Source organism: Gymnodraco acuticeps, unplaced genomic scaffold, assembly GCF_902827175.1.
Source record: "Gymnodraco acuticeps unplaced genomic scaffold, fGymAcu1.1, whole genome shotgun sequence".
Classification (NCBI taxonomy): Eukaryota; Metazoa; Chordata; class Actinopteri; order Perciformes; family Bathydraconidae; genus Gymnodraco; species Gymnodraco acuticeps.
Window position 1 is genome coordinate 472642 of NW_022990454.1, and position 72089 is coordinate 544730.

At 43.5% G+C, this 72089-nt stretch overlaps 1 protein-coding gene across 4 annotated transcripts; it reads left to right on the forward strand.

The window, feature by feature from the left end:
* Positions 1–494: 494 nt before the first annotated feature.
* On the forward strand, positions 495–46726 carry LOC117552370 (growth arrest-specific protein 7-like). Of its 4 annotated transcripts, none has more exons than XR_004569941.1 (14): positions 495–937; positions 16742–16859; positions 20603–20680; positions 21024–21112; positions 22378–22431; positions 33268–33357; positions 35100–35215; positions 35405–35479; positions 39345–39423; positions 40726–40854; positions 41299–41441; positions 43499–43578; positions 44317–44415; positions 45677–46726. XR_004569941.1 is itself a non-coding variant. In XM_034225745.1 (14 exons), the coding sequence occupies exons 1-14, from the start codon at positions 758–760 to the stop codon at positions 45788–45790; spliced, it is 1425 nt and encodes a 474-aa protein (XP_034081636.1). In that variant the 5' UTR covers positions 495–757; the 3' UTR covers positions 45791–46726. The 4 variants fall into 4 exon arrangements, 3 of the variants coding, with proteins under 3 accessions (XP_034081636.1, XP_034081637.1, XP_034081638.1); XM_034225745.1 differs by having other exon boundaries at positions 41299–41422; XM_034225746.1 differs by lacking the exon at positions 20603–20680 and having other exon boundaries at positions 41299–41422.
* The last annotated feature ends 25363 nt before the right edge of the window (positions 46727–72089 follow it).

The following is a 72089-nucleotide window of genomic DNA, read 5'->3' on the forward strand; positions in this document are numbered from 1 at the left end:
GTTAGAAGCTAAACTGCATTTCGTTGTCTCAGTAGGCCTACCTGTAATGTGCAATAACAATACAGTTGAATCTAATCTTGAGCAGGAACAAATGTATTTACTTAGTACATATCTGACATTAACGATTAAACACATGTGTGCGCATTCTTTATAATTGCAAACGGAGTCAAGAAATGTGAGATCCACGAGCAGAGATTTGAGATCCGCAAGCGCATTTTTGGTCGGCAAATATAAAATTGATTCACAAATGCCTGATCGAAAGTTGTCAATGTTAAAGAGATAATCACAGATCTTTTTTTTATTTGTGAAAATATTTAGCGTATTTGCAGATCCGTTTTACACTTGCACATTTATTTGTGAGTTTGCAAATCTTTTAAATGCATTTGTGGATGGTGTTTTACATTTACAAATCACATATTTACACACAAATTATTTTTATGTTCACACAAATAATTATGAGACATATCTATGCCCATACGGTATGCACCTTAAAGTTGTTTGCAATCCGCCAAAAAACCGAGAGAAGAAGAAGAAGCCGAAGCCGACTCCGAGCTGTCCGACTTCAGGCGATCTTTTTGAGACCTCCCCCAGCTGCGATCGGCTATTCTCGCCTACTTTCGAGGGGAGCCGCAGCTCGTCTCAAACAAGCCTAGTGTCAGTGTTTGCGTTTGCGTCAGTGAGTGAGGGCTGCCGGTGAGCAACAACTGTTGATCCACTTCCCCGCCCACCCCCCCACCCCATCACTGCGCTGTGGGTGATGTCTGGATCCTACTGCCGGAGTTTGTACCCGTTCAGCGGGGAGCAGCACCCGCAGGGACTGAGCTTCCATGCCGGGGACATGATCGAAGTGCTGCAGGCGGCGCCCGGAGGCTGGTGGCGGGGGCAGAGGGAGGGGTCATCGGGCTGGTTCCCCTCCAGCTATGTGCAGGTCCTGGAGGTGAGAGACATTTAATATGTGCTGCTCGTTATTTAATACTACTTCTGGATGTCAATGTGCTTAAATCTTACTTTTAATTTGTTATCCCTGCCACTGAAAAACACATTTACACACACACACACACACACACACACACACACACACACACACACACACACACACACACACACACACACACACACACACACACACACACACACACACACACACACACACACACACACACACACACACACACACACACACACACACACACACACTGGAAGATAAAGGCAGCATTCACTAATAACGGTGGCTGCTCATCAGATTAACCCTCACCCTCACCCCACTTCCTCATTCCAGACACATTCCTGTGAAATCCTCAGGCCTGTTCTCTCTCCCTCTTTGCAATGAAAGCACAGGGTCACCTTCCAATCTCCCATTCTAATCACTTTTTTCTAAAATTATATTATAATTAAAATGTTCTTAATTCTCATAAAAAATATCAATTGAAGAGGGAGGATGATAAATTACAATAAGAACAATTTACATTTTTGGTGACAATGTGCAACACCCATCCATTCTCTTTACACTGGATACTATCCTTCATGTAAATCATAACTATGCCCCTTTCTGAGCTGCTTCTTCTGTCCGTTAAAGGCTCCTGATGGGTCAGAGTCATGAAGCCATTTCTCAGATAAACACAGGACATCTAAATTAGAGTCCAGTGAAAGTTGATGGATCTGCTCACTTTTAGATGTATTGCTTTGTATGTGTAAATGCCCACCCAAAAGGCCCTTTGGCTTATCTTTGGGATCCCAGAATGTTCTTGAGTGATTGATAGGTGGAAAGACACTCCGATTCCTGTTGGTGGAGATCCTAGGTGATCACCGGGTTCACCTGTTTCCTGTTATCCTTTTGAGGAGTACTTTTGACGAATGCACATGGATTATTGCAGCAAGAGACACCCGGGATAGGCCAAAGAGCAATCTGTGGGAAGGTTGTATCCCGTGTAACGCCCACTGTGATGTTGGCTTCATTGTCCGGTGTAGCGCGGTGTGGATCCAAAGTGGATGATTCTCCAGGGAGAGGAGACAGATAGTGATGATCAGTGCGTTACTGTATTAACCTGTTAAGCCCTGAGCCTGTTTTTCAGGTCTCAGGCTCGAAAATGACATTCCCAGAACAAATGACTGTATGTTTAGGCCTGTCACGATAATTAGTTTTGTTGGACGATACATTTTCCTGGAAATTATTGCGATAAACGATAATATCGACCGTTGTAAGACCATTTTAGACCACTGACATAATGATAATATATGATAATAATTCAAGTACATCCTTTCAAACATAACCTTTTATTGAACATTGAACATTGCTAATTAAATGTAAAATAATATTGAAATATATAATAAAAACAAATTAATTAAATTATAAAAAATTAATTAAATAAATCACACAACCAAAACAATAAATTAAATAGACTCAGGCTTGAAAACAGAGCTCTCTTGTGGCCAAAACACGCAATTGCATTTCAAAATACACTACTAAAAAAAATGTAAAATAAATAAAGTGTATATATATAAATAAAGTGTATATATATAAAAATATTAGCACACAAGCAAAAAAAGCTCCTTAAAACAAAACTCAAGTGTACAGGGGCCACTACAACGACCCAGATGCCTCAACAGGCCATATCCAAATCTGTAAATCAAAGATTCCGAGCAAGGACCACCAACATGTTTGCCTCGTGGGGCTTAGGGCAGGATCTCTCTGAGGTAGCAATGTTGCCAGCTGTGCTGAACATTCTCTCTGAGCTAGTGCTTGTTGCACAAATGCACATGTATTGTATAAATATATAGGTTACTTACGTAACCCCAGTTCTCAGAGTAACATGAAGTGAGATGTCTCACTATGGGATGCGCCTCAACGCGTATGCAAACAGAAGCATCAATCTCATTACGCCAATCCTGATTGGCTGGTGATCTTGACGTCAACGTCAGGGAATCCACCCACCCTTTAAGTAGCTTGTGCTACGACGCAGCGTCATTCAAAATAAGCACCTCTTCTCGCTTCGCCTTAGCAAGAAGGGCCTTCTGGTGAGACATCTCACTTCATGTTACTCTGAGAACTGGGTTTACGTAAGTAACCTATAGTTCTCATTCATAACACTCCGTTCGATGTCTCACTATGGGATATTGAAACTCCCGTATTGCTAGACATGCTTATCTCGAAAATCACCAAAACAACCAGAACTTAACAGGTAGAACCCTGTCTCAACACGGGACCCAGCACTGTGCAGGCCACACTTGGAGAAGAGACATCTAGCCTGTAAAAGTGGACAAAAGTGAGCGTGAGGACCTGCTCGCTGCTGCACAAATGTCTTGGATGGAAACACCCTTGAACAAAGCCCAGGATGTAGCCAGTCCACAAGTAGAATGAGCACGCAGGCCCGTTGGTGTCTGCAAACCCTGACTCGTATAAGCCAGAGCAATCGCTTCCACAATCCAGTGGGAGAGCCGTTGCCTGGTAACGGGCTTGCCCTTCTGAGAGTTAGCCCAGGATATAAAGAGTTGGTCACTACAACGAAACTCTTTTGACCTGTCCATATAGATGCGTAAAGCACAAACTGGACACAGCAAATTCGGCCGCTGTTCCTCAGAGGAACACAGCGGCGGAGGATATGCCACAATGTCAATGGGGGTACATGAGCCAACCACCTTAGGTATAAAGGCAGGGTTGGGCTTCAGCGACACTCTTGTTTGCCCCGGGGCAAACTGAGTGCATGAAGGATGTACAGAGAGCGCATGAATGTCACTGACTCGCTTGGCAGATGCCAGAGCCAGTAACAGCACTGTCTTCAGTGACAGGTGTTTTATGTCAGCTTCTTCCAGGGGTTCAAATGGAGGTCGAGTGAGCCCATCTAAAACCACTGCCAAGTCCCATAAGGGCACCAGTGACCTGGAAACAGGGAGGAGCCTGCGAGCCCCTTTCATAAAACGGCAGACCAAAGGATGTTGGCTAGCCGTCTTTCCCTCAAAGCCCACATGGCATGCAGCAATAGCAGCCAGGTACACTTTGATCGTAGAGAAAGCTCTGTGTTTATCAATTAAGTCCTGTAGAAATGATAAAATCACCCCGACAGGACATTGAAAAGAGATGTGTCCTTTTTGAAGGCACCACTCCTAAAACACCCTCCACTTACAGTCATAGAGGGACCTGGTGGAGAAAGCTCTTGCTCTCTGAATAGTGTGTATCACCTTCTGAGGGAGCCCCACTGTATTCAGATTGTACCACTCACGGGCCAGGCCCATAGTGCCAAGCGCTCTGGGTGTGGGTGAAAGATCGTCCCCCCCCGCCTGAGACAGTATGTCCCTGCGTAGTGGGAGCTGCCACGGCTGCCCGCACAGCAGCTGATATATCTCCGCCAGCCAGTACATTGCAGGCCAGTGCGGAGCTATCAGGATAAGTGTGTGGCGTTGTTCTCTCACTCTGGCCAGAGTTGGGGGTATCAGAGCCAGGGGTGGGAACTAGGGATGCTCCGATCGATCGGTCACCGATCGAGATCGGCCGATACTCACTCTCTACCGATCGATCGGTGCTCTCTAAACATGCCGATCGCGAGAGCCGATCGCATGACGTAAAATACATGACACTTTTCTCTGTGTGCGCCAAAACAAGCTCGCCAAAATGGCTTCACCGGTCTGGCATTATTTGAAGGTGTCCGAAAAAGACAGTAAAATAGCGGTATGCAACATGTGTGAAGCAGAAATCCTGCAGCTCTGCCCGCCGGACAGGTAAGCGCAGCGAAACACACACACAGGGAGAACCAGACCGCAGTTCATTTCCTCATATTCCAAACGAGAAATTACGGTAGCAAATCACCCTGTTCTTTACGACCAGAACTATTAACGGGATACAAGCCGGAGGAACCAGGCATGGAGGGAGGTGGCAGAGACAGTGGGTGAAACTGGTAGGTTTTCGCCTGTTTGGGGAGTTTATATATATATATATATTGCTCGCATAAAATCCCCGGGGTTTTTTGCTTTGTATGTCGGGGGCGGGAGATTCTTGTGATTGGTTGTTGGTCGCGTTGCACGCAAAAAATCCCCAAGCTTTCAGACACGCCCAGCTCCAAGATTTTCAAGATTTTCGAAAAGCTGCTGTGTGGACGTACCGTAAGAGTTAGACCTAACACACTTAGCTATTTTATCTACCTCTGGAACAAGCTAAACTAGTTATTATAAATATATGTATTGTTCATTGTCGGGTCACTCATTACTGGATTAGTGAGCTGCATGAAATACTGACAGGCTGTCAGGAGAGGGAGAGAGGGGGGAGAGAGAGAGGGAGAGAGAGAGGGAGAGAGGAAAAGAGAGCGCTTCCGCTAATTTCTCCCGTGTTATTATCCAAAGTGAATGTAAACTTGAATAATGTACATCATTTGAATGTAATAATTAAGTTGATTGTTGTTTGTGGAAGCTCCAGTGAATGAGCCCCATTAACTGCGTTTTAAACATCACTTTAAATGGAAGATTTAAAGTGATGTTTAAATCTTCCATTTAGGCCCCGCCCACTCGATCGGATCGGCGATCAGTATCGGCCGATACTGATTCCGGCGATCGGCGATCGGCCCCGAAATTGGCGATCGGAGCATCCCTAGTGGGAACGCGTACAGAAGGACCGGAGGCCAAACGTGTGCGAGCGCATCCACGCCTAACGGTGTGTTTAAATTGCGCATTGAAAAGAACAGCTGACATTGAGCATTTTCTTTTGATGCGAACAGATCTACCGCGGCTCGGTCGTAACGCACCCACAGCTGACTCACAATCATTAGATGTAGAGTCCAGTCTGCATATAGTGGTGCACCTCTGGACAGCAGATCCGCCCCGAGGTTCATCACTCCAGGTACGTGCGTCGCTCTCAGAGAGAGGAGACGTCCGCAGCTCCATAAGATCAGTTTGCGTGCTAGCATGTGTAACTGGAGAGAACGCAAACCACCATGGCGGTTTATATACGATATTGTGGTCGTGTTGTCTGTCCTCACAAGGACATGATGTCCTCTGAGAAAAGGCAGAAAATGTTTCAGGGTGAGGAACACCGCTAAAAGCTCCAGATAATTTATGTGTGACCGTTGGAGGTCTCTGCTCCAGAGACCCCTCACCGGTCGACCTTCGTATATACCCCCCCAGCCCGTCAGACATGCGTCTGTGGTGACCACCTTCCGCGATAGGACAGCACCCATAGGCACGCCCCGTACTAGAAAAGTCGGGTGTAGCCAGTGGCGCAGTGCCATTACGCATTTCATAGTGACCATCACTCTCCGCTCGCCATGACGCGCGGGGTCCAATCTGAGGGCAGCTACCCAGCGCTGAAACTCCCTCATGTGTAAGCGTCCCAGTCGTACCACCAGAATGGCTGACGCCATGAGCCCCAGCAACCGCAGACATGACCTGAAGAGAACATATTTGCGTGGCTGGAAATGAGCGAGGCAAGCCCTGAAGGCTTTCACTCTCTCTGCTGACAAGCGGGCTGTAAAGGACACCGAATTCAGGCGTAGGCCCAGGAAGAGTACAGTCTGGGCTGGAGACAACATGCTCTCTTCTGTGTTTATTACGAAACCCAGGTCGAGCAGGTGTTTTACGAGGACATTCGTCTGCGTAATAGCCTCTTGCTCCGACTGTGCGAGAAGGAGCCAATCGTCCAGATAAGTTGCCAGGCGAATACCCTGTTGTCTTAACGGGGCTATCGCGGCTTCCGTACACCGTACAAACACTCGCGGGCTGAGAGACAGACCGAAGGGAAGTACTCTGTACTCGTAACAGACACCCTGAAAGGCGAACCTCAGATATTTCCTGTGTGGGTAATATACTGGGATGTGGAAATACGCATCTTTCAGGTCGACTGATGTGAACCAGTCGTTTTGGCGCACGAGACGCAACAGAGATGTGTGAGTGAGCATTCTGAATTTGTATCTTTTGAGATATTTGTTCAGAGCTCTCAAATCTAGTGTAGGCCGAATTCCGTTCCCTCCCCGTTTGGGAACGAGGAAATACTTGGAATAAAAGCCGCTCTGACTCTGTTCGGCGGGTATTATCGATATAGCCTTCTTTTCTAGTAGCGAGAAAATCCCTTGCTCTAGAATATGGGCCGACTCTCCCCGGGCCTGTGAATACAGAATGCCCGAGAAGTGAGGGGGGGTGACAGCGAATTGGAGCCTGTAGCCCTGTGTTACTGTCTTGAAAACCCAAGCAGAATCTGTGAGCATCCTCCACTTTTCGCTTCTCATAGCGAGCGGAGATGTCACAGCTCTGTCGTCTTCCCTCAGTGTCTCTATTTGTTGTGTTATGGGGCCCTCTAGTGTCTGAACACGGTGGTACCCCAGGTTTACAACCCCGGCCGACACTGCGCATGCGCGTGGCGGTGGTGCCTTCACAATCCCGTCTATTGTCCGCCTTTTGAGAGCGGCCGTAGCCGCTCTAAAAAGAGGGGCAGACGACAGACTGTTGTTGTTTCTTTTCATTTTTATTGACTGCGCCCTTGGCTTCAAGCCTGGAAACGACAGTGGAAAATGATTTATTTTGAAACAACAATGATGACATGTGTTTGTGTGACTTAAACAGACAGCGGAACTTGCTGTCTTCGATGTTAAGTCCATTTCCCTGATGGCGCGAACTTGAGGATGACGTTCTGGCCTTACTCGAGGCGGCGGGAAGATGGGGGCATGGTTGCACCCCGGAAACACATGAGCATTGAACACAGGGAACTTCCAGCTCTTTCACCGAGGAGAGGAGGGAAGGCTGTCAGGCCGCCCGCTTCTTCTTCCTCGCCTGGTGGCTGAAAACCTGGGTCGGCTGTGCCTGAGCGGCAGCTGCCGGAACCGGAGATTTTCTTGGCCAACTCCCTCTTGCGTCGTGCCTGGGCTGGGGACCCGGGACGGGCTGCGGTCTCTGCTGCTTCGGTATTTTGAACCGGGCAGGACGTGAGACAGCTTGAGTGAAGGCCTGCCGCGGGACCATTGGAGGTGGCGGCTGGACCCTTCGGGGGAAACAGAGCTGAAGAGCCTTGTCTCCCTTCCTTTTTGACTCGCATCTCAGCTGCATTGAAGCTAGAGCGGAGCCAAATATGCCCTCGGGAACAATAGGCATGTCCAGAACATCCTCTTTTTCCCGGTCTGGAAGGTTCGTCAGGTTGAGCCACCTGGCTCTCTCCTGTACCACCATCATTCCCAGTGCTTTTTCCGTGGCTTGGACTGCACAGCGCTGCACACGGAGGCAAATGTCCGTGATCGCTGCGATCTCGTCCCACACGGCAGGCTCAGGTTTGCTCAACATGTCTTCGCAGAGCTCCGCCTGGTAGGCGGTCAGCAGCGAGGAGACGTTGAGTGCCCTGGCGGACAAAGCTGCGGCTTTATAGGCCCGTTCGGTCATCGCTGACTGGAACCGGTCTGCCTTTGCCGGTAGCATGGGGTTCCTGCTCGGTGTCGAAGCCAGCCTCGGTTGGAGGTGGGCTTCCACCAGCGGTTCCATGGGCGGCATGCGGAGCAGGCCGAGCCTCTCCATACCGTCACAGTCCAGGGAGGAGGCAATCTGGATTGGGGCCTTGTTGCTAAAGGGACGGTCTCTCCACGAGACCGACACCTCGTCCAGCATCTCCGGAAAGACTGGAAGGAGCTGCCTCTTCGTCCTCGCTGCTTGGGGCAAGTTCTTCCCCTCGTAGCGAGATCTGGAGGTCTCCTTGGCCACTTCAGGCCATGGGATGTCCAGCCTGGACGCAGCCTGTTGACACACGGCCTGCAAGTCCATGCTTAGGACGGGCGAAGCTGGTATGCTCTCGCCCGGGGGAGCGGACATCGCTCCCGGCTTTGCAGCCTGAGCCGATTAAACGAAGATGTCATCCGAGTCCGAGTCAGACAGGAGGAACTCAGAGGTATCCTCTTCGTCCTCCATATAGTCCAACTCCAGGACATCCTCCGCGGGTGGAACCATGGTGAGGTCCAATTGGGAGTCCCAGCTTGACACAGCGCGGGGCTCCGCTCTCGCGGCTCTTGCCGCCACCGGGTCCCAGCCTGAAATGGCGTGGGGCTCCGGTTCAGCGGCTGTCTTTGTTGTTGAGCCCCAGTCTGACACAGCACGGGGCTCAATCTCTGCGGCGGACGCCACCATGTCTTGATTGCCGGCCGGCGAATCAGCGGACATGAGGGGGTCCTGTCCCGACAAGCTAGCTTGGCGTGCTAACCGTCGGCGGAGGCTCTTAATGGTAAAGCGGGTACAATGCCCGCACGAGCCGGGGTTATCGATAGCCTCCCGGGCGTGTTCCAGCCCGAGGCAGGAAGAGCAGACCTGGTGTGAGTCTGTGCCTGAAATCTTAAACCCGCAGCCGCATAGCCGAGCCTCCGAGTCCCTGACTCCTCTGGTGTGAGGGAGAGAAGGGTCCATCTTCGATCGCCGGGGTGTCGGCGTGGAGTGGACACGCTAGTAACAGGTACGTTACTGAGAAAAAAATCCAACCTTGCCGTTAGTCCGAAAGGAAAAAAGGCGACGGTGTAGATTTTATTCTTTAAAGAATATTAACTGGTGTGTTAATACCTTCTTCTTTTTTTATCTTTGTCTCCTCTGGTGTGAGAGAGAAAAGAGAACGTCCTCTTTACCATGGTGTCGGTGTGGAGGGAAGAAAAAACAAGCAACAGGTATGTTACTAGCTTGAAGAAAAAATCAAACCTTACCGTTATTTCGACAGAAAGAAACGGCGAGGCAGATTACAATATTAACTGGTGTGTTAATATTGCTCAGTCTTCTTGCAAAGCAAAAAAAGTAACCGGCAAGCGCCCGTCGACCGAATGTTAGCTTTGGGTTCAGTCTGTGGACCGTTAAGCTAGCCCGGTTACTGATAAATCGAGATGTAGTGAGACATCGAACGGAGTGTTATGAATGAGAACTCACCACATGAAGGGATCGGATGATGCATCAACTGCTTCTTCCTGGAGGAACTTTGTCAGCTCTAAATCAACAAGTACTCTTTTTGGGAGCGCTTGTGGTTAATTGGGCTTTTCTGTTCTGTAGAAGGTCCCTCAGCCTCTTCTTCCTGACAGGTGCTGGTGGAGGTTCATCGTTTCCTCTGCAGCTTTACTGCAGCTCTCTTCGCTGCTGGCACCTTCTCTGCTTCCTTGTTGCTCTTTCATGTCCACTAGCTCTTGCACAAGCTGTTGCCTGACATCATCCAAGACTTCTGCATCCTCCATGCTACCACGATACCTCGGATCCAAGACTTCTGCATCCTCCATGCTACCACGGTACCTCAGATCCAAGACTTCTGCATCCTCCATGCTACCACGGTACCTCAGATCCAAGACTTCTGCATCCTCCATGCTACCACGGTACCTCAGATCCAAGACTTCTGCATCCTCCATGCTACCACGGTACCTCGGATCCAAGACTTCTGCATCCTCCATGCTACCACGGTACCTCGGATCCAAGACGGTGGCCTTGGTCAACAAGAGCTGGATGTTTGGTGGGCTGTATTTCTGTACCCTGCACGTTGCCCTTTATGTTCTCTGTGAGTTCAGTCGTTCCAACACAGAACTGAGGACACCGCTGATAGCAGATCTGTGAAATCAGCCACTGGCTTCATTGCTGCATTTATGGATTCTAACTCGTCAAATCCTGCCAGGTTGGGTTGAGGTGGCCATGTTTTCGATCCTCAACGAGGACACGTCTTATGGCCGGGAGTTGCTCCAGCACCTTCTCTAGCATCTTTTGCTTTGTTCCCCATCGTGTGGCGACATCCTGTGGGAAAGATAACATGTTATTTTTCATTAGTCTAAATCAACATAATTAAACAAATATTACTTTTGCCATTTCCATTATTTATCACAAGTAATTGTACATGTTATTATAATGTAACCAACGATCTAATACATGCTAATGAAAGAACATTACAGGTCCATATGTAAGTCACAAAAAAAATAAGAACTCTTTATTTAATCTTAAATTAACCGTTAACATGTTTTTTGTTGAATATTAACACAACTATCAATGATTTATCCATCACTCACCAGTATTAGACTGTGTTGGGGGAGATTGGCTTCAGTCTGTGCCTTTCTCAGGTCTCTCTTCTTTAGCCAGCTGAGGTTGAAGGTGTTGACAAGATTCCTACACACTCCCATGGCACGCGCTGTGCGATCCTTGTCACTGTCCAAACCATGAGACACAGCCAAATGGAGGTTGTGGCCAAAGCAGTTGAGCCATGGCCAGCCGAGTTGGCGTATTGCAGCCACAATGTTTGCACCATTGTCTGTGGTTATACAGGAAAGTTTGCTCTCCTCCAGTGCCCAGTCTGCTAATAATAATAATAATACATGAGACTTGTATAGCGCTAAAGCAGACTGCAGGTTTTCTGCAAGTATGTTAGCAGTGTGGTTGTCTGGTATGTACCTGGTCTCTAAACACTTCGACTGCAGTCCAGTCATCTGTAATGTAATGCACGGTCAAGCTCATGTATGGTGTCATATTAGAGCTTGACCACATATCGGTAGTTGCAGAGTAAAAAGATATGTCTTTTAACTCTTTCAGAACTTTGTCTTTCACCTGGTTGTATAGACAGCTGGTGTGTTTGCTCCCGGCTGGGAAAACGGAATGGGGTGGTTGTGTTTCAGGTGTTTCTCGGAGTGTCTGACTCCTGACCTGGCTCTGTGTGTGACCCCCGCCCCTCACAGCCCGCCAGGCCGGCAGACACACACAACGCGAGCGCGTGTGCCTGGCAGCCACATCGTGCCTGGCGAAGATTCTGGTCACATCCTTATGTAAACAGCAATTTATCGAGCTCAGAAATATTATCGAGTCCATTTTTATTTATCGTACGATAAGTCAATTTATTGATTATCGCAACAGGTATATGGTCACTTCTAAAAGGGGTAAATTAATAATCTTTTTTCTCAAAGCAATGAAGATAAACCTGTGAGTTGGATGTAGAAAAGTCATAATCAATATAGTTGTTTTTATTTTAGAGTAAATTCAGATTGAACATGGTAAAACAATTTAAATTATAGTTTCCGTCCAAAAAAAAACCATTACTTATAGTGAAAACTAACCTTGAATGATGGGATAGTAGACTAAAACCTTTAGGAATCCAAATTATAACATATAATAAGTACCCTGTATCAAGATTGATGCAAAACAAGTGACATTTGACCTTTTTAGAGAGGTTTAGAAAAAAACCCACCTCTGGGGTCATTTGGGTGTATTTGCCGGATCTCTGGAACCCATTGGTCGATTTTGGTGATTGACACCTCTTTTGAACCGTTAGAGCCAATATAATCGAGGGGGGGGGGCTCCTAAATCCATCTAAACATTACCATTGGTGAATGAGAGTGATGCTTAGCCAGCATGCCCAAAACCGGAAGCTGGTTTACACTCTATAGAAAACTATGTTTATTGCCATAAATGTTATGATGGATTATCAGTAATCGTTTCGAAGTGACGCAGAGACATTGGATTAACCTTCAGCAGCGTTTATATGCGTTTTAATGCCCTTGAACACAACTTTTGATCAGAAAGCAACAAAGGTAAGACCATGCTCGGCGCCGTGGGAGGGCCAGGGAAGCCCTCCCATTTGACATTCCTGCCCTCCCCCAATAAACACGTTTTTTATTATTTATAACATTTAAAAAATGTTTTAATTTGAATTATAAATAAACTGTGAACTTTTATGCTACGATGTATGTGATGTCAGATAGTAACAAAAAAAAAAATCGCAGGCTACGTCAAATAAATTCATGTCTGTTGTGATTTGTGATTGACATTTAGACCAATCACAGCGTCACACTCTGCCGCCTATTCTGGATTTGTTTATTGTGCATTCTGTAGACTCCCATTTCTGTTTGAATTACAAAATGGACATCAGAAATTGGCTCAAAAGGTCTAAGGATTTATTAAAACGAAATAGCGATGAAAGAACTGCAGCCGATGGTGCTGCTGGCAACCCTGCACCTGCCGTTGCAGCAGCACGCCTTAATGTCACAAGCTTGACCTCGGCAAACCCCGGGGCTGAGTTAGCGAGCCCAGGCCTTCACTCATCAAGGCGGCCGCCACCAACGCTGTCCTCCGAGACACAGCTCCTTGTGCCCCTACCATCACCACCTGCGTTGCCACACCCTGTACCACACCCGCCAGCATCCTCCTCCTCCGTGCCGGTGCCTCCACTACAGACGCTACCTTGTAGCACATCAACAGGTACTATTGGGCCAGCAACCGCTCAAAGACCAACAGCCCCAGATGATCTTGGGGTTAATAAACCCAACCAGGTGAAACTGGACTGTTATCCAGGGAGATTGTTTTCAGGAAAGAAGCACACTTGTGCCGCTGCATGGTACAAGAGAGCTCTATTTCTGTTCACAAAAATGTTTAAAAAGAGGTAACCACAAAGCGATATTTAACTGAAAATACTAGGGAAATGTTTACACAGAATTTTTCTTCCACACTTGCCCCTGCTAACATCTCAGCAAATGAGCTAGTAGATCATTTTAATTCAAAAATTAAAAAGGTTATAGATGCCATTGCTCCAACTAAGGTAAAGGAAGTGTCTGGCAAGAAAATATCTCCATGGAGAAAGGCCATGAGCGTGAGAACAGAAAAAAGAGAATGTCGAAAAGCTGAACGCAGGTGGTGAAAAACAAATCTCCAGGTTCCATTTGAAATCTATAAAGAGAGACTTGGCCTTTATAATTTGGAATTGAAAAACGCACGACAATCGTTCTTCTCTGACATCATTACCAAAAACAACGCTAGGTTTATAAACTGCTGGTTTATAAAGCACTGAATGGTTTAGGCCCAGAATACATTTCTGACCTCCTGCTAAATTATGAACCATCCAGATCTCTCAGGTCTTCAGGGACTGGTCAGCTTTCTGTCCCCAGAGTCAGAACTAAACATGGAGAAGCAGCGTTCAGTTATTATGCTCCAAATATCTGGAACAAACCTGCAGGTCCGCTACAACTCTGACTACTTTTAAATCCAGGCTGAAGACTTTTCTTTTTGTCGCTGCTTTTAATTGAACTATTCATATCTTAGACTGCACTGTAACTTTTATCCATATGCTATATAAATAAACTTGCCCTGCCTTACAACAACAGACCATGGCTTGAAGATTCGTTAAAAGCAGACGCAGCCTTTTGTTTCCCCTGTAGACACTTTAAAGTAAATACGTCTTCATCTGATGCGGCTTTTACTGTCAAAGGTTTTTGCGACTGGAAACACACATTACAGACTGATAAAGGACTGCTAAGACATGCCGCATCAAAAGAACACATTTCATGTGAGAGTTTGTGGAGAGAGAGACAGATACGCGAGGAAACAAATAAGGAAATTAGTACTTTGGTGCAGATCAGCTGCACGGAGCCGTTATTACGTGTCAGCTGTCGTTGATATTATAGCTTTTTTAGCTGTCAACCAACTCCCTCTCAGAGGTGACCACGGTTCACTCCACAGCATGTCCGAGTCAGGCAGTGGGCTCTTCCTATCGCTGTTTGAGTATACGCTGCAGTACAAAGATGCAGAGTTGGCCAAAATAATGTTCTAAGTTAGCTCGGCTGAGCGAAAGGATGCACCTGCAGTGCATAGGAACATAAACCATGCCCAAGGCGGGCTAAACAGTTCATCGTCTCCGTCTATTTCTCTCTGAGTGCAACGATGAGGAAGCTGCCATCCTTAACCAGTGTGCCTTGCTCGTGGTTGACCAGTGTTTGTGCTGCCACGCACACAATGTTTCAAAAGTGGTTTCTATGTTGACCTTTATTTGTGTATGTTTGCGATAAGTGTGCGTCTTTACGCAATGCTGTTGGCCTTGCTGTTTGATATATATTGTACTGCAGGCCACACATGACGGTTTTGTGTGCCCTCCCATGAAAATCATATGCCCTCCCTTTAGATTTGTTCTGGCGCCGGGTCTGGGTAAGACGTATTTGCCGTTTTGCCCCCATAAAGTGAAGTTGTGTGTTGTCTTTGCTGGATTTCGCTGCCTTGAGTTTTGGTCGCACAGTGATTAAACTTATACCATTGGAATGTGTGGAATCTCAGCTTTCATATGATATCTAGTTTCGTAGTTTGTGCAGATTGCATGAAGTTTAACATATTGCTACCGTGAGTTATGTGCTAAGTGCGTTAGCACTCTTTCGCTTAGTGCTGATTCAGAGGCTTGGCATTAGACTTTTGTCTGTTTTGTTTAGGTTATGAAAAATGGTTCATATCGTCAGTTAGCTGAGTTTCTTCCCGTTAAGTGGGTATGACACATTAATAGGTTGTTAAATGTTAAGAAGCCCTGAGACACAGTTTCGTGAAAATGGTTTTGTTTGCCCCCGCCGGCAGGGTGCTATCGGGCTTAACAGGTTAACGTCCAGTTGGTGGCTTTGTATGTCTCTTCAGCCTTCCTTCTATCAGAAGTTGCAATGAAATTTCACACCGATGGGGGATCTTGTAAAATTAAGATCCATGGCTCAGTAGCCAGGGAGAGGTCCCAACACTAACATACAATGAAGATTAATCAGAATGTTCTGTACATTAAACTGTGACTCATCACGTGTGTTCCTGGGAAAGCAGGGCCTTCAAACGATTATACTTTGAGGGAAATTATACATTATTGTTCAATTCATAACCACAATAACAAGAAGGTATACATGTGTCATTTGACACATAATAAAACAACTTTTTGCATATTACATAATTATATTACAAGACAAGCATGTGTAAGCCTGGTCACACCCTGCATGAGATCAGTTAGAGAGGACAGTATGATCATTCAAAGCTGGACGCATGGACTTGCATAAAGGTGAATGAAGCAGTCTTTGAAGGGTCACAGCGAGACATGCATTGTACTTAGTACTCAGTGTGGAAAGCAGAACTCTGGATTGACATGTTGCTATATGATCCTGAACAGAAGTGCAGATAAGATGTGAGGAGAGCACAGTGTGTGTCAGTATGACCCTGTGTCAGCCACGTCATGTGTCTGGCTGGAGTAGAAGCTGCGAGGAGAGGCAGTGAGACAAACAAGGCTTTAGAAATCCACATAAACTGGAGGGGTGGGTGGGTTGTAACAGAACAGGCTTTGTTAGCAGTACTTGCCACTCTCACAAACACATATGCAGACAATAATCACAGTTTGTGTGCATGTACGGTACATATTGTAGTTTCATGCATTCATTCTCAATTAGATAATTGCTAATGGACTTTGTCCGTGTTCTGATTGGCATGTGTGGTCAGCAGTGCATTGGTTGGTAGGAGTTCCCTGAGAGCAGACGGAATGAAGGGAAACAGTTGTGGACTTTAAAACCAAAGGCACACTATAAAGCTTGTTACGATGCTGGGGGGTTCAGAGTTTGTTGCTAATTTTCTGTGGGTTTGTTACCATGAAAAACTAGCCGATATAGAATTTCTCAAAACAGCATCTCTAAAGTGTAAAATGTGGTGCAATGCTGTTTCTTTCTGCTGACCAGTAGCAGATGTGTGCAGTGTGTGTTCTCCAGCTGTAAAGTGTGTGCACACACTCCCTTGTTCTGCATGTGGCAGTGCAGCCTGCTCCACTCTGAAGTCATTGGCTGCTGGTTGTGAAATACTTGAGGAAGTGGGAACCTAATTGAAGTCAAACTATTTGTTGCACAATTTTAGAGCCTTCAGTGTTTTTGTTAAATTCTGTTACATTTTTTATCTCCAGCACTTTTTTAGATTTAGACAGTCCTTTAAGAAATACATCTTTACCTTTGATCTAACATGTGTTTTAAATTGAAATCCAAAGTGCTGGTGGTTATTGACACAAGCTGACTGTGTGTTTTGACAGAGGACAGCATCTCTCTGTCAGCTCCCTGTGGAGGGGTTCAGAGACCCCCTGTCTCCTCAGTGGAGATGCTACATGTCTCCACAAGGCTGCCGATACTACGTCAACACCACAAGCAACGGTAAGAGTCAATGAAGTAAAATAGTCAAGGACACATTTTTAAGATGTATTTCCAGAACATAACCCCCCTCTCTGTTTATGTACGGGTAACAGATTCCTCTGCTAACAGCCCGTTAGCCAATACTCAACTAGGCTGTCGTTTAAATATTGCATATATTATATATAGATATAATGACCTGCTCCTTCAAATCAAATCAAGCTTTATTTATATCGCACCTTTCACAGTGACACATTTTTTTTTCACACAAAGTGCTTCACAAAAAAACATAGACAATTCACAAATAGAAACAATACTATCTCTCCCTTCCAGGTTAATAATCAGTGTAACTCATAGCTTTGCGATATACACTGTATACATTGATATATATACAGTATGTATGCATGCATACATACACACACACAATACACATTTTTTAAAGAATAATAAAATACAATTCAGTTAAAAGTAACATTTTAAAAAGGTGGGTCTTGATTTTGTTATCTTAAAAGTGTGATCGCTCTCTGCTGCCTCAGATCCTCTGGAGGCTGTACCACAGCCACATTTCTGTGATAATAAAATGATGCTCACCGTGGGTCTTTGTTTTACCTTTTGGGTACGATTAAAAGGCCAGTACCAGAACACTTGAGGGTTCTAGAGGGCTCATAGGTTAGAAGCAAATCCGAGAAACTAGCTATGCCCAAGACCATAAAGAGTTTTAAAAACCAATTGAAGTATTTTCAAATGGATTCTGTAGCTCACAGGGAGCCAGTGCAGAGACTTTACAATGGGGTGATGTGTGCTCTGGTCCTCGGTCAAACACGCGCAGCTGAGTTTCGCTGCAGTTATAGTGGTGCAATATTGTTTTTAGGCCGAACAGAAAGTAGTGCATTCTACATGTTATCAAAGCGTGCATCCGTGTCTCTGTACTGGCCCGAGAGAGAAACAGTTGTACTTTGGCAATATTCCAGAGATGATAAAATGCTCTTTTTGTTATATTTCTGATATGTGGTTCAAAGTTTAGCTCTGAGTCTAAGATTACCTCTAGGTTCTCAACTTGTTGGCAAGGTTTCATATTTAGTTAATGAAGTTCTGAAACCAGTTTCTCTCTCTGAGCTCCAGAACTAATAATTAACAGCTCAGTTTTGTCCTGGTTGAGCTGAAGAAAATGATACGAGTTGTTAGTTGATTTATTGATGGGGGGTGCTCGTTCTTCCCGTGGCTCACTTAGACGAGGGCTTTTTAACCAAGTGGAGGTGACAAAAACTGTTCTGCCTTGCTCCCCAACTTCACTTTGGATTCAAAATACAGAGCAATGGAACCAGTGAGAGAAGGGTAGAAGAAGTGATACTGCCAACATCTTGTCACTTTAAGACGCAGATGCAGTGTGAGATAAAGGGACATATTTGCATTTTCTAATTCTTCAAGCCTAAACACACAAAATGCTGTGCAGTGTTTGCACAACATGTTGTTCTTGGAGCTTGCTAAAGTTCTTGGTGGAAAGCTAACGGCCATTTCTCTGTATTGTACCCCGTTCTCTGCTCCCTCAGTAGGGACCTATAGTCCATGTACAGTGTAACCAGCTGCTCCTCAGAGATGTTCACATCCTCTCTCATTCATTTATTAAATAATAAATCTGATTTGTACAGCATTTTAGTAGGATAGTAGTATTTTAAAGTGTCAACAATATAATAATCAGACCCTGCAATAGAATAAATCAAGTTTCACTTTAGTTTTTCAAGTAACTCAACTCTAACTCACTCACTCAGCGTCATCAAGGTTATCTTTTAGGAATATGAGCATGTCCACATTTCCAGGTAGAAGCTGGGATGTTCGGGCGTTTACAAAATCCCCTGCTGTGGAAACAACTCTCTTGCTTGGTACTGATGTTGCTGGGACAGAGAGATATGCTTTGGCCATGGGTGACAGCAATGGGTCAAACTGTGCATTGTCTGTCCACCACTTCAAAAACAATACAGTTGTTGCCAAGAAGGTGAGGCTTATTGACAGGGCGAGATATAAATATACTGTTGGTACTTGTCTATGTCTCTAGGTATGTACATGTAGCCCTGTAAATATGATGTCCTTTTGTGTTCTGTTGTTTTATGTTCATGTTGTAACCTACTTGCTGCCATGTTGGACAGGTCTCCCTTGAAAAAGAGATCGATGATCTCAATGGGACCATCTGGTTAAATAACGGTTTACAATTTATTTATTTTTTAAAAGATTTTTATTCGATATATCATTACATCCCTAGTGTTTACTAAAAGAACATGTATGCAATTTAATCATTTTAACCCTTTATTTGGGGGGGTACCTCACCTCCACCTCCTCCGGGGGCATGCAACCCCGGGAAGATTTGTTTTTAAATGTTGAAGTGAAAAGCATCAATCTGGTGCACTTTGAGCACAAAATGAATGTATGGATACAGCTCTCAACACTCAGATGAAAGGGAGCTGTATACTTTTCAATAATCCAAACATCTTTAGAATATGATCACAACCAATAACAAATCATTTAAACTGGTTTATTCTTATTTGATGTTACCTAGTTAGCATTCTTTCTTTCTATTTATGCATATTTTACTAATCACTCTCCTTTTAAACTTTTTTTTTTTTTACTGTCCTATAGTACACATTGGAATGATTTGTTAATTTTCTTTTTACAACTATATGAAATAGATAAAGGTGTGCTCTCTAGCTCTCTCTCTCTGTCTCGCTCGCTCACAGAGGCTGTGTGCTCCTCCGTGGCGATGACGGCTTGCGTTAAAAGATAATAATAAACATAGGCCTATTTGTAAAGTGGGGGGACACAAACGGGATTTCGAAAAGTGTCACGGTTAAACTCCTTATGAAGTGGTGAGCTCCGCTCCACATTGCTTTTCTTCCCGACTGCAACGCTGTGTGTGTGTGTGTTGTGTGTGTGTGTGTGTGTGTGTGTGTGTGTGTGTGTGTGTGTGTGTGTGTGTGTGTGTGTGTGTGTGTGTGTGTGTGTGTGTGTGTGTGTGTGTGTGTGTGTGTGTGTGTGTGTGTGTGTGTGTGTGTGTGTGTGTGTGTGTGTGTGTGTGTGTGTGTGTGTGTGTGTGTGTGTGTGTGTGTGTGTGTGTGTGTGTGTGTGTGTGTGTGAGGTTTTTACATATGTCTGTAAATTAAAGTTGTGTGAAAGTTTATTTATATATCTCTGTAAATGTGCAGGCTCGGATTGGCCATCGGGAATATCGGGATTTTTCCCGGTGGGCCGCTGCCGTTGGTGGGCTGCTGCCTTCGGTGGGCCGCTGGCTCTGGCATAGGTGGGCCGTGGACTTTCACAGCGCCGCTGCGCCGGTACCGCACCCGCCGCCACCGCACCCGCCACCGCACCCGCCACCGCAGCGGCTCTGTGAAAGTCCACCGCCATTGCGAGTCTCCGGCTGTAACAGTCCACTACTGCCCGCGAGGACCCAGGTTCGATTCCGGCCTGAGGTCCAAAAAAATTATTTTGAAAAAAATAAATAATAATAATCTCCCGTTCATCGCATCCATTCGCGACCCACCTATCACATCGTTGCGCCCCACACTTTGAGAAACGCTGGGTTAGGGTATAAAACATAACAGATCCCACTCCAAAGTGAAAGAAATGTGGAACACTGTAAGATCTGTTTAACTGCTGACTGAAGTGCCAAGTATGCAACCATTCACTTTCAATGTGAACACTGTGACAAGAGTATGACAGCTGGTAGGCATTCCGGTTTCCTAATGCCCCCCCCCTTCTCCTTAACACTCCATCAGAAACGACATGGGAGAGACCGTCCAGTGCCCCTGGGACCCCAAACACCTGCCTCTGCCTCAGACCCCCCCTGCCAATAGGTAGGGTCTGCAGTGTGTCAGCACCCTGTTCAGCAAACACACTTCCTGTGACTCATCTCTGCCCTGCTGGGAGGCCTCCTCCATTTCTGTTGGTTACGTTTTCATCAGTTGCTAAATATTTAGGAAGGAATTTGAACCAAACTTATTGGTGAATTTATGAATAGTTAGTGTAACCCAATCAAGATCTCTATTATTTATCTGTGCTTGCCTCATATAAGACATAATATACACACAACGAGAAGGAAACGTTCATCCTGGATCAGCAAAGGTTACAGCCAATCAGCACCAAATAACTAAGGACTTTCTCTTTCCCTCTCACCCTCTTTCTCTCATTTCTCTCCAGTAAATGGATTTCACTCAAGTGGTAGTCCGTTGCATCATGTGGAACATTCACACAACAGTGTGGTTAGGAAAAGCAGTTCAGAGCCACAGGTAAAGCCGTTTAACTATTCAAACAAATCATTTTCCTCTACCACTGGTCAAACCTCAACCAATGAGCTTTATGGGGCTGACACACATGGTAAATGGACTGCATATATGTAGCGCTTTATACAGGGAGCATCAACTGCAGGGGTTGGGATCAAACCCACAACCTTCCAGTGGAAGGACGACCTGCACTGCCTCACAGGCACAGTTGCCACAATTGCTTGAATTACCCGATTTGGCCTCAGGAGGTCATACGTTACTTTGTGTCAGACAGATAAGCTAATTGCCTTTACTAAACAGTTACTACGCAGATCTGTAAGGTTCGCTAATATAAACACACAGAAAAGTGAAAAAATCAATAATTTGTTGAAAACGAATCAGTTTTTGCCAATCAATGCAGTTCTTCAGGAAAATAGCAAGCTGGCTGCCAGACGACACACAGACGCTGTGGAGCTTGATGAAATATTTGGCTGATTAATAAGATTTATCTTAGCTCTCACAATTTCCAGGACTATTAAAATACACTGTTTTTAAGGGTCGCCTTTCAGACAGCTTAGGGCCCAGGGACAGACATTTACCTTAGCATCATTCTCAGGGGGTTGACCAGCTTTTCTTCTGCTGTCTGTTTCAAGAATGTGATATTTCAAGGGTCTCTTTCTTGGGGTGTGGGCAAATAGCTCTATAGCGCCCCCTACCAAGTTGCTAACAGTTAGCCTCTCAGCAGTATTGTAAATCCAACAGGAAGTTAGTCATCTTCTGAGCTTTTGAGAACTTAGAGTTGCTTGGGCAGGGGCTCTGTCACTAATAAATCCTCAGTGTCTGTCTTTACTCAGTTCCAGCTCTCCTGTGTGCTCCTTGTGTTCCAGTTCTTTGCTCCAAGAATCTCATCACATCAGTCATTTTCTATTTTATGTGCAGTCCTTGGCCATTTTTTACTTTTCACATGCCGCATTTGAACAAGCTCCTCCTACGGATTTCATCAAACCAACTTCCAATTTTGTCGGTACTGTGTGTGTGTGTGTGTGTGTGTGTGTGTGTGTGTGTGTGTGTGTGTGTGTGTGTGTGTGTGTGTGTGTGTGTGTGTGTGTGTGTGTGTGTGTGTGTGTGTGTGTGTGTGTGTGTGTGTGTGTGTGTGTGTGTGTGTGTGTGTGTGTGTGTGTGTGTGTGTGTGTGTGTGTGTGTGTGTGTGTGTGTGTGTGTGTGTGTGTGTGTGTGTGTGTGTGTGTGTGTGTGTGTGTGTGGAGGCTTTGACAGTGTCCTTCTCTCTGCAGAGCCCAGGATCAACGTCGGCCACCAGGAAACAGAACAAGGAAACTACAGTCACGGTGAGTGTGGAGGATAACAGGAACTCTGACCTCTGACCCCTCCCTGCCTCTCTACAGTAGCCCTGAAGGAACACATTTGATCCCATCAGAGAAAGGCTTCAGTATTTTTTCGGTCTTAGTTTAAAACCACAAGCTGGAGACATTTTCCAGGTTGACTAACATGGAATTCCTTGAGATTAGCATGATGATAAAGAGCAGATATTTTTCCTGCATATATTTAGCTATTTAGTCCAAGATCTGAGGCTCTTTGACACTAAGGGGGCAGGTCAGGTCATTATTTTATAATTCATGGATTCAGTATTTCTTTAAATAACAGTTTGTGTCTAACAAACAAGAAGATTGAACAGGGCGTTTTCCATAATAAAGTGAACATGTATTATCAATCAATATTATTACATATTGTTGAGGATCCTTACATTACGAGCCTGGGGCTGTCGGGGCCGGGGCAGCTAGGTCCGCGGAGCCCGGTGTCGCGGGGGCTGCTGCTGCACCGGCCAGGGGCCCGGGGGCTGCGGATGAAGTAGGGATGAATATCGTGAGAGATGAAACAGGGACTGTAGAGAGTGTGGTGAGTGTGAGAGGAAAAAATGTGGAAACAGGTAAACAGGTGGGAGATGATGTAGTAGGACAGGTGAGGACTGGTGCTGTGGGACAGGTGGAGGCTGTTGGCACACAGCAGGAGCTGCCGTCTGGTTCTGGGAGGCAAAAAGAGCTTCAACAGGCTGCAGACAGTAATGAGGTGACAGAGATGGACACAGACGGTGAGGGGGATTCTGACTGTGTTTCAGTTGCAGATAGTCTCTCTCAGAATGCAGAGATATATTCTTTGGAAGAGATTAATGTTTTTTTAGATGAGTCTTTTGGCAAGGCAGTGGAAGTGAGAGACTTTTTCCCTGACACTAACAAGTTTCTTCATACAGTGAGCACTCTTCAGAAAGTTGTAGGGTTAGACCTGCTGGATGAAAAGAGACGCTATCGTCTCAGGAAGCATGTAACTGCTATGAAAAAAGTTACGAAAGGAAGCAAAAAAGGGGGGAAACTGAAAAGGTCTAAATAATTTCAAAATGATCATGCAACACTGGGTGTCTCCTCTCTGCTGTGTGTACCTGTCTGTTCTTTTTCTCTATCTCCTTCCTCTAATGCAGGCTTTAAGGGTTGCTTCTTTAAACATTAACAGGGGTAGAAGTGCACAGAAAAGAGCTTTAGTGTTAGAGGTCTTTAATCAGAAAAAATGAGATGTGATATTTCTGCAGGAAACACACAGTGATAGCCTGAATGAGACGGACTGGGGAATGTGGTGGGGGGGGTCAGTATGTACTCAGTCATGGCTCAAACCTTAGTGCTGGAGTAGCCTCTCTAAATGTTAAGATGTGATCCAGCACAGAGATAGTGGCAGGTAGAGCCTTGATGGTGAAAGAGGTCTTTTTCACTTTTCCATCCATCCATCCATCTTCTCCCGCTTATCCGTGGTCGGGTCGCGGGGGTAGCAGTTCCAGCAGAGAGCCCCAAACTTTCTTTTCCCTGGCGACATCAACCAGCTCTGACTGGGGGATCCCAAGGCACTCCCAGGCCAGCGAAGAGATATAATCCCTCCACCTGGTCCTAGGTCTACCCCTTGGTCTCTTCCCAGCTGGACGTGCCTGGAACACCTCCCTAGGGAGGCGCCCAGGTGGCATCCTAACTAGGTGCCCGAACCACCTCAACTGGCTCCTTTCGACGCGAAGGAGGAGCGGCTCAACTCCGAGTCCCTCCCTGATGACCGAACTTCTCACCTTATCCCTAAGGGAGACACCAGCCACCCTGCGGAGAAAACCCATCTCGGCCGCTTGTATCCGCGATCTCGTTCTTTCGGTCATGACCCATCCTTCATGACCATAGGTGAGGGTAGGAACGAAAATGGCCCGGTAGACAGAGAGCTTTGCCTTCTGGCTCAGCTCCCTTTTCGTCACAACGGTGCGGTAAAGCGACTGCAGTACCGCTCCCGCTGCTCCGATTCTCCGGCCCATCTCACGCTCCATTGTTCCCTCACTCGAGAACAAGACCCCGAGATACTTGAACTCCTTCACTTGGGGTAAGGACTCATTCCCTACTTGAAGTGGACAGGTCCATCGGTTTCCTGCTGAGAACCATGGCCTCAGATTTGGAGGTGCTGATCCTCATCCCAGCCGCTTCACACTCGGTTGCGAACCGATCCAGTGAGTGCTGAAGGTCGCAGACCGATGAAGCCATTAGAACCACATCATCTGCAAAAAGCAGTGGTGCAATCCTTAGGCCACCGAACTGCAGACCCCCTCCCCCATGACTACGCCTCGAAATCCGATCCATGTATATTACAAACAGGATTGGTGACAAAGCGCAGCCCTGGCGGAGGCCAACCCTCACCGGAAATGGGTCCGACTTACTGCCGAGGACCCGGACACAGCTCTCGCTTTGGGAGTACAGAGATTGGATGGCCCTGAGTAGAGACCCCCTCACCCCATACTCCCGCAGCACCTCCCACAGTAACTCCCTGGGAACTCGGTCATACGCCTTCTCCAAGTCTACAAAACACATGTAGACCGGATAAGCGTACTCCCAGGCCCCCTCCAGGATCCTTGCGAGAGTAAAAAGCTGATCCGTCGTTCCACGACCAGGACGGAATCCGCATTGTTCCTCCTCAATCTGAGGTTCGACAATCGGCCTGACCCTCCTTTCGAGTACCTTAGAGTAAACTTTCCCGGGGAGGCTGAGTAGTGTGATGCCTCTGTAATTGGCACACACCCTCTGATCCCCCTTTTTAAAAAGGGGAACCACCACCCCGGTCTGCCACTCCTTCGGTACCTGTTTCCGACTTCCACGCAACGTTGATGAGACGTGTCAACCATGACAGTCCCTCAACACCCAGAGCCTTCAGCATTTCCGGGCGGATCTCATCCACCCCCGGGGCTTTGCCACTGTGGAGTTGTTTGACGACCTCAGTGACCTCCCCCCGGGAGATTGGTGTTGATCCCCCGTCATACTCCAGCTCTGCCTCTAACATAGAGGGCGGAGTTGTCGGGTTCAGGAGTTCCTCAAAGTGTTCCTTCCAACGCCCTAACACTCCATCAGTTGAGGTCAACAACGTCCCATCCTTACTGTACACAGCTTGGATGGTTCCCTGCTTCCCCCTCCTGAGGTGTCGGACAGTTTTCCAGAACAACTTTGGTGCCGCCCGAAAGTCCTTCTCCATGTCTTCTCCGAACTTCTCCCACACCCGCTGCTTTGCCTCGGCCACGGATGAGGCTGCTGCCCTTCGGGCCTGTCGGTACCTTGCAACTGCCTCGGGAGTCCACCGGGATAACAAATCCCTGAAGGCCTCCTTCTTCAGTCGGACGGCTTCCCTGACCACCGGTGTCCACCAGGAGGTTCGAGGGTTACCGCCCCTTGAGGCACCTAGGACCTTGAGACCACAGCTCACCGCCGCGGCTTCGGCAATAGAGGCTTTGAACACCGACCACTCTGGTTCAATGTCCCCAACCTCCACAGGAATGCCCGAAAAGCTCCGCCGGAGGTGTGAGTTGAAGGCCTCCTGAACTTGGGCCTCCTCCAGACGTTCCCAGTTCACCCGAACTACACGTTTGGGCTTACCAGGTCTATCCAGAGGCTTCCCCCGCCACTCGACCCAACTCACCACCAGATGGTGATCAGTTGACAACTCCGCCCCTCTCTTTACCCGAGTGTCCAAAACATACGGCCTCAGGTCCGATGATACGATAACGAAATCGATCATGGACCTTCTGCCTAGGGTGCTCTGGTACCACGTACACTTACGAGCATCCTTATGTTCGAACATGGTGTTTGTTATGGCCAATCCATGACTAGCACAGTAGTCCAGTAACAAACCACCACTCCGGTTCAGATCAGGGGGGCCGTTCCTCCCAATCACGCCCCTCCAAGTGTCTCCATGATTGCCCACATGTGCGTTGAAGTCTCCCAGCAAGATTAAAGAGTCCCCTTCAGGAGCCCCATACAGGACTCTTTCCAGGGTCTCCAAGAAGGCCGTATACTCTGAACTGCTGTTGGGTGCATAAGCACACACAACAGTCAGAGTTTTCCCCCCCATAACCCGCAGGCGTAGGGAGGCGACCCTCTCGTCCACTGGGGTAAACTCCAACAACGAAGCACCTAACCGGGGACTTGTGAGTATCCCCACACCCTCCCGGCGCCTCACACCTTGAGCAACTCCGGAGAAGCATAGAGTCCAACCCCTATCCAGAAGTAAGGTTCCAGAGCCGACGCTGTGCGTAGAGGTGAGCCCAACCAGATCCAACTGGTAACGCTCCACCTCCCGCACAAGCTCCGGCTCCTTCCCCCCCAGAGAGGTGACGTTCCACGTCCCCAAAGCCAGCTTCTGTCGCCCGGGTCTGGTCCGTCGAGACCCTCCGCTTTCACTGCCACCCTTCCGCTCCGTGGCAAGCCCGGCCACCAGACGCTCGCCGACGAGTCCTCCTTCTGGGCCTGGCTCCAGAAGGGGACCCCGGGCTTCCTCCGGGCCGGGTATCCTCACTTCTTGTGTCGTCTTTCATGAGGTCTTTTGAACCAATCTTAGTCTGGCCCCTTGCCTGAGACCAATTTGCCATGGGAGACCCTACCAGGAACACAAGGTTCCAGACAACACAGCCCCCAGGTTCAACAGGGCACACAAACCTCTCTACCACGGTAAGGTGCTGGTTCTTCTTTTTCACTTTTATTAATGTTTATGCACCCAATCAGGGCCCTGCACGTGTATCTGTGGTTCAGTTATTAAAAGACAAGCTAGACACTAGTGTACAGGGGGAGTGTGTTATACTGGGGGGGGTTAGATGTATTCGTTGTTCTCGCGTCCAGAAGAGAAGCTTAAAATAAGGAGACTAATGGAGTCTATGAAAGGGTTCAAATTGGTTACTTTAATTAAATAGCGTGGTAATGAAACAAACAGAAGGTGGTGGGGGAGACATAGCAGCTGTTTGTCTCGCAGTGGTTCCGGTTGGAAGCGAGCGAACAAAGCTCCGTCACCCAAGGGTGTAACTTTGGTTTGAGAAGTGGGGGGGACACAAAACAGGGGGTCCTCCGCAATGAAACATTTTCTCGATTTAATTCCATTTCCTGCCTTTCTACAAATATATTAGGGACTATAGTGTTAACAAATCCAAGAAAAATGTGTAGTGTACATAATGAGTGCGCACACTTATCTAGTATCCTATCCATGTGAACCTGTCTTATTTGTGATGACCTCACATCCTCTATGGGGGTCCGGGGGCATGCACCACGGGAAGATTTCTTTCTTAAAATTGAAGTTAAAAGCATCAATCTGGTGCACTTTGAGGGCAACATTAAGAGATTTATGGATAAAGCTCTCAACACTCATATGAAACAGAACTGTATATATTTCAAAAAACCATTAGAATATGCTCACAACGAATAACAAGTATTTGATAAACTCCCCTATCTTTATCTTACCTAGTCTGCATTCTTTCTTTTAATTTATGCATATTTTAATAATCACTCCCCTTTCAAACTGTTTTTTATTTTTGTACTGACCTATAGTACACATTGGATTTATTAACTTATTTTAACTAATATTACATAGATGGACATATTTGTTTACATAGATGACCAAACCGTTGGCACCGTCTGGCTGACCAGTGGAGAAAGGGACATGATTATGTTTTTCCTGTCTTGAGTGTGGGTCCTGCGGTGGGGGAATGGAGAGAGGAGGATGGTCTCCTGCTATCACTGGGAAAGTTCAGCTCCTGCAATGGAAATAAGCTATACCTTAGCTGCGTAAAGGTGCCAAACCTCAGCTCGCTCGCAGGCGTCAGAGAGTCGAGGTGGACAGATGTGTTTGGCTTGGGCTTTTCCCCTCAGGGCAGCTGGCGGATCCTGTATAAATCTCCGGTTGAGAAATGGCAAATCCACTCAAATGACCCCAGAGGTGTTTTTTTGTTGTTGCTAAACCTCTCTAAAAAGGTCAAATGTCACTTGTTTTGCATCAATCTTGATACAGGGTACTTACTATATGTTAAAGCTTTTAGTCTACTATCCCATCATTCAAGGGTGGTTTTCACTATAAGTAACAGAGGTCGCGTTAACCGAATATTTTCCGTCTATGACGGAATTTTTTTAACAATGACGGAGAAATCTGAAAGCAGTCCGTCATTTTGACGGATTAGAACAAACTCGGAACAGCACCAAAGTTTCCCCGCAGCGAGGCTCCGGTGTCATGCATGCCTGCCAAAAAGGAAATGATACCGTTTCTAAACCCAACTTTGTGTCTGTGAGTTTTGGCTTTACGCTGTGCGAGGTGCAGTGGGCATGCATGCATAACACGGCGCTAACAGTTCACGAGCGTGCGCCCCGCCCCCCGTTGACAGTTCTCTCTCTCTCCCCCCCCCCACACCACCGTTGACAGTTTATGACCGTGCTCCCCCCCCCGGTTGACAGTTCTCTCTCTCTTTCTCTCCCCCCCCCCCCGACAGGTAATACTGAATTTGACGGAAATGTTACAATCCTGTCCGTCAAAATGACGGGCAGCGAAAAAATCTAGTGCAACCTCTGATAAGTAATGTCTTTTTTTGGACGGACACTGTAATTTACAATGTTTTACTATGTTCAATCTGAATTTACTTTAAAATAAAAACATGCTATATTGATTCTGAATTTTCTACATCCAACTCACAGGTTTATCATTGCTTTGAGAAAAATCTAAAAATATACACGGCTTACAGCATTCGCACGCATTTTCAGCAGGAAATGCATTTTCTAGTTCAGTTCTTCCGTACGTTTTTTGGCATACTTTCAGCTACAGAAACCATTCAAATATCAAAAATATTCAGCTTTTTCAGCACATGATGGGAAACCTTCAACTTTTTCAAAATACTGGTGTCGACGGGACTGGTGTCGACGGGACAGGTGTCGACGGGACAGGTGTCGACGGGACAGGTGTCAGCGGGATAGTCAACGGTGTTGCCGGGACAGGTGTTCCCGACAAAACAAGGGCTGGTGTCGGCAGGACCCTCGGCGGAACAGGTGTCGGCGGGACCCTGAACAGGACAGGACATGGTGTTGGCAGGAACCCTGGCGGAACAGGTGTCGACTGGACCTCCAACAGGACAGGACATGGAGTTGGCAGGACCCCCGACGAAACAGGTGTTGGAGTTGGCAGGACCCCCAGCGGAACCCCCAACAAAATAGGACATGGAGTCGGCAGGACCCCCGACTAAACAGGTGTTGGCTGGACCCTCAACGGAACAGGACATGGAGTTGGCAGGACCCCCGACGAAACAGGTGTTGGAGTTGGCAGGACCCCCAGCAGAACCCCCAACGAAACAGGACATGGAGTTGGCAGGACCCCCGATGGAATAGGTGTAGGCTGGACCCCCAATGGATAAGGGACATGAGTCAGGACTTGAGTCGGCGGGACCCCTGACGGTGAAGGGACTTGAGTCGGCGGGTCCCCGAAGGAGAAGATACTTGAGAAGGGACTTGAGTCGGCAGGACCACCGACTGAGAGTGGACTTGAGAAGGGGCTTGAGTATGCGGGACCCCCGATGAAGAAGGGACACATGAGTCGGCGGGACCCCCCGACGGTGAAGGCACTTGAGTCGGCCGGACCGACAACGGGACACAGGGAGCTGGCGTCGGCCATAATACCGACAGGACACGGGGGGTTGGCGTCGGCCGGAACGCCGACAGGACACGGGGGCTGGAGTGGGCCGAGGAGCTGAAACTGGAGCCGGAAATATGGCTGCTGGGGCCAGGACTCGGGCTGGAACCATGGTTGCTGGAGCAATTTTACTGCTGGGTCCATACGGGTCTGATCATACTGTCAGGTTTGGGGAAAATAGGACCCAAGTGCAGTTAAAAAAAACAAAAAGGTCAAGTACCACAGCATCTGGCACTATATCGGACAGGACCACTATGTTAAATTGTTTTAATGAGCATTTTGTGTCCTCTCTGTTTGATTCTGTCACTAACTCTGCTTCTGTGAACACCACAGTCTGTGATTCTGAAAAACATGTTTTGGAAAACCCTTTCAGTTTTACTCCTTTTACTGTTGATGTTGTTCATGAAGCTTTAACCAAGTTAGATCCTAAGAAACCGGCTGGCCCGGACAATTTAGAGCCTTTCTTTTTAAAGATAGCTGCAGATTTTATTGCTCCACCTCTCACTACTCTTTTTAACCTCTCCCTCAGCTCAAATACAATTCCAAAATTGTGGAAGTCAGCGTATGTCCTGCCTCTACTAAAAGGTGGGGAGGCCACTTTATTAAATAATTATAGGCCCATCTCTAAATGATCAGTTCTGGCTAAGGTTCTTGAACGCCTAGTGAGTGAACAGGTAAAGGTGTTTTTATGTACAAATGACATCCTGTCTAAACATCAGTCAGGCTTCAGAAAGCAACACAGCACCATCACTGCCACAATGAAAGTGGTAAATGATGTGGCGAGTTTTTTAGATAATAAGCAGAGTTGTGCAGCTCTATTTATTGACCTGTCCAAAGCGTTTGACACCGTCGATCATCGCATCTTAAAGCAGAGGCTACTCAGTATTGGCATATCCAGCCATGCAGTAGGGTGGTTTGTGAACTACCTCTCTGAAAGGTCCCAATGTGTTCACTTTGATGGGCTGTCTTCTGAGTGGTTAAACATTGCTAATGGTGTTCCTCAAGGTTCTGTTTTAGGTCCACTTTTATTCTCCATCTACATCAATAGTTTAGGTGGATGTCGATGGAGCAACCTTACATTTTTATGAGGACGATACCGTGATGTACTGTGCAGGTCCCTCCATTAAGGAGGCTGTTGTTGAATTGCAAGCAGTTGTTAACATTATTCAGACTCAGCTCTCTGAACTAAAGCTTCTTTTAAATGTTGAGAAAACCAAGGTAATGCTCTTTTCTAAAGCTAAAAAGACACCAGAGCCTGTTTTAGATATTGTAACTACACAAGGAATAAAACTTGAAGTGGTTACCTGTTACAAATACCTTGGTATCTGGCTTGATGATTGTCTCACTTTTAAATGTCATGTCAATAACCTGCTTAAAAAGCTGAGGGTTAGGCTAGGTTTCTTTTACAGGAACACGTCCTGTTTCTCACTTGAAGCCAGGAAAAGGCTCTGTGACCTTTTGACCTGTGCTGGACTATGGTGATTTGTTATATATGAATGCACCTGCCAATTGCCTGGTCAAGTTAGATGCTGCGTATCACAGCGCACTGAGATTTGTGACAAACTGTAAAGCATTAACCCATCACTGTACCCTGTATGCAAGGGCTGGTTTGCTTTCACTAACTGTACGGAGGCTCAGTCACTGGTACATTTTTATATACAAAGCCATGTTAGGGAAACTTCCACCTTATATCTGCTCCCTGATCTCACGGCGAATTGTAAGTGGCTACTGCCTGAGATCGAATGCTGTGGTTTTATTAAATGTGCCAACTGCTAGGACTGTCTTAGGGAAGACAGCTTTTAGATGCGCAGCGCCACTGTCTTGGAATAGTCTGCAATTGAAATGGAAACTGAACAATCTGGTGCCACTAAATGTTTTTAAAGCTCGGTTGGACGCTACTCAATCGGAAGCTGTTGGTAGCTGTTTATGTGGATAGTTATGTAAATTGTAATCCCTGTGATGATGATGTAAGATGTCCTTTTTGTTGTTCTGTTTATGTTTTTATGTTTCATGTGGAACCTACTTGAGCAGGTCTCCCTTGAAAAAGAGATCAATGATCTCAATGGGATACACCTGGGTAAATAAAGGTTTGAAATGAAATGAAGTAACAAAAGGCGAGCTTTATTAAAAACAAGCTGATGAAAAACAAGAAACAACTAAACACTAACAAACTGGGGAGCACATGAAACAGGACAAACTTACAGAAGGGAACAGGCAGGTAACACGGACAAGGAAGACGAGCAGGTAACACGGGCAAGAAGAGACGAACAGGTAACGTGGGCTAAAAAAACTGACGGGTATCATGGACAAGAAGCGACGACGATCAGACATGGAGCACACGGGAAGACAAGACTAAATACCCAGAAGGGTAATCACAGGACGAGACAAAGCTGGGCAGGGGAGGCAGAAACACAAGAGCAACAGGTGAACACAATGAGACAATCAGACACAGGAGGGCAAACACAGGAAGGAAGACCAGACACAGGGAGAACAGAATTTCAAAATAAAACCATGACTAAAGACACAAAACTAAAATCATGACATTAGATTGGGTGACGTCACCGCTAGAGGGGAGAGGAGCTTTGATCTTTGAACACACCTGTCGGTCGTTAACTAAATCCAGTGGTAAAGATGTTTAGAAACAATGCAGGAATGTGGTACAAGAATCCAAAGATGTAATAGATAAACAGTTAAAATAGTCAGATAAAAGTGAGCTAAAATTCATGGGTATTCTTTGTTGTACCTTAACAATACAACTAATGCTATTAATACTTACTCAGCGGGGGTAATGTTAGCATCAGAATGTTCTAGTTAACAATGCTTCTGCATGGTTAAGGTGGTTTAAAAACGTTAAAACGGAATGGTAATTATCAGTGGGCATCTGCTTGATTCTGCTTTACATGTATTTGTTTGTGTTTTATGCTTACTGGTAAATGTAAACCTGAAGAATTCTGAATAAGATTCTGTTGATGTTCCCTGACCGTAAGCAGGATGAGTGAGTGAGAAGAGCGGAAGGAGCGAGTTCGAGTAGCAGATAGTAGGAGAGAGACTAGCGCCCTATGATCTCGGGCTGCTACCTATATCTCTCTCTAGCTCTATTCATCTTCTCTCTCTCTCTCTCTCTCTCTCTCTCTCTCTCTCTCTCTCTCTCTCCACCTCTCTCTCTCTCTCAGGTTAACTGTGTGACGTTCCCGTCTCTTGCATGCATGCAGGAGCAGCAGCTGCTGAAACCAAACGAGTGGAGCTACTGTGATTTCTTCTGGGTAAGTTCTCGTCAGCACTAAGAGACTATAAATGTCTTCTGTCCCTGAACACAACATGGCTGCAGTTTTTCTCAAGGGAAAAATCAAGTCCAATACCCTAACACCAAAGTGGTCTAAGCTAAGAGTGTTGATCTTAAAAGGTCACCTTTTGGAGAAAAAACTTGAACCAAACTTGGTGAGAAACAGAAGGAAGCAGAAGACGAAACATTTTTTAAATGACACACCATTACTGAATTAGAAATAACTAGCAACCAGGGGCGGCGGGTACTGTAGGCTAGGGAAGGCTAAGCCTTCCCAAATATTTGTGTCACTGCATCCTAAAATACAAATATAATGTATAATGTCTGTGTGTTTGACATTAGCGCTGCTAGCCACCTGTGCCCTGTACTACGAAGCCAGTTCAACAGACCCTGGATATGTTTGAGTAACAAACAAAGTAACAACAACAAACTAACAAACGAGATCTCGCTAAGCGGTCCTACGGCGCTGGTTATCAACTCGGTAAATCAAGCCAGGGTTTCTCTCTCCAGCTGAGAGCGCGTTCACGTGAAAGGGGCGGGGTTAGCTACATTTGACCAATCACAAACAGGGACAAGTGTACTGACAGCGCAACATCATACTTCATTAATGAAAAGTAAACTAATATTAGACAAATATGAGCTTTAAACATCCATGATGACTTAAACATATAATCCAGTATACAAGCCACATAGTTGCACCTGCAAGGAGAATACAGAACAACTGGTTCAAAAATAACTAGGCCTACCGAGTGTTTGAAAGCGTATAGTTTTATGATATCACTGCCCCATCTAAGACACGAGCGGATCTGACTTTAACTACATTTGACTCGAGTGTTTCGTCAACATAATGTGTTGCTTAAAATAATACTTCTGCATACAGTATGTGACACTGTAAGTGTTGCACGGCCAGATACGGCTGGAGAAGCTGACTCAGATAAGGAAATATATGATGTATTATGATATTATATGATCGATGATCTGATTGATGATGTAATATGAATGATAAGTGCGACACGTCGGCGTCTTCTCTGCATACGGCAGTTTAAACTGTATTTCCTTTATCCTGTAATATGACTTGAGAGATTTAAACTCTGCACACTGAGTTTAGCTCTTTTCTATAGACGCCGGAGGCGGGTAGCGTCAGGTAAAAAAAAAGTTATTTAGCCTTCCCAAACCTGAGCCTCACGCGCCGCCTATGCTAGCAACCAAAGAAAGAAAACCAATCCTTTTCAAAAGGAAATTCTACCAGTGTAGACGATCCTCTTGCCCAGTTGATCACCGAATGAACATCCCTGGTCTAATTGAATTTCATCCTTTTCATCCTCCTTCCTTCAAAGTCTGAGATATTGGGTCCCGCTATTTGTCCTTGTTGATGTTGCAAATGGAGCTGCTGTGATGCAAGAAAGAATCAGACTTGACTTATAATAATAACAATAATGCATTTTATTTATATAGCGCTTTTCACAACTCAAAGACGCTTTACAGTATGAGGGAGGGTAGACAAACAAGGACAGGCAAACAAGTAAGTATAGTAAAATAAAAATAAATAAATAAAAAGGCAGTCAAGAGGAAGTTGATTGAGAGAGACTTATGTGTTCAAGCTTAATCAATGCATTACTTTTTTTTCCTCTAGGTTCATTGGCTCTGGGTGTATTGTTCTTGTCTTTGCTGCTGTTGCCTGTTTAATGTGTTTCTTGTCTGGATGATGTGTTTATCTGGTAGGCTGATAAGAAGGATCCCCAGGGCACCAGCTGCCTCACAGGGTTTGAGGTTTTGCTGCAAAAACAGCTGAAGGGGAAACAAATCCAGAAAGAGATGGCAGAGTTTATAAGAGAAAGGTATCAGGCTTTTCTTCCACATGTCATGCTCAGGTTACCATGAAAACCATGCAGTTGTCATTAAAAACAAACAAGTTCCCCTTTTCTTTTGCTCATGTACACCACTGTGTTGCTAACACAGGAAGTCACATGAATTAATCAGATTGCGTAAAGGCTGTGTGGAACTGAAACTCTTGACTTCCCTCTCAGGATAAAGATAGAAGAGGAGTATGCCAAGAGTCTCTCCAAGCTCTCCCAGATCCCTCTAGCAAGCCAGGAAGAAGGGTGAGTGACAGAGAAAGATAAACTCCTTTCAAGATTCAAGGCTTTATTGTCATATGCACAGCAGCTACAGTGTAGAAATGGCAATGAAAATCTAAAGTCCCAGGCACTGGGACTTTAGATTTTCGTACCTGATTTTCGTAGAACAAAATATATGTTTTGCGAGACCAATATCTATGCAGATGACGTAAACTATATACATGTCAGGAAATAAAGAAATTCAATAAGCTAAATAATGCAAATTATGATTCATCATGGCACAGCCTGCTTGGAAAATAACAACATGTTTAACATCCTCTTTTTAGTCAGGATGAGGCTGCTCTAATAAAAGGCCTTTCGATGGCCCATTCGAGCCCTCTAGCAGGCAATGCATGGATGTATATAGAGAAACCGGATCAGTGTGTGAGGCGAGGCCCGTTCATTAACAAACATTTTCTCAGTGGTGCATGAAGCCTAAATGACCTTCCTCTGTAGGAAATAAATACTTGGCTCTAATAGGACGTGATCACTTGTGTTTGGTCATTTATACAGACATGCAGTTTCGTGTTGGGGGTTGTACAAAAAAGGGGATGAAAAGTGTGAGAGCAGAGGGGGGCTATCACGCTGAGCCAAGTCATTGTTTAATCAATCAATCAATATTTATATAGCCCAATATCACAAATGTTACATTTGTCTCAGTGGACTTTACAGTTTGTACGAGGGTGTCGTATGACAATACGACACCCTCTGTCCTTAGACCCTCTGTCCTTAGACCCTCTGTCCTCAGACCCTCTGTCCTTAGACCCTCTGTCCTTAGACCCTCACATCGTACAAGGAAAAACTTCCGGAGAAAACCCACAGTTTAAAGGGGAACATGGGAGAAACCTCAGGGAGAGCAACAGAGGAGGGATCCCTCTCCCAGGACGGACAGACGTGCAATAGATGCCGTGTGTAAATTGAAAAGATAATACATTTGCAACATAGGTAGTCCAAATGTTTGGAAATGCATGTGTGTATAATAGGAAGATGAATCCACGAGGATATCCATCCAGAACCTATGATCCAGGACCACAGCCACGACTCAAGATCCAGGGCTCGCGATCCAGGACAGAGGAGCGCAGGATCATCCATGACTCCGGATCCCGGCGTATATAGACACCAAAAAGAAAGACATTTGGGGAAGCTGGGTTAATCGGAACATGAGAGTACACAGGTATAGACAGAGAGAAGGAAGAAGTAAGATGTCCCCCGACAAACTAAGCCTATATCAGCAAAACTAGGGGCTGAATCTAATCAGCGCTAACTATAAGCTTTATCAAAAAGGAAGGTCTTAAGCGCACTCTTAAAAACGGATAGGGTGTCTGCCGCCCGAACACACACTGGAAGCTGATTCCACAAATGTGGAGCTTGATAAGAAAAGGCTTTGTTTGATTGATTCTCGGAGTCTGAGTTTATTTTACCCGTCCCAGGATTTAGAACAACAAACAAGTCACACACGTTTGCATAGAGAATGTTTTGCTTTATTTACTCTTTTAGCATGTATCTTTGTCTCAAAATAATTGTAATTTATGTTATCTTTACGGTGTCCGAAAACACTTACATAACAAGAGAAATGCGCTGCACTTTAAAAAAAAAAGATGAAAAATAAAACAAACAAATGTGCCAAAACACATGCACATCATCAACCAGACAACACGTGCAGTCTTTTGCCAACTTGACCAAACATGCAGAGTGTTTACACAAAGCGCTGCACAAACAAAACGCTGCAATAGAAAGCACAGCAAATAAACACAGGAACCAGGACACTGCAACCCTGAGCCTCCTTCAGTCCGAGAAGTACATGCCTAGTTGGTCAGAAGCATAAGTTGAGTCCTTAGCAATCATAGTATTCACAGATAAGTCATTTTTGACTTCTGAGCTGTCCAATGGAATACCAGCCTCTGTTGATATTTTCCTAGGCCCCCACCTTTGACCCAGTTTATCCGTTTGTACTGCCCTCACTGAGCACAGGCCTGCGATCTTGGGCTGCTCTCAGTGTTTTGTCCCAGAACTAGCATGTATCTAGCTGAACCAGCCAAATACATGGGGCTGGTGTAGAGATCTTCAGAATTGGTCGGGCAACTGCTGTTTCAGCATGTCTTGTCAGTTCTCCGGCCGTAACTCCATAATAAACCATCAGTGTTTGCCTTCAAGCTCCAGCTCTCCCCGTGTCTCTCTGAGTTTCGTCTCCATTGCTTCAGAAGTTTCCACCACACCCTCCATGATGTTCTCTGGAACATGGCTTTCTGGCTTCCAAAGAAAGCTGGGCCCTTCAGTTCACCTGCTGCCAGACAGCAAGTCATCGACTTTCAATCCTCTGGACGCATTGTATGTAGTTGATCATATATGAACCATCCCAGAATGGTCCTACTTGAATTTCCACACCTGTTTTATCACCTCCCATTGTCCCAATTGCTTGGGAGCATTGGTTCCAATCGACAGGTGCACAGTTACTTCAATGCTTGGGATGCGTACCTTTGACAGGTGTGGCCATTCAGCCAGAGCTTACTGTGTCACTATGTCATCAGCCGTCACTGGCAACATCTTGCAGCAGATAGAAACCACTGCTGTCAAGGCCAGCAACCTCCAAACCAGTCAATGAGTAAGCCGTCTCAACTGTTCCTTGCTGCAATTTGCGTAGCAGTAATTATTTTACCTGCAGCATTCAGGTTCTTCTTAAAATGTTTAGAGCAGAACTTATATGTTTGCTTGTATGTGACCTTCATGGGAATGATCAGTGGAGCACACTGTGTGTTGGATGGTCATTGCATGGTTCCCTCTGCAACTCCAGAGATGCTTGCTTCTTCATGTGGAGTACAGGGGGAGTTTGACCACAGACTTTGCATGTCAAGCTCCTCTGGCAATCACGATTCATGCGACCAAAAAAAACTCCCTTTTACCCAAGAAGTGATTTTTGCTTTGGACTCCTTCCTTTTAGCTCATTAAACACTTTTGTTTTCCCGCCTGTTTGACTGTATGAGTGTGTTCACCTGCTGCCCTCGTAACCTGCCTGCTAGTTAACATGCATACAATACGTTTTCTTCTGAGATAAGCATTGTCATGAGACTGCAGTGCTATGGAGTTGTCCCAAATAGAATCCAGATTAGGCCACTGGGCTCAGTCTGCTCACACACATAAACCTTCTAGACAGTGCCTTCATTATTCTCTCCCTTAGAACAACACAATCGCTGTTTTGTTCCCACCATCAGACCCGCCACAGCCCAGAACCAGAAATCAATTTCCCTTACAGCTTAGTACACTATCAAGGGCACCACGGCAGGGCCCAGGAGGTGAACTGGGACCTCTGCAAGTAGCAGTCCACACTCCATGTTTAGGTCTGTTCGGGGACTTGAACCAGCAACCCTACGGCTCCCAGTCCAAGCCCCTACTGACTGAGACACTGCCGGCTCAGGTTTCTATAAATGTTGTTCATTTTGGATTGGAAGAATGAGCAGGAGTTGCATTGTGCGGTTGTTGAGGTGGCATTGTCACAGGGTTTAAGGAGTGTGTCTTATAACATACCCTCCAATGTTCTTACCTCAGACCGTACGGTTATTACAGACTTTTAAACCAACCACTCACTCTTGTCTCGTTCATGTACCGACGTGTGTGTGTGTGTGTGTGTGTGTGTGTGTGTGTGTGTGTGTGTGTGTGTGTGTGTGTGTGTGTGTGTGTGTGTGTGTGTGTGTGTGTGTGTGTGTGTGTGTGTGTGTGTGTGTGTGTGTGTGTGTGTGTGTGTGTGTGTGTGTGTGTGTGTGTGTGTGTGTGTGTGTGTGTGTGTGTGTGTGTGTGTGTGTGTGGTCCTTTTTTGTGAAATAAAATCAACACACTGCCTCCTGTCTGCTCTCAGGACTGTGGGAGAGTGTTGGGCCCAGTTAAAGAAGAGTCTGGAAGACGAGGCTGAGATTCACTTGAAGTTCTCCTCAAAGGTAATCCAGCATGGGTTTGTCTTAGGGGTTTAGAGAGGGAAGAGCACAGATGTTAGCCAGGATGCAGCTGGTCTGATGCAGGAAATGGAGCCGGTGCTGTGATCCTCCAGAGATGCACAGATGTGCTGCAGAACAAGGAATGGGGTGGAAATATACTTTGATTGTTTCCAATGAAAACAATATAATGAATACACACAGTACAGGTGCACACAGAGAGGTGATAGAGCCTGCCAGTTTACAAACCTCGGCTCAGGAGGCGAACTGGCACCTCCATTTTATTTGGGTCCGATTGTGTGACCAATCGGTTCCAAGGCCAAGTTCCCTTAACTCTTGGGTAAGGCCATTTGCACTCAGTTCTACTGTACATTGGATACATCTGAAGTAAGTTAAACAATTCATAGATAAAGTTGTTGTTTGGTTCCAAAAATTAAAAAAATGTCTTGACAAAACTAAATCATTGTGAGGTTGTCATGACATAATGTGGAAAGCTGGAAATAATGTAATATTGTGAATGGATATGTAAATCCAGTATGTGGGGGATGGGTGATTTGCGCTGTGTTTTATACATCTTGTCTCACACCTAAGAGTTAAAAGCCATGTGCTGTTCATCTCTGGGCTACTTTATCTCAGCCCCAGTTGGAGTTTGTCAAATGGACAAGCTCATACTGACAGGGGAGGGGACACTCAACCCGGGGGCTGATGGGAAGAGCATAGGGTCTCCAGAGAAGGGCATGGAGTCATTTAGATAACTGGATATTTTGTTGCAAGAAGCCATCAAATTTTTTCAAATGGTAGTTACTCTCTACATACAAATGTGAAGAAAAGTTTTTCAGTTCAATTCTATTGGACCTACAGTATGGCTCAAAGTGGTTTTACAGACATTTTTACAGACAAGTGAACAATGTCTGGTGACTTGCAATTCCAACTACAGCCACTACTTTAAAATGGCCAATAATAATAGCTTTAAACCCTTCAGTGACACTATCTTTGCTCCCAGAAGGTACATTTTTGTTGTTAGTTTTTTTTTACTCAGGATAAAACATTATGCCAATGGAATTTTTTTTAAATGTGTGTACATTTCCCAAAACAGTATTTATTTGCGTAGTTTACGTAACTTTAGAAACAAAGGCTTCAAAGTCACATTCACACTAGCTTTTATTCTCAGCAAGGGAGACTTCATATTTTATTCCTGTGTTTTTACATTGGCTCAAAGACCTGAGGTCCTCAGGAGGATGCTCTCTGGTTATTACACCATTTATTATTATCTGCTTTTGAGTTATTGGTTGTTTGTGTTTCGTACAGCTGCAGAGTGAGGTGGAGAAGCCTCTTCTGACATTCCGGGAGAACTTTAAGAAGGACATGAAGAGGTACGAACATCACATTGCTGACCTCCGGAAGCAGCTAGGTGGCCGCCATGCATCGGTGGAGAAGGTAACCAGGAACAAGAACAGAGCATGAGGGGAACACAGTTCTGACAATCACCCTGATGCCGATTAACATTCCCTATATTTGCTGTTTCCCATCCCTGGAATGTTTTAATATGTATAAAGAAAAGCAATCTGGGATGACAGTTTATTTATACTTATTTCATGGACAATTGAGCATTTAAAGCAGGACAGGCAAAAATGTTGTGGTCATGTTGGTTGGATGATGGATGAAAAGTAATGACTGATGATGATGATGATGATGATGATGATGATGATGATGATGATGATGATGATGATGATGATGATGATGATGATGATGATGATGATGATGATGATGATGTGAAAGTGCCGCTCCCTGAACCTTCTTGCTGCACATTATTCAGGTTGAATGATTTGTATAGCAGTGAGATGTGAGCCCGTCACTCACTCCTGCGTCTTCTCTCCGCAGGCCCGTAAGGCTCTGGCTGACAGACAGAAAGATCTGGAGCTGAAGACTCAGCAGCTGGAAATCAAACTCAGCAACAAGATTGAAGAGGACATCAAGAAAGCCCGCAGGAAATCCACACAAGCAGGTCAAAGACGGGGTCAAAGGTCACAACACTGCCTCGCTAGCTCTCATTTATCTTTGGGCGTAAAAATATATATATTGTGAGATACTGATATTGATCATACACCGCTTATAAAGTTTCCAGAAATGAATTTATTCATCATATAAACCGCTTCTAATCTCTATTTTTAAAATGTTGAAGCTTATAACGTTTTTTCCCCATTCAGGGAAAGGCAAAAACATGTGAACTGTAAATATAGAACAACTGCAGGTTTACATCCCCTGCCTGACGAACAAAAAGCTCTGCAAATCAAAATAAAAACACGGGCATATATACAGCTGCACAATTTATGCCAATATGCCAATTACCAAGATTAGTTTTCTGTGTCTGATCAATATGTTAAATTGTGGCTCAGTTGTTACAGGCGCAGTCAGTAGAGTCCATCATGTGTATTTTGGTCAGACTTATTCTGCTAATTACTGAAGTTAATTTCCTTTAAAACTGCATATAAGACTTAAATGTTAAAGAAGAGCTACACAAATATAAATGTTACATTTGTTAGCAATAAAACAATACCTGTTTAATTCAATGTATCTTGAGCTGGCTAACAGCTCTCATTTAAAAGAAACAGAGCAGCTGTCTGAGAACACGAGGACACAGTATGAAGCCGCTTGCGTCTCCGTGTCTCTTGGGGGTTTTATCCTCATTCTATAGTTAGAGGTTCTCAAGGGTTTAGGCTCAGACTCAGGCTCGCTGCTCTCTTGAGGTTATTACACACCAAAAAGCATTGTACAATGTGTGGATTAGAATAAAAAGCATCCTATCATATTCTTCCAACAGGAGATATTTATACATTGTCTTTTTTATTTACTTTACATTTATAAAAAGCTTATTCTGAAGCTTAGTCCTGAAGAGCTATTTTTGTAAAACATGCTGCAGAGGCTGTTGATGTGCTGGAACACACTTACCTCAACAAATAATGCCAATAGATATTATAATGTAAATGTCATTGAATATAAAACAGCAAACTGCTGTTTGGACCTCTCTCGTTTCCATTCATGTAGCCAGGTTGCTAGCTAGGTTGCTAGCTAATAACTAACTAATGAAGAATACCAAGAGCTCCTTTCTGTAGACCTGAAGGGCCCTTTTTGGTCCTGAGACTATACTTTGAGAAACACTTTTCTAAACGTGCGTGAGATATTTAGCCATCACACATTCTAACAGAAAATATAATTTAATTAAATATAAAGTTGCAGAAATGTCAGCAGACCAGAGGGGTCAGCATCATCCCCTCCCTGATATGGGCCAGAGGGGTCAGCATCATCCCCTCCCTGATATGGGCCAGAGGGGTCAGCATCATCCCCTCCCTGATATGGGCCAGAGGGGTCAGCATCATCCCCTCCCTGATATGGGCCAGAGGGGTCAGCATCATCCCCTCCCTGATATGGGCCAGAGGGGTCAGCATCATCCCCTCCCTGATATGGGCCAGAGGGGTCAGCATCATCCCCTCCCTGATATGGGCCAGAGGGGTCAGCATCATCCCCTCCCTGATATGGGCCAGAGGGGTCAGCATCATCCCCTCCCTGATATGGGCAGAGGGGTCAGCATCATCCCCTCCCTGATATGGGCCAGAGGGGTCAGCATCATCCCCTCCCTGATATGGGCCAGAGGGGTCAGCATCATCCCCTCCCTGATATGGGCCAGAGGGGTCAGCATCATCCCCTCCCTGATATGGGCCAGAGGGGTCAGCATCATCCCCTCCCTGATATGGGCCAGAGGGGTCAGCATCATCCCCTCCCTGATATGGGCCAGAGGGGTCAGCATCATCCCCTCCCTGATATGGGCCTAATGAAAGGAGAGAAACACTTTCCTTTTATTATTGCTTATGATATCATATAGAATGTATTAGAAATCCAGGTTGTGTGCACTGTTCAGGCTCAGCTGAGTGATGTAGTCTCATCAGCTGTTGGGCAGTAGCACCACCTAGTGGTAGAATAGAGCACCTTGTATTTGAATGTGCTGTACACAGTTTGTACTTAACAGGTCTCATGTAATACATGTGTGTCCTTTTAAGACTTCTTGTTGTATTCTCTCCAACAGGAGACGATCTGATGCGCTGTGTGGACCTTTATAACCAATCACAGTCCAGATGGTTCGAGGAGACGGTCACCACCAGTCTGGTAAAACATCCTGTTAATGTGTGTGTAGTTTAGTGTGAGAGAAAGCTGTTCTGCGCGGCTGCTGTTCCCTTTGGATGTTCTTCAGAATCATAGTTAGCAACATCTGACAATATCAGTAGCTTTAGTTCATTCTCCCAAAGGTTGAGTCTGCAAACTCATAACATAAATGAATACACTGACTTACTGAATGGAGCCTTTTCACTTTGTGTGCTAAACAGAATTCGTTCTGCCTTTTAATGGAAGGTCCAGAGCATAGCAAAATAAACATATAAGATACAAAGAAACTACAAGTCATGTTAAATAATACAAACAAATGATCTGAATGAAATACAAAAATAAGTAATATGTCTTGTATTTTGTAAATTACACAAAAGTTTATTCATAAGAACTTTTATTCTACATAGACATGTCCATATTCATGTACACAACCACTTACAATATACAGTATATATATACACTTTTAGTCCATGTGTAATGTCTATAAATGATCAGGTCATATACACTTTGGGAATGCGGCTACAGAAGCATGTTTGAAAGACGTGTGAAGAAGAAATGGGACAAAGGTTCTGGTTAAAGCATCAGGGCTCTCTAAGACACTACATTTACTATAGAGACTGAACGGTTCATTTGATGTCTAGGTGACTTTAGAGTCATAGCTTTGATCGACCCTAACATAACCTCTTTTGATCAAATGTGTGACACGTTTACTGTTTGGTGAGTAACAGTGCCTGTTTGCAGGAGCTGGAACGGCTGGAGGTGGAGCGGGTGGAGATGATCCGACACCATCTGTGTCAGTACACCGCCCTCCGACACGAGACAGACATGTTCAACCAAAGTGTAAGTCCAACTCACACTCAGCATTACAGGCGTTCACTTTGAGAGGAAACACGTATACCATTAGTCAGAGTACCATGAGGGATCAGGGCCAAAGCTACTGTCGAGTCAAAAGGCATTTTGATAAATAACTTTTATTTTCATAACTTGGCCTAACTTAAATTGGTCAGGGTAAAGTTCAATCCAGACTTTATTAATTCCCTGAGGTGGCAAGAACAGATAACGAGGTCATAAATAGATAAAAGAGCTATAGTATATCAAATATATACTGTAGATTGGATGCAAAATCTGACATCAAACTTGATAGCTGAGTGCCAAATACTCTTCTGCTGCTACATTTGTTTTTGAAATGAGGCAGGAGAAACTTTAAGCTTTTGCATCTTTGACTTCCTTTCCATGCACACTCTGATCTCCTTCCAAATGTGTGTTACGTTGAGTGTGTAAAGTACTTAATAGAGACTATAAAGTACATTAAAAGCACCCACATGTTGTCTCCTAATAGTTTCCAGCATAGTGAATCCGCGAATACCCCAAAGTTTTATGTTAGAAATGTATAGCAGGGTCCCCAGCACATAGACACTGCCGGATGCTAACCTGCATATGTTGGGCAAGTTGCACAATTAGCATAATTAGTGTTATTCAAAATAATTGTGGACAATAGTTAAAAAAATGACTTGACCGATTTGGATCCTTTTGGAGTGGTTTTGGGGGTTATCGAGGATGCTGAATCCATTTCAGACGTTTTCAGTTGCCATATCCGGACTCTCTGTGGGCTGATTTAGACTACCATGAGTAGTGTTGCTACCATTGAATACAGAAAGCACAAAATGACCATTACTACTGTGGACAATTTATTTCCAAATAAATAAGCAAACTGTCCAACCCAAATGATCCAGAATCCCCTAAATCTTCAAAATCGACCCAAAATAAATCAAAATCAGCCCACAGAGTACAGATATTGCAACCTTTTGGTTAAAACAGACATTTTTTATCACAGAAATGTCAGAAATGGACATCCTCAAATATTCCCAAAACCACTCCAAAATGGTCTAAATCAGCTAAGCCATTTCTTAACTATTTTCCACATTAGCTTTAATGGAACTTATATGCAAGTTAGCATCCAGCAGTTTCTATGTGCTGGGGACCCATACTATACATTTCTAACATAAAACTTTGGGGTATTCAACATTTGCGGGTTCACAACAGGACACTATCAGTGGCGTCATGTCTTCCCCTGAGCTTCAGCTGCTCTCTGTGTCTGCAGACGATGGAGCGGGTGGATCAGCTGCTGCAAAGTGTGGACCCCATCAGAGACAGAGAGCTGTGGGTGGAGGAGAATAAGACCGGGGAGATCAGGCCAGTGAACGTAGAGATCTGACCCCAGATGCTCTTCATATGCACATTCAGGGACTGGCTCCATCATGCCTGAGGACCCTCCTGTGACCCCCAACACAGCAGACTGCTTAGGATGAACCAAGATAGGGACACCTGTAACTGTCATGCAGCAGTGTGTGTGCTTCTACTCTGTGGGGTCATTCTTTCTTTCACTTGTGTGTCAACGTACACCTGAAAGTTGTTGCCAAAAAATAATTTAACATTAGCTGCTAAGCCAAATGCATTCTGACCTAAGAGTGATATTTCTATGTACCAGAACTAGACATTAGTATCTTAAATGACAGAATTGTTGGCTTGTGTGAGCGAATACTAAAGCTTAAACTCAGGCACCATTCCTTACATATTCTTGAAAAAAGACACCAACAACCATTATTGTAGAGTATTGCTCTTTTCTTTGTATGTGTTGAGAAGTCCAAGGCTTCTTTCATCTTTAAAATAAGTATGAAATATTACGTTTCATTTCCACCAGTGTTTTTCTTAATTGCCAATTGCACTTTAAACCTAAATATTTCTTAATAAATGTACTTTAAATTGCTGTTTATATGAACAGTTATCTAAAGAGAATTTTCTTGTTAAACATTTGATAACCCATCGCAGGAGGGGCCTGTATGGGGTTTAGAGGGAGACTAGTGTACGATATGGGATGTGTTTTTGCAATGAAAGGAGGCAGAAAAGCAAAATGATGTAAAATACTAATAGTAAATAGTTTTAAACAAAAACATATAATATAGAAATATCTGGGACTGTTTATTGCCAAATGGAACATACATATTAATTCAAATAACACCCTCATTTATATTCTACTTTTTTAACCACCTCTTCTCCAGTATTATTGCCTATAATTACTACTTTTGAGAGAAGTACTTAAGGGCTGAAGGTTTGCATTTATTATAAATAAAATAAATATATGTTAAAACATCCTCCTTTCTGTGTTGATTTTTGCATTCGTGGTGGTGTTTTTGTAAAAAATATATAAATGCAAAAAGAGCTCAAATTCACATGTTCGCAGCAATAATAATGGTTAGGTTATTAGTTCAGAAAAACATGCTGTAAGCAATTAGTACACAATTAACTAACCATTTACAAATCATTCACTATTAACCCTCCTGTTGCGTTCGGGTCAAATCTGACCGATTTACTACTTTCATCAATCATAACTTTTTTGTTTTACATTCGATTGCATTAAGGCTTTATGATATCCTTCACAGTAGACATTTGAACATGTAAAATGGCTGATCAACACTTTCATTGAACTTTGGATGATTTAGTCAACTTTGAAACACCCATGGTGTTCCCGCTAAAAAATGACCGCCATAAAGAAAAGGAATTAGTAACCATCCGGATCAGATAAAACACACACACACACTCTAGATGTGTGTGTCCCCCCTAATGTGCCCAACCCCCCCATGTGAATCACACCTGGCACACACACACACAACAATTTGACACATATCCCGCTCTTATGTGCCCCTCCCCCCACATGGATCACACCTGGCACACGCAATACATGTTCAGTGTCTATTCTTTGTATATTTACTGCAGTGTTTCATGTATACCAGTCTGATACAATATGTACAGTTTGAAAGGGTGTTAAATGAAATGTGGTGATGATTAATGGTTTTTGTGTTAATGTAATAGCAGTTAAAACAGGACCGGTCCAATTTGACCAAAGTAAGGGGGAGGAAACAAAGACAATAGAAGGGTTAAATGAAAGGTGTTGACATCTCACTCCACAATACGCAGTAAGCTGGTCACAAATATGTGCAAACACCAGCTGCTGCTGTAGCTGACTCTACTCTGTCGGTCATAGAGTAATTAGCACATAAAACGGTAAATAATCATTTTGTACCTAATGTCCTTTGGGATATAACTGTTAAGAATCAACAAAAGTCAATTTGCTCAGCTAGACTTCTCTGCTGTCATCTCTACTCTCAGGACCCTAGCAGTTGATTTGTTTTAATCTAGTTTACAGGTGAGGTTGTCTAGCATAAACTTAAGTTTTAGCTTCTCTGTGTTTTTCATTTAGGCAAGGTCAGACATTATTGAATAACATGTTACATGTTAAATTCTGAGTAGATGCAAAGCTTGGGCAGTGAACCACAGTGAAGAAATTAGAAGAGGTGGATAGCTTTTACGCCAGATTGACATTTTAATGACATGTAAAATGTAAATAAATGATTGGTTATAGATGTTCATAATTAACTGATAACGAGTACAGTACTTATAAATGTATCAATATTTGACTATCTTTTGGGGATTTTTGAAAACAGTAACTAACAGTAAAATATTCATCATGGATCTGTTTTGACAAAAACACATTACATTATGAAGAGGAACAAAACGAAGTCTTTAGAGTCTTCAATCATGCAAAGAATAAAGGAGTTCATTGGGGAATGCACATTAACACAGAGAGGTGAAACAGTGAGTGTCATTCTGTCCCCCCCGGTTTGCTCTAGTCCACCATGAGCTTCTGCAGAGAGTCCAGGTACGCTGGGATCAGGGAGCTGACAGACTGGTCGTCTCGGAGGATCTTCCCCCCGCACTCTGAACCCACAGAGCTGGGGGACCTCAGCAGGCCGGGGTACGGAGTGCTGTAACCCTAGTGGAGTACAGACAAACAGGAGCAAGAACAAGTAAGGGAACCGTTTGGAAGTACTCTTCGAGTACAATACGAAGCAAACACAAACAGTCTTAAATAACTGTGCAGTTGTGTTTGTTCATAATGAATAAATCCTTCAAAATGTAGTTTCTAAAAAGTATGTGAGCCCATAGACCTCAACAAAAGCTAGTAGAGTTTAGGGGTTAACAAACCTAGTTTAGTCAGTGAAATAAGATTGGAGGTGTGATTTGACTTATAATATATAATCAGCTGATCTGTAACATGCCTTGCAAAAAAGAGATATCAGAGCACCTACGATCAACAATTGCTGGTTTGTATAAAGCTGGAAAGGGTTACAAAATAATCCCCTAGACCAGGGGTTTTCAAAGTGTGGGAAGGTGAGCCTCCCCTCAGAGAACATAAGAACAGAACAGCCCCCCCCTCCCAATTATTATTGCTATTCTTCTTCTTCTTCTTATTGTTGTTGTTGTTATAATGCAGGGGTATTCAATTGCATTTCAAAGAGGTCCAGTAAGAGAAAATGTCATTAAATGCTCTGTTTTCGCTGTCTACCTTCCGCCATTTGAAATGACTCCGACTGTTTCCCTCCTCTTGTCTCGTCTCTGTGTGTGTGTTTGAATATATCGCTGACTCACTGACTGCACCGATTTGATTGGCTGAGTAGCGTCACCTCCTTAAAACATTAAACAATAACTTTTTTAAACCTTTTTATCTTTATGTTTTAAACATAGTGTATAAAACTCCCCCACTACTTGGACTATTCCTTGCACCCCTCTAGAATAAGCCCGAATGGTCTCAACCATATTGCATCAGGACACTGGCAGCGATCGGACAATTGAGTGTGTTCAGTTTGTGTGCTGTGGAACATGCGTGCATGAAAATATACCACACACCCAATTACAATTGCATGTTCAATTCACTGCCCTGGAAGTTAATAAAGTTGTTAAAGTTGGAACGCCTGCGGACAGCCGTTCTTCCTTGCATGTCAGTCGCCGACACCTTCTTACAGAGGACAGGCAAATCTAGCTGCAGCACGACCCGTATATTTTCGCACGCCGTGTTCTCAACACATATTTTTAAACATTTTTAACATCGTGGATACATCCTTATATTCTCCCGGCAACACACTGAACGTCAACTTTGCCTCCTTATTTCACTCAGCCCTACTTTAGTGGGAACAATGAGTCTGCGTCTTTGATGCACACAGGAATAAACGCAGATCATCCTCTGGCTGCAGCCTTGACCGGAACTTGCTTTTGATCAAAGTCAATGCGGAAAACCCGCACTCCCCTGAAGCTCTCTGGCGCCCCCCAGGGGAGTGGCGCCTCACACGTTGAAAACCGCTGCCTTAGAGTTTAGATATCCATCAGTCCACAGTTGGACACATCTTTGCTAAATGGAGACCATTTAGTACTGTGGCCACCTTGAAGACTTGATACTAAGGTTGAATTATTCAGGAAGAATACGGCGTCAGGCATGAAAAAGGCATAGCCAAGGCAAGGCCACCACCACGGCGGGAGGGGCGGGGTTTAGTGATGTATTTAAAGCCAGGGGGGATGTTTGGTTGAGGGAGATGAAGTCATCGGGCTGTTGCCAGGTTTCGGTGAGCAGAAGGAAGTCAAGGGATTTTTCCAAGATTAGTTTATGGAGGATGAGGGCTTTCTTGTTGAGTGATCGGATGTTAAGGAGGGCAATGTTAGTTGAGTGGGAGGGGCGTGGTGTGGTCACAGGCTGAAGAGGTAAGAGGTTGTCCAGGTTGACAGTGCGGGGGGGAATGTGAGATGGGGGGGGGAGGAGAGGAGTGAAGGTGGAAGGAAGTGTGTTATTATCATTTTTGGTGGTTGAGGGCGGTGGAATCCACTCCAGGTATTATATATACAGCCGGGACGCCAATACGGAAGTGCCACACACTGCAGTTCATACATGGGCCGCTAGGGACTGACTGCAGAAAGGAGCTATTTCCATAGACCCCATGTTAAAATGCCCAACTTTACAGCAGAAAAAAACATGTTTCTACCCATGGATGCAATACATATTATTATGAATATAGTTAGGTTCAACCTTCATGATTATGGATCTGTGAGTGAATTGTTTTCTAACACGACCCTTTTATTTATATTAGGTCTTAAAGTTTTTGCATAAATTAGGGCGTGGTCACATTGAGTGACAGCTCTGTCAAGTGACTGCTGCTGCTAGCTTCTTGTCTCTCTGCTAGCTGCTCCGTGAAGCTAGCTGCTCCGTGAAGCTAGCTACAGGGACTCTGCCTGCTCAGCTCATCCAGGAAACACAACTTGTAGCCGGCCGTGGTTGTTTGTTCTTCATGCTTATATATCGGACTATTGTGACTCGCTCTGCGGTTAAAACAGACGGTGCATGAATGCGGTTTTGCGGTAAGTGAAAATCGAGTACTTATTTATGTGTTAATGATTTGAATCAGCTACGTAATCCATGTTAAGGCTTGGTTTAGTGTGTAAGCGAGTGGTAGCTACATCGGTGCTAACGATGGTAATCGTAGTCTCCAAGTTAAAATCATAGACTGTATATATAAAGGTTAAAACGAAATAGACAAGTGTTAAGTGGGATAATACTGTAGAACAAACGGCTTCTGTTTGAGGTTATAAAATAAGGTCATCCTTGTAACTTAGAGAGATATTTTATTATGTAGGTAGGAACTGTATGCATCTAAGGTTAATTTGAATTGGCTATGCTCAAGTATGTAGACAAGCTAATGTCGAAGTAGTGTATGTGAAATCAACCTCACAATAAGATGTGCGTATATTATAATTATTAATGTCATATTTCAAGATGATTACTTAGATATTACAATATGGTTGGTTGAGCTGGAGTTCATTATTGAGCTTACACGTTAACGTCACAGTCATCTGAAGAACGAACCCAAACCTTGTTGTTTTTATTAATTGTATTACCAAATGGGTATCAAATAAACAGTAAGCATTGGTAACACAACTTCCAAAGTTACAGTAAAATAAAAAGGACCCTGACTCGGACAATACACAATCCAACATGTTCAACAGAAGAGAATCAGTTATATTGTTTGTACACATGGTACTTTACATATATATCTGTTTGTTTAAGGTGCCCAGGTGATGCAGACAGGCTGGACCAGAGAGTGAGAGACAGAACTGGACTCCTCACAGCAGTGAACTTCAGCACAGGTACAAAGACTCTTTTTTCATACTGTACAAAGAATCAAGAAAGATATTGGTTTAAATGAATGAAGTATTGACTTGAATACACTGATATACATTCCATTAAACAATACTAAATACTAGATCACCTACACATCAGTTAAGTTGAGGGTTTTTTCCATGCAAAAAGTTACATTTAGATGTTAACAAGCACTATGATTTTGTCAGCTTTATAATTTAATGTATTGAAGGCAAAGATATTTAACACATAGTGAGAACTGCTACTATTTATCTCTCAATATTGTCTGTAAAAAACGTGGTAAAAGTTATTCTTTCAGTGAGACAACAGAGCAAGCTTCTACAGTTGCACTACGTTTTGTAACAGTTCAATATTATTTTGATAATAACATATATTTCAATGTTGATGAACTTCATACTGTTCATTCATAATCTGATTGTCTTTGTAGCTCACTGTTGAAATAAAAAAAAATTACAATTACAAAATAATAATATCTACAGCCCCTAAACACACAAACACACCGCTTTCATAAATAACACACTTGTTCTGCAATAATATGTAATATGTTTCCTGTTATTTTTGTTAGGAAAGGACATGCCTGAAAGACACGACATTTTCTCCTTCTCTGAGGGTCAAGAAGAACATCCAAGAGGAACATTAAAAGCTGATGTTATGAGATTTTAAGACCAGTACAGGACATTCACTAAGAAACTACTTTTATTGTGAAAACACAGTCAGCTGATCGAATGCAGCTATTTCCACATCTACACTCCATCAGCTGATTATTTATATTTGCCTCACTTTATGAGCTTCACATCACTTGTGCCTTGTACCGCAGAGTTTGCAACGTCACAAATAAATGGGGCCAATCTTGAGTCAGATGTGAATGTGTAATCTAACATTTTCAGTAAGAATAATGGACGAAAGGAGTGCAAATACAAATACAATTTATTGAAATGTGAACCAAAAGTTAATCAAATGATTTAAATAAAAAGCACATATGGACAGAAGATGTAAACCTATTAAATGTATAAGTAAACATATTTAGTCAAATAAAGTGACCGACTAGGCCTGTGCAGTTGGTATCAGCTATGCCCAGCATGGGCTCCTCCATCAGGCCTGGTCCTCCTCGCTGAGGAAAGACCCTCAGTCCTCTCCAAACCAACAGACAGGACGTCCATCACACGGAGGTTTCTCCCTGAAGTCTCTGCAGCTCTCTGGACACCACGCTGTCTCAATCCGTCCACACTGAATATGAGAGGGGAAAAATGAAAATAATAAATGCTTTAGACAATAAGAAATATAAAGTTGACTGTTGAGTTGCAAAGTTTTTTTAGATTGTCAATACTATTACTGTATAACTAATATCTCAGGTTAAGAGGCACATTCAAATAAAGATTGGTCTTTAAATACATGTTGTCTTTTGAATTGTTCGTCTAAAGTCAAGGATCTAGAACTGGTACTTAGTTTCAATGATACAGTCTGGTTATTATGCTGTTTGGAGGAGGCCTCAAAGGTAAGAACACTAACTAGCTACCATCACATGTACCTTAGCTTGACTTAAATGTATTAAACGTGTAATTAAGTGATATCAAAATACAAATAACTAATGTCATGCAAACATATTAATATTTGCTTGATTCCAGTGTTGAATTTAGCACAATTGCATACAAACGTTAAGGGATTTTAAGATTCTGATGTATTATGCTAAAAACTCAATAACTTCGTTTATTATTTATAGTTTTGCTGAATAGTTTCATGTCCGCTTACCTTAGAAACGTAACATGCGATGGCAGTGTGCAGATGGAGAGCATGTTAGCTTAGATTAGCTTAGTGTTGTGTGTGTGTGTGTGCGTGTGTGTGTGTGTGTGTGTGTGTGTGTGTGTGTGTGTGTGTTGTTAGAGATTTGGAGGGATAACTGGTCCGCTTTTCAAATCTCCGCGCGTTCCTATGAAGCTGGTTATAATACAGGAAGGAATCCATATCTACAAAGTAACCGTTAACAATAATCTACTTTAATGGCAATATGACAATGCAATACAATCATTACAATACAACATGATATATTACAGTTATATTGTAATGCTTAAGGAGTAATGCCGGCTTACTCCTGCCCTGGTCCGCATACTGCAGAGCTACTTTCACCCGAGGGCAGCATGTGAAGAAGAGGCCGAACGCCAGGGATCCACCGGAGATATACCAGAGTAAGAAGGAGGGGTTTGGTGTTAGGTCAGCTGGTCATCTTTTCAGGTCATCTCATTGGGAGACGCAACTCTGGCCAGTAGGAAACCAAACAGGCTCACTTTCCAACAAAAGGTCTCAAGGCCTGCATACCTACACCTCCCCCACAGAGCAATAAAACCCTGTTTACTCCAACCAGCCCAGAATGTTTATAGCCATTTGTAGTCCTTACATTTATGAAAGGATAAAACAGAGAAATCAATATAAAACACAAACACAGGTATTGTTTGAACAGTATTCACTTAACTGCTACTATTGATAAGCACCAGAGAAACCCAAGGGACCTCTCTTAACATCACAACCACTGTAGCTAGATCTAAGTTGAATGCAAATCAGGACATGCTCTCACCTTCCCCCATCTTCCTTTGTCCTCAAAAACACATGTCAACAGGCCCCAAATGCAGCTCACAGTTTTACCCAAATTATTCTCATTTTAAGCTTATCCATAGTTTGCTAACATGAATAAATACAAATATAACTCTACAAATCCCCCTTTTTATCTCCTTCTCCAGAGATAAACTTAGACAAGGCATTTTGAAATATACCCACTGTCATTATTTTCTACTGTGTCCATAAATCCATCCGAAGCTGGTATTTAGAGTACTTGAAACCTTCATGGAGACAGAACACCACTTTCCATGGCAGTGAAGGAACCATGAGGGGGTAGCTGAGTGCTAGAATCATCAGCCCCCCCCCCCCCTCGGAGGAATAGCCCACAAGGACAGCTAATAGGGAGGGGGAGATGCAGCTTTCCCTTCACGGGTAGAACTGATCAGAGCGAAGTAGACTCCTCTGCTGCCTCGACAAGTTCCCTGTGCCGTCCTGGCTTGCCTTGTCTTTGTCCCCCCAAATCCGCTGACAGCAGCTTCTGGGCTGCCTGCTAGAGAGATGTCTTCCTCCTCCTCGTCTTCCGGCCCGCTGATGGCGGCTTCCGGGTCGATGCTGTAGAGATGTCTCCAGGGTCCTCCTTCTCCAGTCTGCTGCTTCCGAGTAGTCCACGTCTGCCAGGGCCACGTCCGTCCTGATGTCGTCCCCTGGTCCTAGTAGGTGGTTTCCCCGCCGCACACTGGCTCCCGTGGTACGAGCTGTCCCCCTTTTCTCCCAGGCAGACGGCATAGGTCCGCTGGGTCACTCGGTCGGGGTCGGAGAGCCTGGGGTTGAGCCACTTTGTCCTCGTGCTTCTCGGGTCCCCCTTTTGGCGCCAGTGACCTGTGTGGAGAAATCTGATACAACTCCCTCAAGCCTACGCTCAGCTGTTTTGCCCCACTTGGAGCCTGTTGGTGGGGTGTCTTGAAACAACAGCCGTCTGTGAACAGGTTTTCCAAATTAATTGTAGACCTCCTATCTGCCAGTGCAGCTTCAGAATCTTAATACTTGGACTGTGCCAACTAAATAAGAACCCCAACATCTTTAGGTAAACTAAATAACATATTTCAATAGCTCTGAATTTCTGACAAGCATCCGTGTTTATTTTTAAATGAAATCCTATTTAAAATCCAAATATAATATGAACTGCTAATGTTTCTGGCAAAGAAACACACTAATGTTATGGATTCAAAAACAACCAAAATCACGATGCTAACAAAGTGAATGATTTCCTGGTGATACTGCTCTTACCTGTCAGTGCTTAGATATTATCACGCTGAAAAAATGAATACAGAATTCCAACAAACTGTCATCAAATGTCTTTCTATTATAAATTTAGATGAAATGTATATCCCCATAATGACCTAAACAATAAAGTCTATGGCTTTTACTCCTTTACCAGGCTAGTTACATGATGTTGTCTAAATTAAATTCTGTCTCAATACACTACTATGTTTTAGCTTTAACTGTAATATGTTCTTTCTACATTTCAAACCTCAGTTACTCTAATGTCTGTTAAAATATTACAAAATTGTTTCATTATCACAGGTCAACTTCTTCGGTTTCACAGTAGCCCCTTGGCCACTGCTTCTTTGTTACCCGTTATAATTCAAATCAAATCAATATTTAGAAACATCTCAACATTCATCAAACAGTATCTTATCCCCAGATATGGAGCAGGTTAATTACATTCAATGCTCAGTTTGAACATCTGGGTTGGGACGGAAGGTTTCTGTCAATCCTTAAAAGAAAAATTTAAATTGTGAATTTTACAGCCATGTTAACATTTATACATTATACTCACTCCCCCTTTTTACACATGAAATAATGTGTAACAAAAGCCTGTAATGGGAGGGGAACAAAAACTGTCAGGTAATTGGTTAGCGACATAACGAACATTATTATCATTATTTCCACAGTGAACACTTCAGTGAAAAGAAGTGTTCCTCTCCGTCCTTCAGGCCTAAAAGAAACAGAATCTTCAGATTGTAGTTTTACATTTGCAAACCGCCAACTCATGTGAGAGGAAAATATCACATGTGCGGTTTCCCCTTTTTGTGGAATTTTTAGGAAACCTCTCGTTTCCCTTGGAGCTCCAAAATAATATGTTAGTCCAAAAACATGCTTGGTTAGTTATTGTTTTAGAATCATGCAGTTACACTGATCACATGCCGGCATACATTCACACTCACACTGTCTGGTTGTCATGTCAAGTTTGGTCAGGTTCACCCCAGAGTCAGTCATCCACAGTGCCTTGTCAAGTTACACTGTCGGTCAGGGTCAAAGGTCAGTTGGTCTCCGTCTTTTTTGGCCATGTGTCGTGCTCTGCAGAGACTTTGACATTTCAGCATAGGCCAGTATCCTTTGTCTACAAAAATATGTCACGATTTCAACTATAATTTTCAAGATGATTCTCACTTGTCATTTGGACTTCCGCCTCCCACTTTTCCTGAAACTTGGTACAAAACTCACTTCCTTCGAGTACCACTACTAATTAAAATGTCTAATGATCTATTTCAGAAACTTTTGTACAATAACTATTATCTTGAGTCAAAACATTACTAGGATCTGTGTCGCTCTGCATTTCATAGCTCATTATAATTCTGGTCTACTTAAAAAACGATGTTAAACTCTTTAGCAGTGTGTGGAACCTTGGGTGTCCGAACATGCAACAATTACTCCCTCCTTTATCAAGGATTTAAAACCGAAGTCTGGTAATAACTATGCCACAATGGTGAAATCAACACTTTAGATTGGAATTTAATATGTGGCTTGGCACTAGCCATTAATACAAACAAAGATTTGTCCTATAGAGTGGTTCCTAAAACTATCCTTTTAATGGTGATCAATATTGTAACCAATGAGATCACTACTTTATTCACACGTGAATAAAAATGTCTTAAAGAATGATTTGTTAACATGATGAAAATATTGAAGAATATGGTTATACTCTGTCAGTGTGTTTTAGGATGATTATCATTTTACTTTAATAGTTTCCTCTTTACTGCTATTTTTAATTTACCAAATGATTAATAAATCTTTCTGTCTTTATGAAGTTAATTCAAGTTATTTAAATGTGCGTTTTGTGAATAAGTGTGTTTATGTGTAACTCACTCATTCCCGGTCTCCTTTCCTCCTCCCCTGGTTTTCTCAAGCCGTGACCCCGGCCTCCTCACTTCTAATCGACCATGCCAACTCCTCTGATTCTGTCTTCTCTTCAGTCAGCTGTTGAATCCATCCACTGTAACTTTTGTAGGCAGCCATTGGCCCAGTCACATCTGCAGCCCCATCATGCCACTGTTGTTGCACTCCTCCTTTACAGTCTCTCTGCTGTTTTTATGGAGGGCGGATTCTGCTCTCATGTCTATTGTGCCAAATCTCGCGGCGCAGTTTGGAACTTCATGTCCTGTTTGAGGGACCGATGAGAGTATCTCTCTGTATGTCAGCATGCTGGTTTGGTTCTGGATGCCACAGGTGGAGATAGTTCTGGCTGCAGTCTTGATGTAGTCTTGTTGTTGGTTCAGCTCTGGTTCTCTGTCTGTACGATGGAGAAGGAGGAGTCTCCTGTTGGGTTAGGTCTCGTTGTCTGCTTGGAGGGTCGGGATCAAAGCCTTTCTAACTCAGAGGGGGAGTCCAGGCCCCGGTACACATTACCTATAAGAAGTCTAGCACACTGATGTTAAATAAATCCAACCCTTTCCACTCTGTCTCTTTCTAATCATACTATCTGTCTTAGTTGTTAAATGCCATCTAAACAACATAATTAATATCTACTTATGATATTACAAAAACTCACTCCAAAAATTGTTTCATCCATTGTTACATATTTACCCAACACAACTCTGAAATACTTACATGTTTCCAGCATCACATATTCCACACACTATGAAAGAACATCTCCATATCTTCTCTCATTTTAAATCCCACTGTTACTTCGAACAATAGTAAACCTGCAGGGCACACCAATCGGATCACAGTAATGAAATTTGAATCAAGTGTAGGCCTATGTCTTCTTTCTGAACATTTATTTATATTGTCTAAATTTGCAAACAGTTCGAGTGTAAAATGTGTTTTGCACAATGTATTTACACTCTACAGATTCTTGAGTTTACTCATCTCCTGGTGCTGTCGTTGTAAAAAATGTTCAATCCCTTATTGTTTTGTACCAGTTTTCCAAAATCCGTTATAATTAATATACTGGGAACGTGCTTCCCGTCTTCAATACCGGCCAGCAATGTAATGATTAAACTCTAAGCTCGCATAAGTTTCAAGGGTGTGATACCCCCTTGCAGCCACTAGATGGCAGCAGCAGAAGTTTCAAGGGTGTGATACCCCCTTTCAGCCACTAGATGGCAGCAGCAGAAGTTTCCAGACAAAGGGAAACGCTCTACCTTGGTTTAATATATAACAGACCTCTGGCTTTAAGCTTTTAGCATTGGTCTGTTATTTAAACCCCAGTTTTAAACGGCGACTCGATCTGATTTATCGAGTTTCCAGGTTTTGCCGTGCAGGATTCAAACCTCGCATTCACACAAACTGCACCATCTCTACGCCACTCAGGAATAAACTACCTGCAGATCCGCGCCAAACTGCTCTATTTTACGTCACGCAGGACTTTCGTCTACCTGTCGATCAACGTTTACGTTTTGTATATAACTTTCCTAACATAGTAAAATATGCATTGTATATTCCATTTAAACTATAAAAACACTGTGAAACGCCTACAGACAATCCTAAAGTTTTAGCGTATCCAATTACAGACAGGCGACTTTCATCGTCTGCTTACCTTATTTGCAAAGTTGCAGAGTCCTGCTGATTGTCTGAGATGTTTGAAAGCGTCTGAATTCTTCCTCAGCTTCGTTATAGACGTCAGGGTCACCATTTTGTTAGAGATTTGGAGGGATAACTGGTCCGCTTTTCAAATCTCCGCGCGTTCCTATGAAGCTGGTTATAATACAGGAAGGAATCCATATCTACAAAGTAACCGTTAACAATAATCTACTTTAATGGCAATATGACAATGCAATACAATCATTACAATACAACATGATATATTACAGTTATATTGTAATGCTTAAGGAGTAATGCCGGCTTACTCCTGCCCTGGTCCGCATACTGCAGAGCTACTTTCACCCGAGGGCAGCATGTGAAGAAGAGGCCGAACGCCAGGGATCCACCGGAGATATACCAGAGTAAGAAGGAGGGGTTTTGGTGTTAGGTCAGCTGGTCATCTTTTCAGGTCATCTCATTGGGAGACGCAACTCTGGCCAGTAGGAAACCAAACAGGCTCACTTTCCAACAAAAGGTCTCAAGGCCTGCATACCTACACCTCCCCCACAGAGCAATAAAACCCTGTTTACTCCAACCAGCCCAGAATGTTTATAGCCATTTGTAGTCCTTACATTTATGAAAGGATAAAACAGAGAAATCAATATAAAACACAAACACAGGTATTGTTTGAACAGTATTCACTTAACTGCTACTATTGATAAGCACCAGAGAAACCCAAGGGACCTCTCTTAATATCACAACCACTGTAGCTAGATCTAAGTTGAATGCAAATCAGGACATGCTCTCACCTTCCCCCATCTTCCTTTGTCCTCAAAAACACATGTCAACAGGCCCCAAATGCAGCTCACAGTTTTACCCAAATTATTCTCATTTTAAGCTTATCCATAGTTTGCTAACATGATTAAATACAAATATAACTCTACAGTGTGTGTGTGTGTGTGTGTGTGTGTGTGTGTGTGTGTGTGTGTGTGTGTGTGTGTGTGTATGTGTGGTGTGTGTGTGTGTGTGTGTGTGTGTGTGTGTGTGTGTGTGTGTGTGTGTGTGTGTGTGTGTGTGTGTGTGTGTGTGTGCGCGTGTGCATTTGTAAGCATGCACGGATAATTTCATTGGTAAAAAAAGGCAATTTTTTGAGGGATGTGTTTGATGTGTCTTTGAAGAGGTGCTTGATTACTCAAAAAAATAAACTGTTAGTGTGTTTATGCACCTGGCTGCCAAAGATAAACATGCAGTTTGACCAAGGGTTTATTTCATTAGTGAGCAGAGAAGGAGAAAGACCTGGAGCAAAGAGAAGGAACTCAAATGAAGAAGCATTTCAGTGCAGAAGAGACTTCAGAAATAATCTTGCAGCCTTCATCTGCCAGCGAGCTGCAGGACTCATCTGAAAAAGACACACGATTCAAGGGGGGTCTGACACTGAATGCTCTCTGGAGTCCAGCATTTCTTTGAGTTCCTCTGACCATTCCTCTGAAAGTGGAGAGGACATTAAGGGTCTGGCCCACAGTGAGGGGACAGAGAAGAACGGAGGTCGTTCTCCCAGGTGCTGGGGAAAACCAGGGTGTCCTCACAGATTGTGAGAAGAAACCCCCCCCGCTGCTGCTACCGTGGTGGATGGTGAGCCGGACTCTCAGTGTCCTCTCCACTTTCAGAGGAAGGGTCAGAGGAACTCAAAGAAATGCTGGACTTCAGAATCAGAATACATTATTAGTCCCACAGAGGGGAAATGTACATAGTTACAGCAGAAAAAGAGCCACAGACAGAATAATGTTACATTATGTTACATATGTTACATGCATCGAAGTACTGAGTCATGATATAATACAAAAATAAATAACAAACTTCAGAGAGCATTCAGTGTCAGACCCCCCCTCAAACCTTGTGTGTCAGATGAGTCCTGCAGCTCCAAAGCCCCATCCCCCTACTAATTATTATATGGAAAATAATTGAGGTTTTGTGTTTTTGTAATAAATAATGCAAAGGATTAAACAGGCATATAAAGGGTTAAAATCCAGAAAATGATTGAATGTTTGGTAGTTTTGAGTACCTTAGAAGTTGTTAAGTGATTCATGAAAAAAAAAAGTAGAAAAATATATTGATGTATGATGATTTAATAGCAGTTATTTGGGGCGTGTACATTTTTGCCACGACGTCTAACGAATATCCTCAGACAAAGGACTTGTCTCTATTCTTGTCTTGCTCGATCTCAGTGCTGCATTTGATACTATCGACCATGATATCCTATTGCAAAGACTAGAGCACCTAGTTGTCATAAAGGGAACTGCTTTAGGCTGATTTAGGTCCTATCTATCTGAACGCTCTCAGTTTGTGTGTTTCAACGATGAATCTTGTGTGTGTCAACGATGAATCTTCCATGCAGACCATGCCATGGAGTGCCACAGGGCTCAGTGCTTGGACCTATTTTGTTCACACTATATATGCTTCCGTTACAATATTATAAGGAATCATTCTGTACATTTCCACTGTTATGCGGATGATACTCAACTATTTTTATCCATCAAACCTGATGAAACCAATCACCTAAATAAAATGCAATACTGCCATAACCTGTTAAGCCCTGAGCCTGTTTTTCAGGTCTCAGGCTCGAAAATGACATTCCCAGAACAAATGACCATATCTTCCCTTCTAAAAGGGTTAAATTAATAATCTTTTTTCTCAAAGTAATGATAGACCTGTGAGTTGGATGTAGAAAAGTCAGAATCAATATAGATGTTTTTTATTTTAAAGAAAATTCAGATTGAACATGGTAAAAAACTGTAAATTATAGTGTCTGTCCAAAAAATATTTTGTACTTATAGTGAAAACTAACCTTGGATGATGGGTTAGTAGATTAAAAGCTTTAGGAATCCAAAGTACTACATATAATAAGTACCCTGTATCAAGATTGATGCAACACAAGTGATATTTGATCTTTTTAGACAGATTTAGCAAAAAAAACCTCTTCTGGGGCCATTTGGGTGGATTTTCCTTATCTCTGGCCCCCCTTGTTCGATTTTGACATGTGACATCTCTTTCTGACCGTTAGAGCCAATAGAATCGAAGGGAAATCGTCCAACACACACTCATGTTAAAAAAAAGATGGCGTCTTCGCGTACACAGTTTTGCTCCAGAGTGAAGCTGTCTCTAGGTCTGACATCTCAAAACCGAAAAGCAGATTTATTGCTCATGGATTATCAGAAATCATTCAAAGTGACACAGGCACATTGGATTAACCTATGGATTAACTTCAGCATCGTTTTTATTGTTTTAATGCCATTGAAGACCACTTTTGACCAGACTACCACACAGGTGATCCATTTTGCCATTTTTTGGCTAACTAGCTCCATATGTTTTGATGTGTGTTCTTGTTATTATCTCCGAGAGTTCGTATGATTGAGTGATAATGAGGATAACCATTGATTCTGTGTCCCCTCACGATGTGAAACGATGGGTTGAGATGTGCAGCAAAGAATCCTAAAAACTTAGATCTTATATTTAAAACTTTATCCAAAACCTTTCCCCTCTCTGACCTCTCGAGGTTCTATTAGAGGGTAACAGGTTGCAGAGAGGACTATTCCGGCCGGGGAGTGTGGAACGTTGTCACAGACCTACTCCTCACCTCTCACCAATTCCAATTAAGGTTCCAGTGGGGACCTTTCTCCCTGCGTGTGCCTCTCCGCCTCTGTTTCTTACTTCTTACTTGCTACCCCTTTTCCCTAAACCTATCCTAAGGGAGTGCATGTACGTAGACACGTAAGTTTAGCTGCTATAGGCTTGGACTGTCGGGGGACACACCTTACTTCGTCTTTCTGTCTGTTTGTACCTGTGTGTCATGTTCCGATTAACCCAGCTTCCCCCAAATCTCTTTTTCTGTGTCTACATTAGGGGTGTAACGGTATCCGTATTCGTCACGGTTCGGACGTCACGGTTCGGACGTCACGGTTCGGCACATGCAGTCACACGACGAATACGCCTTTTTTTTTACGAGTGGGAAAAAAGGCTGTCATTCAGGGCAGTATCCACTACACTATTTATAATCCAGAGGGCGGTATTGCGCCTAAAAGCTGTTTGCCAGCTGCCCTTAAACAACAAATGAAGAACAAGAAGAAAACACAACAACAAAACGAACAAAATACAAGAAGAAGAAAAGTTAGTATGGCGATTTCAGATAACACACAGGAGGTAGAACCCACCTGCTTCTTTTAAATCAGATGTGTGGGAACATTTCTGGTTCCCTGTGGACTACAATAACGAAGTGTGCGAGTGGTGGATCGGACGAGGACGGTGTGTCGGCGTTGTTCGATAGCGGTGCGGTATGCTAATGGTAACACACGCCAAACATGCTAAATCATATCAGAAGGCATCATCCAGATTTGCCAATCACCGAAGCCCGGCAAAAGACAGCAGCAGTTCAACAGCTGATCCCCGCTGTTTTTTAAGAAGCCAATAGACATGAGAGCCGAGAGACCGAAATAAATAACGGAAGCTTTTGGCATATGTTGTTCAACGACTTTGCGCTCTTGAAACACTTTCTTATTATTTATGATGTAATATTTTCAAGACATTCTTTTTAGTTTTACAGCTTGATGAAACCTTTTTGTTTGGTACTGTGTATGGTTTGTTTTTAACTGTTTAATACAGTTAATTATTCAAAATGTCAGAGTTCCTTATTTTTAAACTGAAACTTGCACTACTGTTCAAAAAATAAATAACAACAAACCTGAAATTATGCATTTGGGACTTTTTTTTTGCTTTTTCTTGTTGTACCGAACCCGTACCGAACCGTGACCCCTAAACCGAGGTACGAACCGAACCGTGACTTCTGTGAACCGTTACACCCCTAGTCTACATATACGCCGGGATCCTGAGTCGAGGCTAATCCTGTTGCTGTGGTCGTGTGTCCTGGATCCTCTATCCTGAGTACTGGATCTGAGGTGAACATTCTGACAACACTGCTCTTACCCCTAGTTTCCACTGGGTCCGTCTGCGGCGCGTTACGGGCGCGTTGCGGCTGCGCCGCAGCGTCTGCCGTGAGGTAATGTCGGGCAGGCAGGAAGTGGAACGTTCAGAGCATATATAGCATATATATATATATATATATATATATACATACACACACACACACACAAACTCATTTTGCAGACCCTATCCCTCCGTAGTCGTTCAAGTAGGAGGAGAAATGCCAGCGTTCTCCTCCGGTTTACAGGCACTGTGTAAATTATATATATAGAATAATTATGATGATTTTACCACTAAAATACAGCAACATATCTTTGATTCATGTCGTTTATAACTGGGATATTACAATTATTATTAACTTTGTCTGTACAAAGTAGTCTGTCCAGGAAATATGCTCAAATCAACTGAAATTGCGGGCCGGCAGGCAAGACGCTCCGCTTCTGAAATGCTTCTGTAACGCGCCCGGTAGGGTATGATGCCGGAGGAGGCCGGACCAAAACCGCAGCGCAGCCGTTACGCGACGCAGACGGACCCGGTGGAAACTAGGGGTTAGACATATGAAAAAGATAAACAAAAAAATATAAAGGTAAGTTAAGCCTCATTCTCATCAATGTTAATAAAAAGCTATGAAAGGGAGTCAGTCTTGGACCGGCTTTCACAAACCCAGACAGGAAGCCAAAAACAACCATCATTTTAGCATAGGCTTCTTAATTGAAAGACAGTACATTAACATTGTCCTTAAGACAATCAACCTCAGCTCTTAATCGTGCACACTCGTTTGTCAATGCCTTGACTGTAGCTTGGCAGGCTGCATTTGAGCATGGTTCCACAATACCTGAGCTAAGAATGGCTTGAGAGTAACTGTGGTCATCTTTCACACATTCTACCTGTTCAACTAAGGTGATGTCAAGCCCAGTGGCATCACTGGTGCTGGAAGGTGCCACAGTCTTATGGTCACTATCAGGAACCAAAGTCTCAGTCCGTATCCTTTTCATCTGCTGAGTATGCTCAAATCTGCTGGTGGCATAGATGCTTCTCTGCCGCTGTCCAGCTGACGTGTGCGCAAACAGGCTGGGGATGTAGTCAGGGCTCATGGGGTTGTCATTTTTTCTTCCTAAGCAGACAGAGGCAAACATGGTAGAATATGCCTCCTACTAAGATAACGACAAGAAGTATTACGATCCTTAACTTAAGTAAAAGTAGCAATAATACATGTAGCCTAATATAAATACCCAAGTAATTTAAGGCATGCATTCAATAATATTGAGAACGGCAATTTCTTTCTCAGTTTTCTGCTAGAAATGTGTCTTTTATTCAAATTCAGTCGGTTTCAAGCGTAAAGGAACACAGAGCAAAACTAATGCAGTCCTTTCAAAACTGGGAATATTTTACTCGTGCTATGTTACCATTACACTGCTAACGGTAATTATTATTCGGCAACTGAATTATCTATGTTGAAGTATTTTGAAAACGTTTTTCTGACAAAAGAAGCTAAAAGATAACAATAAGTGAAGAGTTTACCGGAAACAAAGTGTTGACTGCACAATCTGGAGTTAGATGTCGGCTGCCAGTGGTCCCTTCTGGTGGCAGCCAGCCATTTATTACGACGGTCTAAGTCTTTGGGGATCGATACCAACTGTAGTCCGGGGTTCCTCTGGCGACTATTGTCACAGCCCACAGCACAACAAATCCCAGGCATATCAACAAACTTTATTATTCACAAAGTGTCTTTCTCTGTTGCTTCCTCCGTGTTCTCTGTTGTTGTAATGACTTGCTGTGGCGGCGCTAGAATACAGTGACGTCACGTGGTACCCATGAATAGTAGGGCTGTGCATCTTCACTGGTCTCACGATTCGATTCGATTACGATTATCCTGTCAACGATTCGATTCAATTCGATATCCCAATGCATCCCGATGCATCACGATTCATACCAATGCATTGCATCCTCAATTTTCTATATTACTGCACATGGCTTATTTTTGCTGTGCCGCTGTCACGTCTGTTCCCTGATCTCTGCGTCACCGACCGATTTGATATTAAAGTGACAGAAAAAAAAAACATTATAGTAAAGCCGCGGCCGGAAAATCAGGAAGCAACGTTACTACGCTATAACCGATTATCTTCCGTCACTGCATCGAGACCGAATCGTCCACGTCCGCATCGCAATGCATCGTAGAAACGATTATTTTCAACACCCCTAATGAATAGTGAAAACATCCCTTAGATGATGGGTTAGTAGACTAAAAGCTTTAGGAATCCAAAGTACAACATATAATAAGTACCCTGTATCAAGATTGATGCAAAACAAGTGACATTTGACCTTTTTAAAGAGGTTTAGCAAAAACAACTCCACCTCTGAGGTCATTTGGGTGGAAATGGGCGTATTTGCCGTTTCTCTGGAACCCATTGGTCAATTTTGATGATTGGCATCTCTTTTGAACCGTTAGAGCCAATAGAATCAAAGGGGAATATCCACATACACACCAACGTTACCATTGAGAAATGAGAGCTATGCGCACAGTTTGCCCAAAGCGAAACCTATTTTACACTCTGAAATCTTAAAACTAGGTTTATTGCTGATGGATTATCAGAAATCATTTCAAAGTGACACATTGGATTAACCTATGGATTAACCTTCAGCAGCGTTTTAATCTTTTTAATGCCATTCAAGACCACTTTTGATCAGAATAACAGCTAAGGTAAGAAATGTGCCGTGTTTGCTACCTAATGCCACGTGTTGTGATGTCTGTTTTTGTTTCCCATGTCTGTGTAATCTCACGATGCTAATCGATGGGTTGGATGTGCATTTCCGATAAGTAATAAGGGTTTTATACCGTGAGTTCTGTGCTAACGGCGTTAGCATTTTTTCCACTCAGGGCTAATTCAGAGGCTCAGCGTTAGTCTTGTGTTTTTTTTTTGCTAAAAATTGTTCATATCATCAGTTAGCTGAGTTTCTTCCCGTTACATGGATATGAAATATTCATAGTTTATTAAATCTTAAATTGTCCCAATCCAAAAGGTGGGATCAGTTTATTTGAAGAAAAATTGGTCCACACTTATACAGGGTTTCTACCTTCTCTCGTTACAACATGACAATCCTACAAAACATATCATGCTGTGGTCATGTTCTAATATGAAACCTCAATTCACAGTTTTACATTTATTACATTAAATTGTAACTTTAACTGCCCAATACAGTTGTGACATTTAAAATCGTCCGACAGAATTTAGAGGCATCTCCTCATCAATGACCGGTGATAATAAAAAGCACATTCAAACTGTCATTCAACAAATCAATTCACGTACACCTACAATTCATTCAGCTTTCAACAAAGAAATTCCAGCGATATTTACCAAGTTTGAGAGAACCTTACCGAGGCAAAAACCCAGCTCTCCCGGGAGAGAGCATACCAGGGAAAAAAAAAAACCCTCTCTCGAGTTTGCTCCCTCTCAGCTAGTGTTTTTATGCTCAAAAACAGGACAGAAAAACCTAAAGACACCTCCTCCATACCCATATTTATGGAAACTGGGCATGGCCTCTAGTGTGCAGGACTTGCAAAATATTATTCTCGGCTATGGCACAAACACCTTTTTGGGGCCTTAGTATTTCTCCAAAAAGTCAGGAGCCCCCCTCCCTGTGTACTGCTGTGAGGGAAGAGGGAAGAAACTGTCTTCTCTCTCTTATCACATACATAACACCCATAAACCATAATAGGCCTTACACTCAACTTAACAAACCACTTGTGTTTTGTTTATACTGTAAATATAGAAAATCATAAAATATGAAGCATTTTCATCGTGGGTTATACAAGAATATAATTGATTATATTTGATTATAGCTAACTTTCGTTTTAATTATTCAACCTAATATGTAGATCTTAACAGGAGAGAACACAGTGTTTCCTCAGGTACGGGCACGATGATGGTTTTCAGGAAGTTCAAAAGAGTTCAAAGATAACTTTAAGCATAAAGGGAGAAAATGTTAAAGAGTTATCCAAGAATAATACATGACACTGTGAAAATCCTGCCATAGCATAATGATGACCTTGACCCTTTGCAAAAATGATATCCAGAGTTCCTCTGAATTGCAGTGAGAGGAACATTAAGGAGCCTCTGAGGAGGGATGAATAAGAGACGGAGAGAGAGCTGCAGAAGATGAGGACTGGAATTCATTTTGTATTTCTACATCTGAATGTTGGCAGGTTGCCCTATAGTCTACCTTTCATAACAGAACTTGCTGACAAAGAAGGAATGTGTGAAAATACACAGTATATTTTCACTGCCTGTTTTGATGCCACCTGTCTACTGCTGTAGGTGAAGACGTAGCCTTCAAAGGGAGAAATATTCCAGGCTGTGCTGTACTCACACTTTATATTTTGGAATAAGGACATCCTGCTCGTATCAGGATTGAGGGAGATGTTACAACAAGCAACATTGATCAGCACCAGGGCCGGCCCTAGACTTTTGGGGGCCCTAAGCGAGCTTTGGCCTGGGGGCCCCCCTCACTCTAGCGCGTTCTCACTACACACAACACGGAACCAACTTTTGTCTTATGATGTTAGCATAAGCACACATATTGTATAAATAAGCATGTAAACACCGTGAACCTAATCTCCTCTAGGGGGGTCCTCACCTCCTCTAAGGGGGTCCTCACCTCCTCTCCGGGGGAGATTTTTTTTTAAATATTGAAGTTAAAAGCATCAATCTGGTGCACTTTGAGAGCAAAATTAAGAGATCTATGGATACATCTCTCAACACCCATATGAAACAGAAATGTAAGCAGATTTTTCTTTATGGATATTTTACAAATCACTTAAACTGTATTCTTGTCATATAGTATTTCATAACTGTTTTTCATTTATTCTCTCTGGCTGTCCATCTCATAATGTTCACATAGAAACTAGCTGTCAATAGGAATATCATTCAGAAGAATTATAATTTCATGCAAAAATCTGTCACAAAAAGAGGTTGCACATTTAAATGCAGGTGTTGTTATGGCAACGTCAGTGGCCAAACAGCCACATTTACTGCTGCAAATACGTTCAAACATGCTGTCGACACGTAAAGCAGTGGCATGCCACCATTTCAGCTGACTTTTTCTCAGAAATACTGTCACATAACATCCATATATGTAAGTGCTAGGTTTATGCTTAGCTAAGCTAACTATGAAACACTTTAACTGACAGGACTCAGGATCAACTGTGTACTGTAAGGCAGCTTCTAGCTTCATGTCGAACAGTAAGTCAACATTTCACAGAGAGCTTTCTTTGAAAACACCAGGTAACGCTAAAAAACATTACATTTAGATTGTATGACAAAGTGTTTATTTAATATATCTGGCTAGCTATAGCTACTTGCTAACGGTTTAGCTTACCCCCGCGATTCAAAGTAACGTCAACATAGCTGTAATTTATGCTTTGCTTACATGTTCGCATAACTTGGAAGTGTACTGACATTTACATACCTTGTTCACCTGTGGCTCTGGGGTTGTTGTGTGAGCTACCACTTGATAATTGTCGTATTTTTTAAGAAAAAATGTTCTTATGTCCATCTTCAAAAACTCTGAGTCCGACTGACAGTTTATTTTAAACATGGTCACAGCTCACAGGATAGGTACCTGTCAGCCAATAAGACATGTTAATTTCCATTCAACTCTCTGGTTGGTCTGGTGTCTTGCCTCTGTTGCATTCACTGAACACAGGAAATTACAATCCTGCCGTCCTCTCTAGTGTCATGATGAGGTTCAGGTAAAGCACGGTTAATTTGTTTGTAGCCTTTATTTAACCAGGTGAAAGCCCCTTGAGATCAAAATATCTCTTTTTCAAGGGTGACCTGCAGGACATTAGTTACACATGTAACATAAAAATAACAGAACAACAATAAGGATGACATACAACATAATGTACAGGGTACAGTTTACAAACTCTATTTACAGAGACAGGTACCATGAGTATCAAACAGCATGTCACCCAGCCGAGTTTTAAAATGATGCAGGGGAACCAAAGTGCTCAGTTTTAAACATGTTTGCAGACTGTTCCAATTTAGTGGAGCTGCACAACTAAAAGCTTTCTTCCCTAAGACAGTCCTAGCACTTGGCACATTTAATAAAACAACATCATGAGATCTCAGGCAATATGTACTTTCAAACTTTCAATTTGTCGAGAGATCAGAGAGCAGATATAAAAAGGTAGTTTACCCAACATGGCTTTGTAAATGAACATGTACCAATGACTGAGCCTCCGTACAGTTAGTGAAGGCAGACCTGCCTTGGCATACAGGGTACAGTGATTAGTAAGTGCTTTACAGTTAGTAACAAATCTCAGGGCACTGTGATAGGCGGCATCTAACTTTTCCAGGCAATGGGCAGGTGCATTCATATAGATCAAATCACCATAGTCCAGCACAGGTAAAAAGGTCACAGAGCCTTTTCCTGGCTTCAAGCGAGAAACAGGACTTGTTCCTGAAAAAGAAACCTAGTCTAACCCTCAGCTTTTAAGCAGGTTATTGACATGAAGTTTAAAAGTAAGACAATCATCAAGCCAGATACCAAGGTATTTATAACTGGTAACCACTTCAAGTACTTGTCCTTGCATAGTAACAATATCCAAAACAGGCTCTGGTGTCTTTTTAGCTTTTGAAAATAGCATTACCTTGGTTTTATCAACATTTAAAATAAGCTTAAGTTCAGCAAGCTGAGTCTGAATAATGTTAAAAACAGCCTGTAATTTAACACCAGCCTCCTTAATGGAGGGACCTGCACAATACATCACGGTATCGTCAGCATAAAAATGTAAAGTAGCTTCATCCACATTTTCACCTAAACTGTTGATATATATGGAGAATAAAAGTGGACCTAAAACAGAACCTTGAGGAACACCATTAGCAATGTTTAACCACTCAGAAGACAGCCCATCAAAGTGAACACATTGGGACCTTTCAGAGAGGTAGTTCACGAACCAACCCACTGCATGGCTGGATATGCCGATACTAAGTAGCCTCTGCTTTAAGATGCGATGATCAACGGTATCAAACGCTTTGGAAAGGTCAATAAATAGAGCTGCACAACTCTGCTTATTGTCTAAAATACTCGTAATGTCATTCACCACTTTCATTGTCGCAGTGATGGTGCTATGTTGTTTTCTGAAGCCTGACTGATGTTTAGACAGGATATCATTTTTACATAAAAACTCCTTTACCTGTTCACTCACTAGGCGTTCGAGCACCTTCGCCAGAACTGACAATTTAGAGATTGGCCTATAGTTATTTAAAATAGTTGCCTCCCCTCCTTTTAGCAAAGGCAAGACATAAGCTGACTTCCATATTTTTGGAATTGCATTTGTGCTGAGGGAGAGGTTAAAAAGAGTAGTAAGAGGAAGAGCAATAAAATCTGCAGCTATCTTTAAAAAGAAAGGTTCTACGTTGTCCGGGCCGGCCGGTTTCTTAGGATCTAGCTTAGATAAGGCTTCATGAACAACATTGACAGTAAAAGGAGTAAAACTGAAAGGGTTTTCCAGACCACATTGTTCAGAGTCACGGATTGGGGTGTTCACAGAAGCAGAGTTAGTCACAGAATCAAACATAGAACCGCAGGACACAAAATGCTCATTAAAGCAATTTAACATAGTGGCCCTGTCCGATATAGTGCCAGATGCTGTGGTAATGCACGGAGGTAGCTCATTACGGATCTCACCGGTGGATATCGATTTTATTGCTTTCCAAAATTTCCTAGGATTATTTAGGTTTTCTGTGGTAACTGACAAATAGTACTTCGACTTTGCACTTTGCACTTTTGACATTTGAAGTGAAGCTATTCCTTAGCTGCCTAAACGCAGCCACTCTACCTCTGAGCCTGATTGCCTAGCCTTTGCCCAGGCCTTGTTTCTCTCATGAAGGAGACTAGACAGCTCAGCAGAAAACCAAGGATTGTCTCGTCCCTTTACTCAAAATTTACGCAGGGGTGCATGTCTATCAATGATCTCCATAAAACCAAGATAAAAATAAGACCATGCGGTTTCCACATCAGCACACAGATCGATTTTACCCCAATCAAAATCAAACAGATCATGCACAAAACCCTGCTCAACAAAATGTTTTTTGTCTCTCTTAATGATAATGCGAGGTTTAACCTTTTGGACCTTAGT

Excerpts from the sequence above, each read along its gene's own strand:
- LOC117552370 (XM_034225745.1), top strand. The coding sequence starts at position 758 with ATGTCTGGATCCTACTGCCGGAGTTTGTACCCGTTCAGCGGGGAGCAG. Across the intron at positions 20,681-21,023 it reads CAGACCCCCCCTGCCAATAG|TAAATGGATTTCACTCAAGT; the intron begins GTAGGGTCTGCA and ends ATTTCTCTCCAG. Across the intron at positions 39,424-40,725 it reads ACTTGAAGTTCTCCTCAAAG|CTGCAGAGTGAGGTGGAGAA; the intron begins GTAATCCAGCAT and ends TGTTTCGTACAG.